The following is a 70,973-nucleotide window of genomic DNA, read 5'->3' as shown; positions in this document are numbered from 1 at the left end:
TTTTTCTTTGTAGTTTCTGCCTTTCTGGATCATGGTTGAGGTGGTCACTACACATACAAATATTATGCGCGTAGAGATTGTGATGAATTATGAAAATCGTAGAGTTAATGAGAAATTGAATTGTTTGATATTGTTGTGGTGCATGCAGAGCTTCATGGAATGGAGCGTAGTATTCTTATGCGAGCATTGAAGCACCTAGAACACAGGGGGAAGCTTGCAATCTTCAAAGGGACTTCTGCTGATGATGAAGGCATTAAGTTTTCCATTTAGTTTCTGTATGTTTATGTTATTCTCAAAACTCAGATTTTATGTTCACACTTATTGCTTCTTTTTCTTTACTTTTTCCAAAAATGATCAATAAATAGTTCCTCACTTTCTCCCCGCAGTCGAACCCCAACATAATTGTTAGAGATGAAACATTTTACCGATTGAATTGCGTTTTATTATTGCATTTAATTATGCTTCATTCACGTGCTCTCTAATTATGGCGTCGGCAGGGGTTAGGCGGCATCGTTCATTTTGTGGAAAATTGGAAACAATCTTAAAAGGGAATATTACAAGAAATATACTAATATTCTAAAATATAGCATGATATGAACACAATATGAAAAGGTCGTATAATAATCACTTTATGTTCCAAAATTTGGCCATTTTTTCCTTAATATTCCAACCTTTGATATATGACAAATTTATAGTACTAAAGTAAAAGATAAGAAAAATCTCAAAATTTTCCCAAAATCCAAATTTGATTAAAAAAAGAGGTAAATTTATCTATATTCTATTTGCTATCGAAAAGAAAAAAGTAGTAGCCCTCATAAAAATATGCAAAAAATAGTTACACTTGTCATAATACCCTTAATTGTGTAATAGTTTAATTTGCTATTATGATTCCTCGACGCTTGAGCACTTCTTAGATAAAGTGGTTGTGCCATGCCAATTGAGCGTCCGTCATCTTTAAAGTGTCAATGTTGAGGATCTTCAGATCGAGCTCCTCCCTTTTCACAGCGGCCGTCATTTTTTTGGCTTCTACGATGTTGCTGATTTGGATGGAATGTTCCTTCATGCTGTCGACGATTTATTGCAAGAAAAGAAATTTGTGGAACAAAAATTTAAAGGAGAAAGAAGTGAAGAATGAAAGAAAATGATTGTAGAAGTGTATTTTTGAGGATGAAAAGAGTGATATTTATAGAGGTAGGAAAGGAAAAAAAAAAGTAAAATCCTAAAACTATCCGTTGTTGCCCGTCCCCCTAAAAGGTCGATTTTTTTTAAAGCAAAACGGTCATATTTTATTTTATTTTTAAAAAAGTTTTTTCAATTATTTATTTATTTATTTCGCACGTCCGAGGTACGCACTTTCCTCTACTCCCCCAAACACCGAGTACGCACCGCCGCGGCTCTCCAACACGTGGTGCGTCTCATTTTTCGGTCTGATACGGCTTTCCAGCCACTGCGCTGGAGATGCTCTCAGTAATTCAATTTTTAGTTAATTATTTTTAGATTCGAGTTTGCGCGCGGGTTAGGCACTAATGATACTAATATAGCCATAAGTACCATTCGTGCACCACTACATAAGAGAGTATATGACACTAATGACATTAATATGACCATAAGTACCATTCGTGCAACATCCTAAATAAAGAATCTAAACCCTAAATAGATAATTTAAACCCTACGAGGAAGTGTTAAAAATGGCCATATAAATGCACTCATCTATATAAGACAAGACAGTGTATCAGCACAAGTATATGACACTATTGATACTAATTTGATCACTAGTACCATTCGTGCACGACACTATTGACACTAATAGTGCCAAGTGATCACTAGTACCATTCGTGCATAGCACTGCTAGTGCCAAGAGTACCAATTTACTTGATTTTTTTTTGTACTTTTGGCACTAATAGTGCCATGTGTACCTAATCCGCGCGCAAACCTGAATCTGACCCGCCTTAATTAAGGGGAAAATAGTCCTTAAATGTAAAAAAATAGCCATATTTTGTGTTTTTCAAATTAGTGGCCAAAATTTGTGTTTCCTTCTTCAAAATGGTCACACAGATGTATTGTTTCTTGTTTTTATATATAAGTACTTACTCTACTTTACGCATGGCATGGCCAGTGACTGCATGCCCCATCCATCACATGCCACTACTGGGTAATAATAGCTGATTTTCTTTTATCTATTATTATATTATTATTGTTAATATTATTATTATTATTATTATTATTATTATTATTATTATTATTATTATTATTATTATTATTTAATCTAAACAAAATATATGATTAATACGAATTAGAGCAATGTAATTTGATCAAGAAATGAGATATAAATAGTGAAATAAGGGGTGTTTATATTAGCTTGATAGATATAACAATAGTAAAGTTAATCTCTTATTTATGGATTGAAACTTTGGGATAAAGTAAGATTCTTTATTGTTTCTATCATTTAAGTTAATTTTTCTTTATTTATATATATCTTATTGAAATTTGAAAGGATGTGATTAGGAAAATTCTACTCTTTCAATCATACATATTACTTATTAATTATGCCTAAACGACCCTTAAAGAATTTGATCTCGAAAATTAAATACCAATCCTATGTTGGAGCATAGTAATAAAAATTGTTAACGCAAGATGAATTGTCAAATTGCATAACTTTGAAATGTCACTTTCTAGATAGTTACGACTATCATCATGCATGAAAATTCAACAGCTGGGAATATTATCATCAAGCAAGACATAGATCAAGTTCCCTTCGCCCATTCAACTTATCTACGTGTAGTATAATAGAATATATATATAGTGATCATGGTCAACCACTAAATAATTCCTGCAATCTTACTAAGAATTAAATGAGTATAACAATAAGTAGGATCGAACCACAAAAAACGAATAAAAACATTCAATTTCTTAAAGAATTTTGTTTGGTGTAGCCACCACACTTTAAATTGGAGAGATTGATTACTAACTAAGAAAAAAAGTAAATAAACTAAAATAGCAACAAGATATAAATCAAGAATAAAACGGACTCGACTTCGAATAAATCCACACTAGTCACTACTCTGATCATAGACGCAAAGATAAATGAATTCTCATGGACCAACCAGTTATCGGATACCTTGAATGCAGCGGACGTACCCGAATTCCACTTACTTTATCCATTGTTAGCTGTCGACGCCAGACCTAGATTTAATGTTTCAATCTATCTATATCTATATCTATCTATACCTATTATAAAAGACTCTTATTTTACAAAATTTGACTTGCCTATTATATCCCTCATATATATATATATATTCAATTTAAAGTTAATTATGTAATTTATTATATTATACATACTCCCTCCGTCCACCAAAAAAACTTCCAGTTGGGGTTCGGCACGGAGACTAAGAAAGCTGAAAAAGGTGGTGTAAAGGTGGTGTAAAAGACTAAAAGAATAGTGTTTATGTATTGTGATTACTTTTACTAATCTTTCACTAACTATTTGATAATAATAACAACAACAACAACAACAACAACAACAACAACAATAATAATAATAATAATAATAATAATAATAATAATAATTATAATAATTATAATAATAATAATAACAACAACAACAACAACAACAATAAGAATAATAACAATAACAACAACAATAATAATAATAATAATAATAATAATAATAATAATAATAATAATAATAATAATAATAATAATAATAACAATAATAAGAATAATAACAATAACAATAATAACAATAATAATAATAATAACAATAACAATAACAACAACAACAACAACAACAACAACAACAACAATAATACTAATAATACTAATAATACTAATAATAATAATAATAATAATAATAATAATAATAATAATAATAATAACAATAACAATAACAATAACAATAACAATAACAATAACAATAACAAGAATAATAATAACAATAACAATAACAATAATAATAATAATAATAATAATAATAATAATAATAATAATAATAATAATAATAATAATAATAATAATAATAATAATAATAATAATAATAATAACAACAATAATAAGAATAAGAATAACAATAATAAGGATAATAATAAGGATAATAATAATAACAATAACAATAATAACAATAACAACAACAACAACAACAACAACAACAACAATAATAATAATAATAATAATAACAACAACAATAACAATAAGGATAATAACAATAACAACAACAACAACAACAACAACAACAACAACAACAACAACAACAACAATAATAATAATAACAATAATAATAATAATAATAATAATAATAATAAGTTTAAGGGAGACTAATTACATAAGTAATGGGAGAAGTGGGGTTTTAGCAAAGTTCATACAAGACGTTTTGGTGCCAGAAATTCTAAATAAGTTGACACATCATTTTTTCTCCTTCGTCGAGAACCTTCGCTTTTTCTCCTTCGTCGAGAACCTTGGTTTTTTCATTTCCTTTTCCTTTTTGTCTTTGCGGCTGCTTATGGAAGATCAGATGGCGGGTTTGAATCTCTCAGGGGAGGACGATGAACTCCTACTCGATGATGCTATTGTCGATGAATCCACAGTTTCAGTCGATCTTTGCCTCGTTGGGCGTTTCCTCACTGAACAACCTATCAATTTCAACTTGATGAGGAGCCGGTTGGCTAGTATTTGGAGACCGGGCAAGGTTGTATTCATGAAAGATATTGGACAAGGGAGGTTTATTTTCCAATTCTTTCATGAGATCGATCTTAAACGTGTCTACGAGGGGGGCCCTTGGTCATTTGGGAACTTCCCTCTCCTTCTCCACAGACTGCGGCGTGGAGAGTTTCCATTGAAAGTGCCCCTTGATACTCTGCCTTTTTGGGTTCAGATCCATGATCTCCCTGCAGGTTATCTCACGGAAGGTGTTGGAAAGCTTCTAGGAAAATTCATTGGGACTTTTATGGAATATGATAATACGAACTCCACTGGTGTCTGGCGCCAATACATGAGAGTCAGGGTTGGTGTCCGCGTCAACGAACCTCTGAAACGCTTCAAGAAGATAAAACATAAAGATGGTTCTACTTTCGTTACTAACTTCAAGTACGAGCGGCTCAATGTCTTCTGTTTCTTATGTGGTCGACTGGGCCATTCAGAGAATTTTTGTGAGTTGATGTTCAAGCCGGAGTATAAAGACGCCGAACGTCAATGGGGAGTGGGACTGAAAGCTGCTGATCGGAGGGGGGCAAATCTGGCCGGAGATAAATGGATTAGATCGGAAAATGCGGAAGTAAACCCTAGCGGGGAGGCGGCGGACGCTAGGGTTTCAAGGGAGCCGTTACCTGCTGATCCGAAACGGAAGGTGCAAGAAAATCTGGAGCAATCTTCCACAATCATTCCTTTCCGCAATTCACGTGAGGAAATTCCCCAAATAATGCCTCGGTCAGTACTACAAGATATAAGTTACACAACCAATACTCCTGATTTCATGCGTATAGAGGATTCTTCCATGATCCCTAGTGAGGAAAGGAAACGTAGACGTGGCACTACTCCCTTTACTGCTGGCTCCACCTCAGCATTAGAGATTCTTCCTGCTGGTCCAACCGAGGATGTCTCTGGTGCTCCTTCTTCTCTATCGGCGGGCTCCGGATTCGGGGTCGGCCGGGCCCAATGATTTCCATCAGTTGGAATTGCAGGGGGTTGGGCCACCCCCTAGCGATTCCCACCTTATGTGAACTAAATAGAGTTCACAAGCCCAACTTTATATTTCTGTGTGAAACTATTGCTCAAAAACAACGTGTGGAGGAGATTAGAGTTCATCTCAATTTTGATGGATGTTTTACTGTCGACTGCATGGGAAGGAGTGGTGGTATCTGCATGCTATGGAAACACTCGTCTTCTTGTAAGCTTTTAAGTTATTCTCGCAATCATATTGATATTCAAGTTTCTGTATCTAAGGGGGATTGGCGCTTGACTGGCTATTATGGCCACCCGGAGCGTAATAGACGATGCGAGTCTTGGAATTTGCTTCGGCGTCTATCTGGGAATAGCTCTCTCCCTTGGGTTATCCTTGGGGACTTTAATGATCTGCTTGACCCGGGAGATAAGCGTGGTCATGTTCAACATTCCAATTGGCTTTTTCAAGGTTTTCAGTCTGCTATTCTTGATTGTGGCCTGTCCGACATTCCGCTACGCGGGTATCAATTCACCTGGTCGCGCGGAATGGGTACTCTGAATTTCGTGGAGGAACGTTTGGATCATGGTATGTCGACAAATGGCTGGAAATCTCTCTTCCCTGAGGCAACCCTTTTGCCGATTTCAGTCGCTCTCTCTAACCATGTGCCTTTGATTCTAAAGTGTAATGGTACTTTTCAATCTAACCCACGTCGCAGGTTTAGATTCGAGAACAAATGGTGCCTAGACTCTGCTCTACCAAACATTGTTCGTGAATGTTGGACCAATCTTCAAGGCCTTAATATCATTGAACGCTTGACTGCGGTTTCGGAGTCCATCTCTACCTGGTCTGATCATCTGGGTAAACATGAGAGGTTGCTCAAAAGAAAGCTTGAGAACCGGATTTCTGCTCTCCAAGGCAAGAGAGACAATTTTTCAGTTCGGGCGTTAAAGGCTGCCAAGAAAGAGCTAGCTTCTCTCATTTTGAAGGAAGAAGCACACTGGAAACAAAGAGCTAAACAGTTTTGGCTAAAGGATGGCGACCAAAATACCAAATTCTTCCATGCTATGGCCTCAGCTAGGCGTCGTGTTAACAGGATCGCTAATTTGCAAAGAGAGGATGGCAGCTGGACCACTAATGATGAGGAGATTCGGACCACGGCTGCCAACTATTTTGCTAATCTTTTTGAAGCCCCCAGCGAAGAGAACAATTTTTTTTTCAGATTTTGAGACGTCTACAGCCCTATATCAATGATGAGAAGAATGCTGATCTGACACAGCCTTTTGTTCTCAAGGAATTCACTGAAGCATTAACTCAAATGCACCCGGACAAGTCCCCTGGCCCCGATGGATTTAATCCGAAGTTTTACCAAAATTTTTGGGGCATTATTGGCGAGGATATCTTTCGCGGTTGCTGTGATTGGCTTAACAATGATACTTTCCCTCCGCTACTCAATCATACCATCATCTCGCTAATTCCTAAGGTGGAGAATCCAACTAACATGAAGGAGCTTCGGCCCATTGCGCTTTGCAATGTGGTGTATAAGCTTATCTCGAAGGTGTTATGCAATAGATTGAAGAAGGTTCTTCCTCATCTTGTTGATCGAGCGCAATCGGCGTTTGTGGAAGGGAGGAATATTCAAGACAACATCCTTATAGCTTTTGAAGCCATACATACTATGAAGAAAAAGACCCGGGGGAAATTTGGATGTGTGGCGCTTAAGATTGATATTAGTAAAGCCTACGATCGTGTCAGCTGGAGCTATATGGAGGCTATTCTCGATCGCATGGGCTTCTGTAGCAAGTGGCGCAGGTGGATGAGTTTATGTGTTCGCATCGTTTCCTATGATGTTCTTGTTAACGGGGTCCCCGTTGGGCCTATTTTCCCGGGTAGAGGGCTTAGGCAAGGGGACCCTCTCTCACCGTATCTCTTCATTCTTTGTGCGGAAGGTCTCTCCGCCATGATTAATTATGAAACGGCTAGAGGTGCTATCCATGGTGTCCAGATTAGTCGAGGAGGACCGGCCATCTCACACCTCATGTTTGCTGACGACTGCGTCTTCTTTTGTCGGGCATCTGTTGAGGAGAGTGCTAACTTAAAAAGAATCCTTGGTATTTATGAGCTTGCCTCCGGTCAGGGGATCAATTATCAAAAGTCGGGGATCTTCTTCAGTGCTAATGTTGCCACAGCAGAGAGGGATGCTATTTCTGATAAGTTGGGTGTGTGGTCGCCTTTGAACACAGGTCGCTATCTTGGCTTGCCTTCGCTCAGAGAGCGCAACAAAAAGGAAATTTTTCAGTACTTGAGGGATAGAATGTGGTCTCGAATACAGAGCTGGAACGGCAAAAAGCTCTCTAAAGCAGGCAAAGAGATACTTATTAAAGGCGTGGCGCAGTCGATTCCCTCGTATTGTATGGCAATCTTCTCGCTGCCGACAGGCCTTACCGATGATATGGAGCGCCTCTTGAATAGCTTTTGGTGGGGAAATAAAGCTGGCAATGGCAAAGGAATAAATTGGATGCGGTGGCACAAGCTTTGTGTTGATAAAAAGCTTGGCGGTCTCGGCTTTCGAAGCCTCCAACTTCTCAACGTTTCTATGCTTGGCAAGACGGGATGGCGTTTGTTGAATGAGCCAGACGCTCTGGTCAGTCGAGTTCTTAAAGCTAAGTACTTCCCTCATGGAAACTTTCTTAATGCTAAGCTGGGCCACAATCCTAGCTACACTTGGAGGAGTATTCATTCCGCTCAAGATCTGGTCCGGAAAGGTGTTCGATGGAGGATAGGCAACGGTGCTAGTGTTCATGTTTTCAAGGATCCTTGGTTGCGTCGTGACAGTAATTTTAATGTGGTCTCTCCCTGCCCACCGGGCTGGGATGGAATGAGGGTCCGCGATCTCATGAATCCACACTCTTGGAGCTGGAACCGCGAGCTTATGGAGCAGCTGCTTGAGGATGAAGATATCCAGGTCATTGCCAGTATCCCTCTCATCCCTGCTCCTGGCCCTGATCGTCTTATTTGGCATTACTCGAAAACTGGTCAGTATTATGTGAAAACCGCATATAATCTTGCTAGCTCACTCACTCTCGATCAAAGCTTTGGGGAAGAAGGCCATTGGACTAAACTCTGGAAACTCTCGATCCCGCCCAAAGTTAAAACTTTTCTTTGGAGAGCTGCAAAAAACAACCTCGCCTCCAAGGATAATCTTCTCTCGAGAGGTGTTGATGTTGGGGGCGAATGTGGGATCTGTAAAGAAGGTTATGAGAACCTTTGGCACATCTTTATTGCTTGCCCTTTTGCTAATGGTTGTTGGAGTTTTGGGGGCTTATCTGTGCTCATGGCGAGGGTGGAGACAGAGCATGATTCCTTTAAATCGGCCCTTTTCTCTCTTATCTGTAATGGGGACGGATCACTTGCGGCGAGAATTAGCATGATATTGTGGCAAATTTGGAAGGACCGGAACAAAGCTATTTGGGAGGAATCCATCCCCTCTCCCTCTCGAGCAGTTGCACAGGCACTTAGTTGTCGTGAAGACTGGCTCCTGTCCCGTGGCGTGTCCTCGTCTCATTCTGTACCCAGAAACGCAGCCAGCATGTGTATTGGGTGGCATGACTTACCGTTGGGCTGTTTTTGCTGTGGAGTGGACGCTGCCTTCTTTGCCGACACAAACTCAATGGGGATTGGCATGGTCATTCGCAACCATGAAGGCAGGTTCGTGGTGGGTAAATCTGTTAAAGTCCCGGGCTCACGTGGAGTCGAGGAAGGCGAGCTTTTGGGTATTAAAGAGATCTTGTCTTGGATTAAAGAACTCGGCCTTGTGCAGGGGTGGGTGGAATCAGACAGCAAGTTGGCTTGTGATGCCATAGGATCGCATGAGAGGAATTTATCCGAGCTTGGTGCTATTGCTGCTCATTGCAGTCATGAGTTAACTTTGCTCCCAGGTTTTCGGGTTAGACATGTTAGAAGAAATCAAAATGTTATAGCACATTGCTTAGCTAAAGCTGCGAGAGATGTTTCTACACTTCATGTTTGGAATGAACCCCCGTCGTTTGTGGAGGGTCATCTCCATATTCCATGTCAGTGTGCTCAATAAAATTATCTCTCCTTACCTTCAAAAAAAAAATTACATAAGTAATGGTAGAGTAAAGTGGGCCCAATAGGTAAAACTGTAGTAATTTTAAAAGCAAGGGAGGGTATAATTGTCCAAAAAGCAGAGTAGGAGTTTATTTCGTGGACAAATATTTAAGGGCAAGTAGGAGTTTTTTTGGTGGACGGAGGGAGTATAATATACCTATAAATATATTATGGTTTATCTGATGAGGAGTAATATGTGCAGAATAGAGAAAGGATACAAATCAGAGGAATCATCCTCGCCAGAGGAATCATACTGGTCAGAAGAATCATTCTTACCAGAGGGATTTCATCCATCAAAAACAACTCATCCACCAGAAGAATGGCTCTTGCCAGAGAGATCACCTCCATCAGAGGTATCGCCAGAAACGCGGAAGACTTCCCGCGTGAAGATGAAATTCCGGATATACCCTTCGACCACGCCAGAGAGGTCCTCCACGACAGAGAAGTCCTCCATGCCAGAGAAGTCATCCACGTCAGAGAAGTCCTCCACGCCAGAGAAGTTATCCCCACCAGAGAGATCACCTCCATCAGAGGTATCGCCAGAAACGCGGAAGACTTCCCGCGTGAAGATGAAATTCCGGATATACCCTTCGACCACGCCGAATACATGCGCTTACACCAATTTTACCATTTTACCCTTCCCTGTACTCTATAAATAGACCTCATACTCGTGCATTGTAATTACGCTATCATTCGCTTTTGAATACAACAGTTACATTTTGCTCTCGTGCTCAATTCTCCGATTGTTACTTTGCTCTTTCCGATCAACTTTACTAGGTATAGTTCATGCTTTTCACTTCGTAGTTTAGGTGTTGGTTTCATGAAACACCAACTGGCGCCGTCTGTGGGAAGGCTACTGAGCTAGGATGTGAGATCACGGTCGCCGGCGTACGCAGATCTGAAATTCCAATCGGATTTGCGGGCGTTGGCACCAATCGAGCCGATAATTCGGACACCCAACTGTTTTTGATCGGTTAATTGCGTCTTCCGGGTTAATATGCTGTTAATCTGCTATGATTTGCGTTGATTTATGTTTTTGGTGCATGGGGAAAGGTGGCGACGGGCATAAGTCATGAATCGGGGAATTCTACGTTTATTTACCGTTTGTTTGGGTTAGTTGTTTACGGACGAAGGGTTTCCTTGTAGAATTGATGTTTTCTTCACTGATCTAAGGTTTTATATGGGAAAATTGTGGTGTGAGGCTCTGTTTTGATTATGTTGGGTGTTTTTTTCTTACGGATCTAGTGTTTCGCATCGGTGAACGGCGGATTGACCTTTTGTCTCTGATGTCTTGAGTTTATACTGTTAGTATACGGGTGTTTTACGTATAAACGTGATAAGTTGTAGATGATCTTCATGTTTGCTCCGATAATCTTAGAATTATGCTTGTGGGCTGTTGAGTATTACTCTGTTTTTGGGAGGATGTGGGGTTTGGCTGTTAATTAGGGGCTTCGCACTGATGAAAGATTGTTTAGCACTTTGTCTTTTTTTTTTTTTTTCATGGACCTTTCTGTTGTTAATTCATGAGTTTAGCACCGATTAATACGTCGATTAATGCTTTGTTGTTGTTATAATGGGGTTTGTGCTGCTGATGGGTGGATAATTTGCGTTTAAAAGGAATAATTACGGATGTCCTTCATGCTTGCTTAGACTAACTTTCGTCCTATGCATTGAATACTGCCTTATGCTGCTAATTTGGTTGATTGCCGCGATAATCCTGTTGTTTATAGGCTTTGTGATTATTATAGGACATGATCGTGTTAATCTTGGGTTATGATGTTCGTTTCCTTACATAGCTCTTGTTTATCTATCATTTCTAACGAATTGCGCTGACAAGCCTTTTGATGGTTGTTTTGGTTTTCTTGGTGCACTATTTTTTCCGTCGGTTCTTAATGCGGTTTCACCGGGGAAAAACTCTGTTACGCGGGTTCTGTTATTTAGATTTATGCCCTGGGTTTATTTCCCAGTGCATAAGCGTTACCTTGAGGGGAATTTCTTAACGGTCTCTGTACCGGTATCGGGGATTTCTTATTGGATTTCTTATATCGGGACTTCAATCCGTAAATGGGGGATTTATGCTTTCGTCGCTGGGATTTTTCTCTCACTCTGTTTATATGCAGGTACCATGGGATCCTCTGATGCTCACCGGAACTTGGAGAAGGAGTTTGACTCCGCTGCTGTCACTACTGAGGTGCCTACCTCATTGTTCACTGGCCTTCAGGGCAATCCTACTTTCACAGTGCCACCGGGATTTCAGGCTATCTCAGCCACGCCGACAACAGGGCTGAATGTCAGTGCACAGAGGTTTGCTTTGGTCGCCCCGGGTTCTGATCTGCCAAATCTGGCTCCCGCGTCTGGAGGAGGATCGATTAACTTTGGGCTGGCAGAGCAAATGATGGCCCTGCTCAGCTATGCTAACATGCGGCAGGCACTGGGAACCCCGATGATGTCCGTCATCCCTACTGTGGCTACCCCGGTGGGAGCAACCAACCTGCAGGGCACTGAGGCCCCGCCTCCCGCTGCTCAGGAGGCAAATATACTGGCAATCAACAAACAGGCCGTGATACCTGGAGAAGGGCAAGGGGACGCTGTTGACAGAGAGTTAGCTATACCAGAGGGGAGCCGTGTTAGGCTTAATAGTGTTGTCAGGAGAGAGTGGGTTGACGAGTCTGACAGTCAATCCGTCTCCCTGGTGTTTGAAGAGGAGAGACCGAAGGAAAAAACAAGGTTGAAAAAGCAAGTATCACAATTGAAACATCACCTTGAAAATCTGGAAGAATCGCTGAGGGAGAAATCCCGGAGGGAAGACAAGGAACAGAGATCTGAACAGTCCTACAGAGTAGAGAAGTCTCATCGCCTGGAAAAATCATGGTACACCGAAAAAGGAGAAGAAAGGGAGCTGGAGTTTTCCTCTGGCAGGCCAGAGCATCGGGCTCACAAACGTCATGATCGAGACATGCCAAGGGACAGAAGGGAGCAGGGAAGATATAAGGAAGACAAGAGGGCTAAGACTTCAAGGTTTCATCCTATCAACAACCGCAGTCCTTTCTCCAACGATATCTTGGCAGACACCTTACCTAGAAGCTACAAGCCCATCTCACTGGATTATGATGGCACTACCGATCCGGAGGTGCACCTCAATCGGTTTGAAGGGTTGGTTACGCTGCACATGTACACTGAGGGCATCAAGTGCCGAATTTTCTCAACTACTTTGACCGGACCAGCTCAGTTATGGTTTGGAACGCTTCCGCCGAATTCTATTTACTCTTTTGAAGATTTACAAACTCGCTTCCTACGACAGTTTGCGAGTTCGCGGAGGGTAGAAAAGTCAGCCCTTTCGCTGATGGATATCAAATAGGATCAAGGTGAGACGTTGCGGGAGTATACAGCAAGATTTAACCTTGCTGCTCTGGAAGTGCCAGAGGCAGAATCACAAATAAAAAATTGCGCCTATGTCAGAGGACTCAGGCCGGGGATCTTCTTTGACGAATTGCAAATCCGACCAGCAAGGGATTTTGATGACATTATGGCAAGATTGCCAGGTTACCTGCAGTTGGAGGATGCCAAGATGGCGAGAAAGGTGGAAAATGATAAGCATAGGGTCAAGAAAGCTGAGGAAGCACCTGAGAGACAGAGACACCAAGATAGGGCCCCATTCAGAGGGTTGCCTCCGAGGGTATTGCCACCCCAAGGAGGAATGCCATCTCAACAACGCACTGTAAATGAGGTTACGCGGTTTACTGAGTACACGCCCTTGAATAAGCCGCAAGATGAAATTTTCCATTTGATAAAAGACCAACCATTCTTTCGGGCACCGGGAACCTACCGGAATGGGCCGCCACAGGAAGGGTCCAATAACAAGTTATGTGAGTACCACAATGCCTTCGGTCACCTTACAAAATATTGCGGACATCTCAAGCACCAACTGGAGTTGTTGGTGTGCCAGGGATATCTCGACCAGTTCATTGATAGAGGAAATGAGGGTCAGAGGCGGACTGATCAGAGGGATCAGCGAGATCAGAGGGATCAGAGGGATCAAAGAAATAACCGGGATCAGCGACAAGAGCAGGGGAACAACAGAGATCGCAGGCCTGATGACAACCGGGACAATCGCAGAGAAGGGGCAGAGAGGCAAGCCCCTCCTCCACCGTATAGAAGAGAAGTGCACATGATTTGTGGAGAAAACGGGACGCCCACATCAAATCGGGCTAAAAAGCAAGTCATCAGAGCAGTAAAAACAGGGTATTATCCTAAAAGGGTCATGGAAATTACGGGTGCGGCAGAAGAGATGGCGATTACTTTTGGAGCAGAAGATATACGTACATTAATGTACCCGCATGATGATGCGCTGGTCATCACGGCGGACATAGCGGGCTGCATGGTTCACCGTGTCTTCGTCGATTCAGGGAGCGCCGTGAATATTTTATACAAGAAATGCCTCCATAACATGGGAATAGAAGTGCACATTGAGCCCACAAATGCTCCTTTATTTGGGTTCGGGGGAGAGATAGTCATGCTGTTAGGTTATGTGGAGCTGCCGTTGATCCTTGGCAGTGCAGCCAATAGCAGCAGAGCAAGGATGGTACGATTTTTAGTTGTGGACATGCCCAAACCTGCGTACAATGTCATACTCGGACGACCTGCCTTGACGGCATTCAGGGCCGTGATCTCTATGTTCCATTTGAAAATGAAATTCCCAGTCGAGGGGGGAAGAGTAGGAGAAGTTTGTGGGGACCAAACAGCGTCGAAAGCATGTCACGTCCAAATGCTTGCACACTCATCGGGCCAGAAGAGGGAAAGAGGGACAGAAGGATCCGATACACGGAAGAGGGGAAAGGTGGGCGAGGTGCATGCCTTAGCAGAGGAACGCCAAGAGTTGGCGGATTTATTAAAAGACAGAGATAGCACAGAAAAAACCGCGCTGGTGTCCACCAGTGATGTCTGCAACATGATAGAATTGTTTCCAGGAAGAGAGGGTTTCCAGACAAAGATTGGGTCTGCCATGAGTGATCAGGTCAGAGAGGAACTCATTGGTTGTCTTCGAAGAAATGCAGACGTGTTTGCATTCAGTACCACCGACTTAAAGGGGATTGACAGAAAGTTGGCAGAGCATTGTCTCAACGTGGACCCTAAGGTGAAGCCGGTAAAGCAGAGAACAAGAAATTTTGGGGCAGAGAAGGACGCGGCAATAAGGGAACAGGTCTACGGATTGTTGGAAGCAGGGCACATTGTGGAAGTGCAATACCCGGAGTGGATTTCAAACGCGGTGATGGTACCCAAGAAAACAAACACCTGGAGGATGTGTGTGGATTTCAGAGATCTAAATGCTGCTTGCCCAAAGGACCATTATCCTCTACCGAGGATCGATCAGCTGGTGGATACCACTTCAGGGTGTGCTTTATTGTCCATGATGGATGCATACCAGGGATATCATCAGGTCAGGATGAATAAGGGAGACATTGCCAAAACAGCATTTGCCGTCTGTTGCGGAGTGTATGGATGGAGAAGTATGCCTTTTGGCTTAAAAAATACGGGAGCTACATATCAGCGGATGATGGAGAAAATTTTCAAAGAGCAATTGGCAAAGAACATTTCGGTATACGTGGATGATATGCTTGTGCGGAGTGTCAGGGCAGAGGATCATGTTTCTGATCTGGAAGAAATCTTCACGGTGGTCAGAGATCATTGGCTTATGCTGAACCCAGCGAAATGCACCTTTGGGGTCACAACAGGGAAGTTTTTGGGATATAAGGTCACGCCTGCAGGAATTGAGGTTAATGCAGAAAAGGTCAAAGCTATTATGGACATGACGCCGCCCAGAGGAATCAAAGAAGTGCAGACTCTGAATGGGCGCATCACTGCTCTGAGCAGATTTATATCACGCTCGGCAGAGCGCAGCATGCCGTTTTTCAAAGTATTGAAGAAGGGAACTAAGTTCCTGTGGACAGAGGAATGCAGAGCAGCGTTTGAGGATCTTAAAGTCTATCTAGCCAAGTTACCGACTCTGACCAAGCCGGTGCCGGGTGAGACGTTGTATCTGTATATAGCGGTGGGAGAAGATGCGATTAGCTCTGTGCTTATCAGAGAAGAGGGAAGTCACTAGAAGCCTATTTATTTCGTTAGCAGAATAATACAAGGGCCTGAGCAAAATTACACAGAGATTGAGAAGGCTGCTCTGGCAGTCATGGTCACGGCCAGAAAGTTGAGGCCCTATTTCCTTTCACACCGAGTGATAGTACGCACGTCTCTTCCCTTCAAACAAGTTTTGGGGCGCCCGGATTTGTCGGGAAGAATGGTTAAATGGGCTGTGGAATTAGGGGAGTACGATGTAGAGTATGAACCGAGAACAGCGATCAAAGCGCAAGCATTGGCAGACTTCATACAAGAAACAACTCGTCGTCCTGTACCAGAGTTTTGGGTGGCCTTTGTGGACGGATCCGTGACGAAAGAGGGATGTGGGATCGGGGTTTATATCACTTCACCGGGTTATGGGACATACCAGTTCGCCATCAAATTCACTTGTCGGCTGTCCAACAATGAAGCGGAATATGAGGCCGTGGTCAGAGGGGCTCACATCTTGTCAGAGCTCAAAGCCGAGTGTGTCATCATAAAGACAGATTCCCAGTTGGTTGCCCAACAGTTTTCAGGGACTTACAGTATTAAGGATCAGCGGATGAGGGCATACCATTCCAAAATCAGTGAAATGAAAGAAAGGTTCATGGAATTCAGGATCGAGCAAATTGCCAGAGAGGAAAATACGAAAGCGGACTTATTGGCGCGCATGGCTAGTGCGGTGGAGGAAACTTGGAATGATGAAATTATTTTACTCTGTGATACCAGAGAGATGGAGACTTCGCAGGTTTTCTCGGTAGAGATCAGGGACGATTGGCGGGCTCCGATTATACACTTTCTGAAGACAGGGGAGCGGCTAAGCAGATAATCCAATCAGAGGGCTCGCTATGAGAATTATTGCTTAATCAACGATCAACTCTTCAAACGATCTTTTACTCAGCCTTTACTAAAATGCTTATCTCCAGAAGAGGCTAATTTTGCTCTGAAAGAAATTCATGCAGGTTGCTGTGGTGGGCATACGGGATTTCGGGATCTTGTACGCAAAATTATCCGGGCCGGGTTCTATTGGCCTCACATCAACAAGGAAGCCAGAGAGTTCGTCCGCAAGTGCGAAGCTTGCCAGAGACATGCCGGGCGAATCAACGTACCAGGGGAGCCTATGGGTGTCATGTACGCGGCATGTCCGTTTGACAAATGGGGCATTGATATAGTCGGAAAGTTGCCTACAGCACCGGGAGGAAAATGCTTTCTTATCGTGGCAGTAGATTATTTTTCTAAATGGGTTGAGGCTGAGGCTGTGGGCAAGATAGATGAAGTGACAGTGGAACGTTTCATTTGGAGAAACATCTGTTGCAGATTCGGTGTACCAAGAATCATTGTGTCTGACAATGGGACTCAGTTTACAGGGCAGAGGATAGCAGATTTCTGTGATCGAATGGACATCACTCAGCGCTTCGTCTCAGTGGCTCATCCACAAGCAAATGGCCAAGTAGAGTTAGCCAACAGAACAATCTGTGAAGGGATTAAAAAGAGGCTGAACCAGAGTCGAGGGAAATGGGTGGAGGAGTTGGACACCGTTCTCTGGGCCTACCGAACTAGCCCAAAGACGGCCACAGGCGAGGCACCTTTCACGCTGGTCTATGGATCCAATGCAGTGATACCAGCGGAGGCCAGACTGGAATCATACCGCATCATCACTTATGATACAGAGCATAACGCCGACCTTCAAAGAACTGAGCTCGACCTTGTGGAAGCACAATGGGAAGAAGCGCAAATCAGAGCAACAAAATATAAAAGTGTCATCAAAGCAGGGTACGACAAAAGGGTCAGAGCAAGGAAGCTGGTCAATGGTGATCTAGTATTGAAAAGAGCAGACGCATTAAAGGCAGTGGGCAAGTTTGAAGCAAATTGGGAAGGACCATTCATCATTACAGAGGTCTTGGGTGGCGGAGCGTACACATTGTCGGATTCAGACGGCAGAGCTCTCCCCAGGCCATGGAATATAAACACATTTAAAAAGTTCTATGTATAACTGCTTCTTAGCAGGAGTAATCACTTGTAGACCGGATACTCTTTTTCCCCACAGGGGTTTTAACGAGGTCCGGGGCCATGATATCAATAAAACAGATATGTGGTTCTAGGGAATTCCCTGGTGTTGTGTTTGTTTATTTCAATTATTGCTTTCTTACATTACATATGCTATTTAACATGTTCATGCAGAGCATTGCACATGTCACCAGAGGGGGGAGTAGGGTGGATACCCGTAATCCCCAATTTTCAAATTCAAAATACAAACTGCTTCTTAGCAGGATAAGGGAGAAACAAATACAAAAACTGCTTCTTAGCAGGTCAAAGGGAAAGCAAAACATCAAGAGCTGACGACTTCGCCTCCATGTGTCAACACTTCAAGCTTTTCTCCTCCATCGGGGGATATTCACGCCAGATCTACCTCAGATCCACCCCGGATCTACCCCACACCTGCAGAATATCAAGAAAAGCAACAAGTCAAAATGCCAAAAGGAAATAATACGGAGGAATAGAACAACCAGCATCCAGATCTCGGGAACACGGCAATAATGCTCTCAAGTACGGGAAGTCCGCTCATTACAACCACAAAGAGATCTGCACCGGAAGCACAGAGGGAAAAGCGGAGCCTTCAGGGATGTGAGGGTTCAGAGGGGAACTTCCCTTACTTGAGTGCCTTACAACCAAGCTAGGAACGGTTCAGGGGGGAAACTTTCTTCAGGAACCCTGTAGATAAAACTCTCAAGCGGGGGAGAGTCCTATCTTTTCAGTGTACAACCTCTTAACAGGACTCGCTCCCCCGATTGAGAGCTCTACAACCAAGATGGGAAAAGATACGGGAAACGAGAGACAAGGGACGGCAGATCTAGGGATCTGAGAGAAAGTCGGAAAAGGGCAACGAGGGAGCTTCCTGTAAGAATCTTGGAGATAAAACCCTCAGGCGGGGGGGAGTCCTGTTTTTTCAGTCACCAACGGGCGCCGGTGTACTTTCGCAAAAGGACTCACTCCCCTGACTGAGGGCGTTACAACCAAGATAAGAAGGCATTTTGAGCCAAAAAGACGGGAGATCTAGGGTTTGAGAGGAGAGCAGTTTGGGGCGGCGGAAAGAAAATAAGGGATTCTGAGCTAGGTCATGAAGGATGGAGGGGTATATATAAAGACGGTATTGGGCCTAAGAAAGGGGCCAAGGGGTAATGGGCTCACGCGAGTTTATTGGTGGTCGGTGATGGAACAAGAAGTAATTGGGCCAACATGTTCATAACAGAGTATTGCACATGTCACCAGATGGGGGAGTAGGGTGTATACCCGTAGGTCCCAATTTTTAAATTCTAAAATTTCATCTCAAGGAAAACAGAGGAATCACGCTCCAGCAGCGCAGAGGAATCACGCTCCAGCAGCGCAGAGGGAGGGTTACCACTTAATCATAAGCCGCGAAAGTTGGTCGTGCCATCCGGGCCCTCCATGCTCCGCGCAGAGATTGCACATAATCGTAAGCCACGAAAGTTGGTTGTACCCCCCTGGGTCCTCTATGCTCCGTGCAGAGGTTGCATTTAACCGTAAGCCACGGAAGTTGGTCGCACCCCCCGGGTTTTCCATGCTCCGTGCAGGGGGTTACCACTTAATCATAAGCCGCGAAAGTTGGTCGTGCCATCCGGGCCCTCCATGCTCCGCGCAGAGATTGCACATAATCGTAAGCCACGAAAGTTGGTTGTACCCCCCGTGGGTCCTCCATGCTCCGTGCAGAGGTTGCATTTAACCGTAAGCCACGGAAGTTGGTCGCACCCCCCGGGTTTTCCATGCTCCGTGCAGGGGGTTACCACTTAATCATAAGCCGCGAAAGTTGGTCGTGCCATCCGGACCTTCCATGCTCCGCGCAGAAGGTTACTACTTAATCGTAAGCCGCGAAAGTTGGTCGTGCCATCCGGGCCTTCCATGCTCCGCGCAGAGGGTTACTACTTAATCGTAAGCCGCGAAAGTTGGTCGTGCCATCCGGGCCTTCCATGCTCCGCGCAGAGGGTTACTACTTAATCATAAGCCGCAAAAGTTGGCCGTGCCATCCGGGCCTTCCATGCTCCGCGCAGAGGGTTACTACTTAATCGTAAGCCGCGAAAGTTGGTCGTGCCATCCGGGCCTTCCATGCTCCGCGCAGAGGGTTACTACTTAATCGTAAGCCGCGAAAGTTGGTCGTGCCATCCGGGCCTTCCATGCTCCGCGCAGAGGGTTACTACTTAATCGTAAGCCGCGAAAGTTGGTCGTGCCATCCGGGCCTTCCATGCTCCGCGCAGAGGGTTACTACTTAATCGTAAGCCGCGAAAGTTGGTCGTGCCATCCGGGCCTTCCATGCTCCGCGCAGAGGGTTACTACTTAATCGTAAGCCGCGAAAGTTGGTCGTGCCATCCGGGCCTTCCATGCTCCGCGCAGAGAGTTACTACTTAATCGTAAGCCGCGAAAGTTGGTTGTGCCATCCGGGCCTTCCATGCTCCGCGCAGAGGGTTACTATTTAATCGTAAGCCGCAAAAGTTGGTTGCACCCCCCGGGTCCTCCATGCTCCGCGCAGAGGGTTACTATTTAATCGTAAGCTGCGAAAGTTGGTTGCACCCCCTGGGTCTTCCATGCTCCGCGCAGAGTGCTCAAGCTTGGATGGGAAGCAGCAAAGGAGTGCTTGGATGGGAAACAGCAAAGGAGCACTTGGATGAAAAGCAATCACGAAATTAACCAAATCCTCGTAAGAGGAGGCGGCGAAATCTTTGGCAGAGAAGTCAACCAAATCCTCGTAGAAGGAGGCGGTGAAATCTCTGGCAGAGAAATCAACCAAATCTTCGTAAGAGGAGGCGGTGAAATCTTTGGCAGAGAAGTCAACCAGATCCTCGCCAGAGGAGTCATCAGAATCCTCGCCAGAGGAATCATCAGAACCCTCGCTAGAAGAGTCATCAAAATCAAATCAAACCAGCAGAGGAGATGCGGGAATATAAATCCAACATGAAAAGAGCAACAAAACAACACAAAGAACAAAAGGAGAAAAGCAACGCAAGTAGGGAAGAAATTTCATAAAAACACGCCAAAGAGGCGCAGCTGTACATCCAAGAACGAGAAGTAAGTACTAAGTTTGTACAAATTTAAGAGTTACAAAAATTTCCTGTAAATCAGGGAAGAGATAGGAGACATCAAGAGGGAGGAGCAGAAGAATCTTCAGCGGGAGTAGAGGAAGCAGGAGCAGAGGCAAAGGAAACCGGAGGAGGAACATCACTGGCAGGGATCTGGCTAGCAGAGTTTCCCTCTGTAAACACGGGCAGCATGCCAGCTTCCTTCACCTCGGGGAGACGGACCCCCAAGTCCAGCAGTTTTACAGCTTCTTGTACAAACGTTTTCTCATCTCGATACAGGGTAAGAAGCTGATCCATTGCAGAAGAGGAGGAAGCGGAATCTTCAGAAACGGAGGCCGCCAGATCAGAGGGTAGAGGAGGCACCACGCCATACTGAGAAAATCTTCGGGTGCTTTTATTGGTGGGATCCCGCAGCCGGTTCACAAAGCCCGCCAAGGAAGCAGAGAAAGCAGGCGTATACAATGGAGCGGAAGGCAACGAAGCAGACCCAACTCCAAAGGCGAAATAGGGAATGGCCCTCTCCAGCACTGGATACCACCATTCTGGTTTCTTCGGAGAATTCGCAGGGATCCCCATCAGCTTATTTATTTCCTCATCATTGAGGTTATCCATTAAAGCATGCAAATCCAGGGTAGCGAGCTGTTCCGAGGTCGCCCCCGCCATCTCTAATGCCTTGGAGGCGGACTGCTGTATCACATAGGCAAAGAGGGGTCCGAAGTCCTCCAGGTACTCTTGAGTCCGCTTGAAGGCCGCCAAAGTGCCTTCCAGCATCAACCCCAGAAAGTGTTGACCCTGCGGAGACAAGAAATACTCCAAGCGTTGATCTCGCGCCCCCAAGACATAAGCACGGTTCTGCGCTTCCACGAGCGTCTTCTTCCAATCACGCCGGGTCTCCTTGTAGGCTTCTTCATATCCCGCCTTGAACCTGGCCAGGTTCTCATGGCTTTCCTTGGTCGTCCTTGTCAGTTCAGAAACCAAGGAGGATTTCTCCACCTCTGCTTGGGACAACTGAGCCTTCAGCTCAGCAATCTCCGCTTCAGCCTTACTCAAACGCTCCACCACCCCGGCCACGTCGTCATCACGCTTAGCGATATCCGCCTGTTCCTTCTCTCTCTCTTTCTCTGACATATCGTAGTCATGGATGCACTTAACAGCCCCCCACATCCGAGCCTCCACCTGCAAGAAAATAAAACGGGTTCCGACAGAACAATAAAGAGGTTAGTAACTTCGTTTTTTTTATGATAAAAGTATAAAAAGCAGGGTACCTGAAGAGCCAACTGGCACAGCTGAGTAACTAAAACCCCCCGGGTCAGCTTTTCCACTTTCTCCTAGTCCTTTGAGTGGACACGAGCTATCAAGGCATCAATCAACTCCTGCCCCGACAAACTCGAAATCGGCCCAGGAACAACATCTTCTGGCTCATCAGCAGGGGGCACCACAGCTTTGCCCTTGCCCTTTCCCCCGGCAGAAGAGGGAACCTTAGAACCACCAGCAGACTTCTTCGCTGGCCCCTTTCCCTTCTCCACTGCAGACGAGAGGACCTTCGAACCACCAGCAGACTTCTTCGATGGTTCTTGAGACTTGTCGGCCTTCTTTAGGCTCTCTTGTTTCTCTTTCTCACCGACGGAAATCAGAGAACCTCTCTTCCTCTTCTTTGAAAGCTCGGAGAGGGTGACACCAGGGACCGAATCAGGCGAGGGAACTTCATCGGTAATGTCCACAATCTGGACATCTCCTTCACCGGCACCAGATGTATCACCAGTGCTGGGGCGGCCACGCCTGCGAACAAGGCTACCCGCATCAACCTCCTCGGCATCAAAGGTGCGGGAGACTTCCACATTTCTCTCTGGGACCTCTATCACCGGGGGAATGATGACCAGCTCGGCCCCAGCTGGTTGTTCTGAGGGAGCAGTTCGGGAAGCAGAATCCCCCGAGCCATGCTCCCCACTGGGAACAGGAGAAGCAATAGTGGGCAGATTGTCCCCGCACTTCTTTCTCCAAGACATGTGTGCAAATCAAAATTCCATATCTTTAAAATCAGGGTAACAAAAGTTAATGTATTTTCTAATTCATATTCTTTACCTATTGATTTCTGGGGATATAGGGGAAACAGGCCATTGTATGCCAGAGCCGAATTATTCTCAGCAAGGTATTTACAGTCTAAGGGCTGGACTTTGTTCATAGCATTCAGACGGGCTATGACATCCAAGTCAAAGGCAGAGGGAGCTTCTGGGGAGGCTGGTCTATAACTAGTCCGGGGATTGTGCCATTCTAGTTCCCGAACATGATAATCGCGCCAGGTGCCAAACAGGGTGCGCACATAACAATAATAGCTCAAAAAGCCGCCATCAGAAGAATTTAGAGAGGAAAGGAAAGAAGTGGGACATCTTCGAAGACCCGCAAAGCTATACAAAGGATTGCCCTGCATGCGAAGAGATTGAGTCTGACAGAACAGTTTGGCGGTGTCCTTAACACCGTGAGCTCGGCAAAGGATATGGAAGGCGTATAGTCTTCGGATGGCAGAGGGAGCGACTTGGGTTGCAGACATCAACCAGAAAGGTAGGAGGAGGAAGCCTTAGGCCAGCGTCTATTTGGGCTTGCCAGATGACTATTACCCTAGGGTGGCGAAGGCTCTCGGGAGGTGTTGAACCTTTAGAGAAGGCCTCAAATTTTAAACCTTCGGGGTGACGACATTTACGTTCCAATCTCTCAACCGCCGCGACGCCAAGGAGGGATTCAGGAACACGCTTTGGGGGTAGGGGGTCTTCTTACCCCTTTTCTTAGGCTGAGAAGAACTGGGGACAGTTTGGGAGTCATAAGAAGCAGAGGGGGAAGGGAGGTTATCAAGATCCTGGAGTTGGGGAGAGGAAGATGAAGAAGTTTGGGAAAAAGGAGAGGGCGAACGCGAGGGTTGAGGAGCGGAAGTGGAAGCCATTATCAGAAATACCAATCCTAGGGTTTTCTAGCACGCTCAATCAGAGCACCAAATAATTACACCACTACGCTACAACTAATCACAAGAATTGGGAGAGGAGGGTATGCGAATTACCTAGGTCAAATAAAGTTTGATTGTAAATACCGGAGCGGAAGAGTCGCTGAAGGTACGCCGGAACAGGAGGGAGAATCGCCGGAATTCGCAGATGGAGGAGTTTGAGAAAACCGGAGAAGAAGAATAGTGAAAAACGGGAGTTCGAATCGACTAAGTAAAAATATACGCGGGCAACTACCAACATGCGGGATGAACGACACGTGGCATACGGAAATAAATCGACGGCTAAAAATCCCTACAGAAAGACGAAAGGACGCAAAGGTTAAAAAGATAACCTCGGGGTACGGGAAAAGCACTGTAGCTCGGACAGGCATTTAATGCGGGTGACGTCACTCATGCGGGCGAGTCCTCTGACTAGTTGCACTAATCCAGAGTGAACTAGCCAGACCAGGGGGTGGGAGTAACAAAAACACTGGAGAATAATTTATAGGGTTTATCTTTGCTTTCTTATAGTATTAAGGTTTTCGTGTTTTCAGGATTTGCAGGGATCAGGGAGAACATCATAACACCAGCTTTAACAATACTGCAATGGTTGAACACGAAGAATACCCGGTTCAACCAGACCAGAGGGGGGAGTGGTTGATGAGGAGTAATATGTGCAGAATAGAGAAAGGATACAAATCAGAGGAATCATCCTCGCCAGAGGAATCATACTGGTCAGAATAATCATTCTTACCAGAGGGATTTCATCCATCAAAAACAACTCATCCACCAGAAGAATGGCTCTTGCCAGAGAGATCACCTCCATCAGAGGTATCGCCAGAAACGCGGAAGACTTCCCGCGTGAAGATGAAATTCCGGATATACCCTTCGACCACGCCAGAGAGGTCCTCCACGACAGAGAAGTCCTCCATGCCAGAGAAGTCATCCACGTCAGAGAAGTCCTCCACGCCAGAGAAGTTATCCCCACCAGAGAGATCACCTCCATCAGAGGTATCGCCAGAAACGCGGAAGACTTCCCGCGTGAAGATGAAATTCCGGATATACCCTTCGACCACGCCGAATACATGCGCTTACACCAATTTTACCATTTTACCCTTCCCTGTACTCTATAAATAGACCTCATACTCGTGCATTGTAATTACGCTATCATTCGCTTTTGAATACAACAGTTATATTTTGCTCTCGTGCTCAATTCTCCGATTGTTACTTTGCTCTTTCCGATCAACTTTACTAGGTATAGTTCATGCTTTTCACTTCGTAGTTTAGGTGTTGGTTTCATGAAACACCAACACCTATTCCATGTTATAGCACATTGCTTAGCTAAAGCTGCGAGAGATGTTTCTACACTTCATGTTTGGAATGAACCCCCGTCGTTTGTGGAGGGTCATCTCCATATTCCATGTCAGTGTGCTCAATAAAATTATCTCTCCTTACCTTCAAAAAAAAAATTACATAAGTAATGGTAGAGTAAAGTGGGCCCAATAGGTAAAACTGTAGTAATTTTAAAAGCAAGGGAGGGTATAATTGTCCAAAAAGCAGAGTAGGAGTTTATTTCGTGGACAAATATTTAAGGGCAAGTAGGAGTTTTTTTGGTGGACGGAGGGAGTATAATATACCTATAAATATATTATGGTTTATCCTTTATATTTTAATAGTTATTTAAGTAGTAGTATTCATTAGGACTCTTTATCATATAAGTTACTATCTTTTATTATATAATTTTAATAATTTAGAATTATAATACAAAAAATTACTTAATGGAGTAGTTTTTTTTAGAAGTTTAATTTTGCTAGAATCTTTGGAATTAAAATTAATTATGTAAAGATGAAACCTATAAAATACATATGAATACAAAATTAGGTGATGTTTAATTAAATAAAATTTAATTTTTTTTAATTTTATGAGTTCCATAACATTATACTTAAAAAAAAATTAATCAATAATTAGTTTAAAAAATACATTAAAATGAAACTAATTAAACTTCTAAGTCCAAATTAATTTGCCACTTTTCCTATCTTTCGGGCTTGCCAGCAAATGCTCCAAAAATCTCTTCTTTTTCTACCTCCTATCACACAATCTCGTCGACGTCAAATTTTCCAATTTCTGCAAAAAAAATCACCTAATTATGTATATTAAATTCAATTAAAGCACAAAATAATCCAAGAATATGAACAATTAAATACCAATCCTATGTTGGAGCATAGTAATAAAAATTGTTAACGCAAGATGAATTGTCAAATTGCATAACTTTGAAATGTCACTTTCTAGATAGTTACGACTATCATCATGCATGAAAATTCAACAGCTGGGAATATTATCATCAAGCAAGATATAGATCAAGTTCCCTTCGCCCATTCAACTTATCTACGTGTAGTATAATAGAATATATATATATGGTGATCATCGTCTACCATTAAATAATTCCTGCAATCTTACTAAGAATTAAATGAGTATAACAATAAGTAGGATCGAACCACAAAAAACGAATAAAAACATTCAATTTCTTAAAGAATTTTGTTTGGTGTAGCCACCACACTTTAAATTGGAGAGATTGATTACTAACTAAGAAAAAAAAGTAAATAAACTAAAATAGCAACAAGATATAAATCAAGAATAAAACGGACTCGACTTCGAATAAATCCACACTAGTCACTACTCTGATCATAGACGCAAAGATAAATGAATTCTCATGGACCAACCAGTTATCGGATACCTTGAATGCAGCGGACGTACCCGAATTCCACTTACTTTATCCATTGTTAGCTGTCGACGCCAGACCTAGATTTAATGTTTCAATCTATCTATATCTATATCTCTATACCTATTATAAAAGAGTCTTATTTTACAAAATTTGATTTGCCTATTATATCCCTCATATATATATATATATATATATATATATATATATTTAATTTAAGTTAATTATGTAATTTATTATAGTATACATATAATATATCTATAAATATATTATGGTTTATCCTTTATATTTTAATAGTTATTTAAGTAGTAGTATTCATTAGGACTCTTTATCATATAAGTTACTATCTTTTATTATATAATTTTAATAATTTAGAATTATAATACAAAAAATTACTTAATGGAGTAGTTTTTTTTAGAAGTTTAATTTTGCTAGAATCTTTGGAATTAAAATTAATTATGTAAAGATGAAACCTATAAAATACATATGAATACAAAATTAGGTGATGTTTAATTAAATAAAATTTAATTTTTTTTTAATTTTATGAGTTCCATAACATTATACTTAAAAAAAATTAATCAATAATTAGTTTAAAAAATACATTAAAATGAAACTAATTAAACTTCTAAGTCCAAATTAATTTGCCACTTTTCCTATCTTTCGGGCTTGCCAGCAAATGCTCCAAAAATCTCTTCTTTTTCTACCTCCTATCACACGATCTCGTCGACGTCAAATTTTCCATTTTCTGCAAAAAAATCACCTAATTATGTATATTAAATTCAATTAAAGCACAAAATAATCCAAGAATATGAACAATTAAAATATACACATCAATATATTAAAAATGTAAATGATGTTTGTTTTGTCCTTCAAACTAGTGAAATTTCAAATAAGCGCGCCGTTGGAAATGTGGAATTTAAATCCGGTATTTATATAATATTCATGAACTTTGTACATATAGTCTTATAAATAGAACACATTATTGCATATGCTTCTCTAAATCATCAACCATGAAACCTCCTTCCATCTCATCCCTCGCATTCATTCTTGTTCTCATCATCTCGTGCTCATGGGCAGCTTCTGCCGATGATCACGACGATTTTCTCGAATGTCTCACTGAAGAATTCCAGAATTACTCCACGATTTCAAACGATGTTTACACCATCGCCAACTCATCATACACTTCCATCCTTCAATTCTCCATCCGAAACCTGAGATTCGGGTCGGCATCAACTCCAAAACCGCAAGTGATCATAACCCCGGAGCACGAATCCCAAATCCCGCCCATCATACACTGCGCCAAAGATAATGATCTGGAAGTCAGAACTCGAAGTGGTGGCCATGACATGGAGGGACTATCTTACGTCTCACAAGTCCCATTCGTGATCATTGATCTGATCAATCTCAGCGAAATCACAGTCGACGCTGAGAATAAAACTGCGTGGGTTGAAGCAGGTGCCACCATCGGTTCTTTAAACTACAGGATTGCAGAAAAAAGTCCAATTCTGGGATTTCCAGTTGGTGTCTGCCCAACAGTCGGTGTCGGCGGGCACTTCAGTGGAGGGGGCTACGGCCCCATGTTGAGAAAATACGGTCTGGCTGCGGACAACATTATCGATGCAAGAATAATCAACGCCAACGGCAGAATTCTCGACAGAAAATCAATGGGCGAAGACCTGTTCTGGGCCATCAGAGGCGGCGGGGGAGCCAGCTTCGGCGTGATCACCGCCTGGAAGATACAACTGGTGGACGTTCCAGAAACCGTCACTGTTTTCTCAGTGCGCAGGACGTCGGAACAGAATGCGACGCAACTCATTCACCGCTGGCAAGACGTGGCTCCCAAACTCGACAAAGATCTCTTCATCGGTGTCATCTTGAGCAGGGTGAATTCCAGCCAAGAGGGAAGGAACGCGACCATCCAAGCCAATTTCTGGTCACTTTTCCTCGGTGGAGTCGACAGATTACTTCCAATGCTGCAAGAAAGTTACCCTGAGTTGGGCGTGGAAAGACAAGACTGCATCGAGATGAGTTGGATCGAATCAGTGCTATATTTTTCGGAAGCCCCCGTGATACCGGCTTCGCAGCGACAGCCACTTGAAGTTTTGCTTAACAGAACTCAGCCAAATCTAGTAAACCTGAAAGTGAAATCAGATTACGTGCAGAAACCCATTCCCGAATTAGGGCTACAAGGGATTGAGAGACTGTTATACGAAGCAGAGATCCAGTCTTTTGTCCTGATGATCCCATATGGTGGAAGAATGTCTGAAATTTCTGAATCGGAAACTCCATTCCCTCATAGAGCTGCAAACTTGTACAAAATTGCTAGCACGGTGTATTGGCAGGGCAACGAGGGTGGAGATTCGGAGAGGTACATAGGTTGGAGCAGAAGGTATTACAGTTACATGGCTCCTTATGTGTCGAGCTCGCCCCGAGAAGCATATCTCAACTACAGAGATGTCGACATTGGAGTGAATAAGGTTGTTGGTGAGACGAGCTATGAAGAAGCCAGCATTTGGGGGAAGGCGTATTACAAGGACAATTTCGATCGTCTTGTTCGGGTGAAAACAGTGGTTGATCCGGAGAATTTCTTCAAGAATGAGCAGAGCATTCCGTCGTCGCATTCCGACAAAGATGATTAGGATTTTTACTTCAGACCGCCAACATATGTACTTGAATAAGGCGTTATATTATTTCATGTTTTTGTTGTACAAGTAATGATTTTATTGTGCTCATAAATTGATTTTTTTTTTCCCTTTTTTGTCAAGAAGTAGTAATAAAATAAGAGTAAAAATTTAAAATGCCCACTTTCTTATCTTTTTTTGTAAAAATGTCCTCTCTTATTATACAAAACAATTTATGCCATATTCTTTAAACACCCTTTGATTTGATGGGTTTACTTGGTTTTCTGTGAAAGTATTACACATTTGACCGATTTGACAACTATCAATCATAAAAGTCAACGATTTGACAGTTATCGATCAAGAATACATATGAACGATGGGTGGCTAGATCATGAGTTCGCCTGGGCGGACACATGATTTTATCGGTCGGACACATGATTTGGGTGGCAGATCATGTGTCCGGCCGATAAAATCATGTGTCCGGTCGGGCGGACACATGATCTAGCCACCCACCGGTCATATGTACTCTTGAATGATAGCTGTCAAATCGTTGACTTTTATGACTAATAGCTGTCAAATTGGTCAAATGTGTAAGACTTTCACAAAAAACCAAGCACACACATCAACATCAAAGGGTAAAATAGATACTTCACATAATTAGGGCATATAATGCTTTGTATGATAACTTAGGACATTTTTACAAAAACATTTAAGGAAGTGGGCATTTTTGCCTATTAACACATAAAATAACTTGATGAACACCTTCTGTTTCCAGACGCATGTAGTAATATTTGAATCATCTTTCGTTTTAATTTACGTGAAATTATCTTGAAATTTGTACGAGTTAACATCTTGTAATTTTCGAAAGTAATTTTTAGGATTGAAACATTTATTATCAGGGTTATAAAATTAATTAAGTTATGAGTTGAGCAAAATTATTGAAATTGGCTATATGAAAAGAAAAATGGCCACCACATTTAGAACAAAATAGAGAAAAATCAAAGGATATTGGTCTATAAATACTAAAAAAAATATATATTTTGATTTTGCACCTTAATTTTTAAAGCAACATGATTTGGTTTTCTACACAATTGACACACTGGTTTATTAGAGTTATTGCCATAATACCTGTCACCGCCACCTCTGCCACCTCGATTACCTGAGCTACGGTTGCTAGATCTGCCACCACGACCTCTTTGGTTTTGTTGATTGTAGGCTATATTTGCTTGATGATTTGGTTGTTGTTGTGTGGATGAAGCAGTAAAGGCAGTAGTATTGGCTGCAGTGGATTGATTGAGAAGACGAATCTCATGAGTTTGCAAAGCAAATTGAGTGTCATCGACGCTGAGTTCTTCACATCGTGCTTGAAGGAAAACTGAGACACTTTCATATTCTGGACCAAGGCCAGCCAAAACATAGTTGACAAGATCAGATTCTGGAATAGCTTGACCAATGTTGTGTAATTGATCAGAAATTCCGCGGAATTTGAGGATGTAATCATCGATTGAAGAGTCTCCTTTCTTCAATGTCTGGAGTTGGAGACGTAGTTGAGCTGCTCGAGCTTTTGACTGAGAGTGAAATAGCTTTTCAAAAGCATTCCACAATTGCACCGAGGAAGTGCAGCAGCCGACGTAACCTATCATAGCTGGTGATAGGGGAGGCTAGAAGCCCGCTAAAGACAAATTGATCCTTGCGCAACCACGCAAGATACTCTGGATTGGAGATTGATTCAGCATCAAATGTAGATGAAAGAGTCGGCGACGGAGCTGTGTCGCGAAGAAGAAGATCATTGAATCCATAGGCGCAGGCTGTAGCATAGACTTGAGTTTTCCAGAAGTTGTAATTGGTGCGATCAAGTTTCACGCTAATAGGATGAAGCGAAGGAAGATTGGTGGATGTAGTATCCATGGCGGAGAAATGCAGATCGAGATAGAGAAGAGGAAGCGGAAGTGTGTAGGGGTGTAAATGAGCCGAGTCGAGTCGAGTATTGCCATGCTCAGACTCGAGCTCGACTATTTTGATGAAGCTCGAGCTCGAGCTCGACTCGGCCAAGCTTGATTTTTTTGAGCTCGAGCTCGACTCGATGTCATATTTGTGAGCTCGAGCTCGACTCGGTTAAGCTCGATTGTGGAGTCTTGCTCGAGTTTGAGCTCGAGCTCATTTAAGCTCGTTGAGCTCGAGCTCGTTCAAACTCGGTGAACTCGAGCTCGTTTGGGCCATTTTGTAGGTTTTAAATATATTTAATTTTGGGCTAATATATAATATATTATATACTAATTACTTGAGCTCGATTAGGCTCGCGAGCCTAACGAGTCGAGTATCACGAAACTCGAACTCGGGCTCGGTACCAACTCGAGTAGCTCGAGCTCGAGCTCGACTCGACTAACATCGAGTCGATTTCGAGTAATCTTCGAGCCGATCCCGAGTAGCTCGCGAGCTAGCTCGACTCACTTACACCCCTAGAAGTGTGGAGAGGAGGATCGAGAGGAAAATAGCAGGAGCGGTTACGCTTTTGCAACTGATACCATATTGAACTATGATATTGACTTCATATGAGAGAAAATATTGAAACTGGAAAATCAAATCTTATTGATATCTGCATTTCTCCTTCTATAGAGAGGATTACAAGAGCCGTTCATGCACCAGTACATGCACCGGTTTACATGTTATAATTACCTTCTAACTATTTCTTTAACTAACCGATGTTTCTAACAAACTCTAAATAACAAGTTTAACAACTTTTAGTTGTTAATCAATACTCACTAAGAACAAACCCGAGACAACAAAAAGAAGAACTAAGAAAGACCAACAAGCAAAACGCCCACCGACGTACCAATGAACAAAACAAAAAAACGAAGACCAAGCCGCCATGAAAAAACAGGGCGGATAAACCAAAGAAGCCCGACCACAGCCAGCACCAAGCCAACAACCATCATCCTCCATCTGCTCGACCAAATGTCAAAGAGAATCCAAAAGCAATCAATCGAAGGAAGACAGCTAGAACCCCAAGAAGATGGGGCCGAAAAGGACGCCACCGGCGCAACAAGAAACCAGCCGGCAGCCAAACCAATGACCGACGATGGCGGAGAAACCAGCGGGACCCGACCACAACGGTTCCAGCCATGCACCTGAAGCACAGTTGACAGCAGCCCTGCGCACCACCAGCCCACCAACGACCAAGAAAAAAGCCAAAACTTAAAACCCAAACAAAGCAGCACCAGCCTCCCACTTGCTCGACAAAACCATGACACAACAACCCGATTCAAAAAGAGTGAGTGGATATCTACACGAAGTTATTGAGATAGTCGTCCACGGTGGTGTATTTGACATCAGGATAGAGCTGGGAAGCCTCAACCCCCACCGTTGGATCAATCTCAAAATAGGTCTGATCACCCTTGACGAATATGGAGTGGTTGATCCACACTATCACATTTAATGCTGACTCTTTCATCTGCTTCAGAATTTCTTCCTCTGGCACGTATATTTTGTCGAGGGTTTTGCCGATCTTCTTCTCCCAGCAATGAACAAGCTCATTGAATGAATATATGTTGTGAGGAGGCTTAATGTAAAGGATCTTGTTCAATGTTCTGGGATCAACCGTAGCTTTGATGGTGTATGCACCAATGTCATGTTCCTCGTTGAACACAGCTGCAGTTTGTCATTAATATATAAAAACTGAACAAGTATGAAAATGAAGTTCAATCAAGTTGTGTAATGTATATATAGATAGATACCTTGAACATTTCCATTTCCAGGGATAACTACTTTGTCTCTGGGAGGAGCAGTGGCGCCCAGTTGCAGAAAACTCGAGAGCGCGAAGCTGGCAATCAAGTTGCACACCACGTAGGTGTAGGGAATGCCCTCTGCCTCTATTGCTCTGCGGATTTCTACCTTAAGTTGCAAATTTGGGTTTATGGGATCCACGGCATGCCCACGGTCGATATCGTTTCCAAATTCTGAAGGTAGGAACCTCTGCAACAATTAATATTCCAATATTTATATATTCCAAACAACATTTCTTTGCTTTTTTTGGGATACGTACCTTAACATTTCCAGCCTCTTTAATAGCAGCAATAATCTTATATTGATCAGCAATCTGCATGAAGCCTACAGTTGATATAACCACATCTACTTGCTTTATAGCCTTCACCAAGCTCTCATGATCATTCAGATCTCCCTGCACATACATTTATAATCATCACCTTTTCTTTCACACACACACACACACACAGATACACACAGTTAGGATGGTGACACCAGATTTCTTGAAGGTCTCAACGAGCTGGGATTTGGCTGGATCAGAGAGGGATGCCTCTCTCATCAAAGCATAAGTGGGATGCCCAGATTTGGCGCTGGCTTCAACTACGAATTTGCCGATGTATCCTGTTCCACCGATTATCAAGATCTTCTCTCCCATTTTTCTGTGTATTTGAAAATTTTCTTTTTCTTGCAGTTGCTGAGTTTGATGATGAATTACAGTGTTGAGATGGGTTCACGTATAAATAAACAATTAGCATCCACCCATCATCCATTTTTAGCATTATAAAATTTCTCCAGTTTAGAGATTTTCTTATTGGATTGGCCCACAAATTGCGGTCTAGAGTTTTTTTTACTGAGTTCATACGGAGTCTCATAGTTTTCTGCGTCAGAATAAACTAAACCATAAAAAAAATTAAAAAAGAATTATACATCAAAAAAATGTGTTAGATCCTAAATACTTTAATGCACTCTACCTAGCAATCCTGCTTATTTGATTTCATGCTGTTAGGTTGCATGCTCTACCTAATTGTTCCTTCCTACTTAATTTTTCTATTTCATAATCTTTTTTGTTTTTTTTCAGGCTTCTATTTCAAAATCTTGGTTATTATTTTAAGGGAGAAATTTATATGTAGCCAGTCTTGATAGATATATATATATCTATTTTCTATTTCTTGTACAATAAACACAACACACAACACACAACAACCTAAAATAATGCAAATAAACTGTAGTAGCATACTCAATCTCAAAACATGTAACTAGTACAGCACCATAGATGTTTGGTCCTAGTTAATGCCGAAACGAGAAGATTAGAGATCCATGCCACGACCCCCCACGCTCGGTTTCACAGCCTGGAGTTTCTGCCGCTTAGGTGCTTTCATCTGTTCCAATTTCTTGCTCAGCTGCAAAAATAAAAACATTTTTTTTAAAAAAAAAGACCGCGGTAGCATAAATATATCAGACTAGTGCCCATTCATTGAACATAAATATATCGGACTAACGTGCTGGTCATAGAATTCATACACAACAAATTTTCCTCAAAGAAATCATTACTGCATGGTGAATGAGCTTAAGATGACTATGTGCATGAGGAGCTCTTCTTCTACTTTTAGAAACAAAAAGTTAAGCTAACTGAATTGTATATGAGAATCTCATGCTAATTAGTCATACAAGATTGTTTCTTTGAAGTTCGCTCACTGTCTGATCACCTAAAATATGCATATTCAAAACAGGTCCAAATGAATGGAACATAACCAGAAAAATGTTAGCAGCAGCTAAAAGGGAAAAAGACTCAGTAAAATGATAGCACAATACAAAGAATGTGCACAACATTTTCTTCAGTGGCGAATAAAATCATATGAGCAAGATACTTCAACAGTTTTAAGGAGATCAGGAGAAGTTTTGAAATATTTTCTTACGCTATGTACGCCTGTATATATACTAAGCCCTAAGTTTTGAAAAATGTTGGTTCCATCTGAGACTTGTTTAGTAAAAGAACTATCAACCTTTGCTCTGTGTTGATCCTGCACCTTTCTTTGAGCCTGGGCCCGTACTGCTTCTGGATCAACCTTTGATTGGGGACGGACCACAAAGTCCATGGTCATCGCTTCAGGCCTAGAGGCATGTTGCCTCGAAGACGATGCTCCGGAACTTTGCGCCCTACACATACATGAAAAAGATTAGATGCAAACACTGTGAAGATGAAAAGCATATCAGCAAAACTTTCAATCTAGCTGACGACCGACAGACAGCACGCAACCACTTCTTACAGTGAAAGTTTGCGTAAATCCAGGTCATCATCCTGTGATGCCCCTGCAGCAGCATTACCCATTGTTGCTCTGTAATAGATTAACAAGGAAAAAGTCTCAGTGGTACAGATTGACTCATCCAATAGAGAAGCTTACTCATTAAAGGGAAGATGATAAATACTTTTTAACTGGAGGCCTCCTGTAGGTTTTTTGGACCTCGTAGAATTTCATGTCCCCATAATCCGTGCTCAAATTAAAAACAACTCGGCTCTGTATCAAATTCAAATACATTTTCAAAGTGGAAATGACTGTTAAGCTATTGATAACAAATAAAAACTAAAGCATTTCACTTGACGCATCAAATTTTTAAAAATAGTATATGTAGAAACTGCAAAAGAGGAAAACCAGCCAGGGAGTGCCACATTCATCAAGATAAGAAAATGAATAATTATAATACCCATTTTTCCACCAATTGTTTGGCAAGCTGGCGATTGGCCTTAGTTTCCCCATCATACTTGGAGAAAAACATAACGGCCTGCCAAAAAATGATGCAGCATCAGGCTTAATGCTCAAACTAGCGGCTGAGGCAAAATGAAACCACTGAAGCCAGTGAAGCAGCCAAAAAGAATGATTTGAATGATAATCAGTAAAACAAAGAGAGAAAATTGATAACAAGGTTTCTATATGAAGAAACAATAAGAATTAAGAACAGAACATCATAAAAGTAATGAGTTTGAATTGAACAGTTTAAGTGAATGAAATTTAGAACTACGTCCGAATGAAAGAATTATAATGCAAGGAACACAGGAGTCTAATGCTAGGTATAGAGTGACGGAGTAGAGCAAAGGAAAGAAATACCAAACGAATAAGAAAACACAGACGGCTGGAACAAAAAAAAAACAAGAACAAATTTACTACCTGGTCGTCCCAAATTTCTACCCAGACTGCATGATTCACCCCCTTACGAGTCATGAATAATTTTAATATTAAAAAATAACCACATAAACATGGGAAAACTTAAATACACAGATGCAAGAAAATCCTAATTTGAGCAAACATTAACCTTTCCAACGTTGCTCTTGGCTAGTTGTTTTACGCGGTCCTTCCGGTCCAAGTCAATGTAGAGCTGAAGGTAGCACAAACTAAAACTATTATCTTCCAGTTGTTTAAGTTTGCAAAATAAACCAAAATAAGAGAAAAGCTGTTTTCCCCACATCATTTAGGCACTTGAACACAGCTTCACGGACATTAATATTGGGAAAGCTTCCATCTGGTACGGGCTCGAGCCATTTTTTAAAAACAAGTAAAACTCCACGATCAAGAAACTCTTGCTGAAGGTGTTTTCTGCATGATAAGAAATCCACAAAGCTAGCAGTTTAAAGAAGTTAACTTACAAGCATTGGGACAGGCCTGATAAATTAAGTAAATAATATGCAACCAAAGAAGTAAAGGAAAAATAATCGACCTTGGGATGATATCTGTCAACAGAGATAGATGCCTCAACTTTGTTATGCAAGGTTTCTCCTGTCTATTGAGCTCCGCATCTTGTACAGCAGCAAGATTAAGCTCAGCCAAGACACTGTCGACTAGCAATCTAGTTGCGGAAGGACTTGTTTCCTTCTTCTTCTTCTTTCCAAATTTGAAGAGGTTCTCTATTTCATTGTCCTCCGTTTCCACTTCGGGCTACAAAATAAGCCACAAGAGAGAATAATTAATTCCATAGATTTTCTTAATACCCCAAAAACTGAGCCTGACTAGAATAACCTTTTACAAACAATACACTGAAGCCAAAACACAAGTTGTGAATAAAATAACAAAATACCATTCTTTTAAACTGCTTCGCTTCTGGTTGAGAACTCATTGAACTGAATTTTTAGTGTCTCAATTAGTGACCATGAAGTGAGAGAGAGCTGTGTATGCTTCTGTAGTGCATCTATTATATGCATGTGGCTGTATCTTGGAGGGGGAGGGGGGAGATGAAATGGTTGCAGGTATAGCGGAATTTGGTAGATAAAGACAAATAAAAAGTAAGGCGAGTATAGCGGAATTTGGTTGCAGAGAACAGTTCTACTTTAATGACTTTAGGAATATGTAATATACTAATTGAGAATCCAGCTACAGAGAGAGGGTACCAATTCCTCTTAAAAACTTCTATTCATGAAAATTAAAATGTCAGTAGGATATCCACAGGGGGAACCATTAAGCACTATCTATGGATGCTAAATAATCAACGCGTCTAAAATCTTAAGCAGATCGGACGAGTATCATTCTAGTTTTTAATTTAATATCTACGACACGTCCCCTAATGTGCAAGCTAGTTATTTATTTATTTATCCACGCCCTGCACATGGAAATTTTTTGTAAATAGGTAGCTGTGAGATTTAAACATTGGACCTTCAATTTTGTAACACTCTTATACCATGATTAATAACCACTTCATATAGAAGTTTAAACTAGTACAGATGAGTATCTTTTTTTTTTTGAGAATGACAGATGAGTATCTTTTTAATATTCACTTTAATATCTTCAGCAGAGGATGGCCATTTAATATTTTTTTCCTAAAAGCTCAGCTTGTATAATGAGCATAGGTAGAGATGAGCACAATAAGAGTGGATTTTTAATAGATTCCATCTATCAATAAGAGCTAACCTGTCATGAGTTCCCACAAAAATTAAATTGGGAATGTTAAAGCCAAAATAAGTAATGACGATAATACTCAATAAATCTCGCTACAAATATTAATAAACTGGGTGCAAAATAGGTATTTTCCCACCTAAGTCAATTTCAAAATAGCCAGCGCGATAAAGGGTTGTAGGTGTAGCGGAATTTGGTAGATAAAGACAGATACCGAGTAAAGAGAAGAGGGGGAGAGGGGATTGTTAAGAATAAAGGGGTTGCAGGTATAGCGGAATTTGGTAGATAAAGACAGATAAAAAGTAAAGCGCGGGGGGTGGGTGTTGAGATAAAGGAGTTGCAGGCATAGCCGCATAGCGCAATTTGGTTGCAGAAGAGAACGTTCCAACTTTAATGACTTTGGTTCACGCAATAAAGTTGAGAATTCAATTACAGATAGATGGCACTGGTTCCTCTTAATGATTTCTACATGTGAAATCAAATTATGGAATAGGAAAAAGGGGGAAAAACCAGTGTCCCTATGAGGACAGGGGAACCATTAAGCACTATCTATCAGCATTAACAGCTCAACTCGTCTAAAAGCTTAAGTATCACCCTAATATTTAATTTAATATCTTTAACATTAGGCCCCCGAGTGTGCAGACTAGCTTCCTATTTTTCTTTTTAAATCTGAGCACAGCAATGGAAATATTTCATAAATGTGTTTGCTGTGAGATTAAAACAGCAGACCTTTTGTTCGATATGACTCTTATGCCATGTTTATATAATCACCTCATCTAAAAGTTTAAGATGGTAAAAACAAGTACGATTCTAATATTTAATCTAATGTCGTAAATTAATTTACACGAATTAAGAGGGAGGAGGATTGTGTTTTTAATACTGTAGTGCATCTATATAATGTGTGTGGGTGTGTTTTAGAGCTGTGGCGGGGAGTTACAGATGAAGAGAAGGTGTGTGAGAGGAACCATAGCGATTCAACTTTTATGATTTAGGTTCATATATATAAAACTGAGAGATTACAGATGGACAGAACCAGTTCCTCTTAATGACTCATGTCCATAAAAGTAAACTGTTGAATGGGGGAAAGGGTCAAAGAACCACAGGGGGAAAGAAATAACCATTAATCTAGCTCATTTAAAACTTAAAAGATTAAGAAGATAGATAATTCATATAAACATGTAGCTGTGATATTAAAAATTAAAAAATAAGACATTAAATTTGACATGCTTTAATACCATGTTAAATAATCACCTCATCTAAAAGTTTAAGCTGGTACACAAGAGTACCTATTTAATATTTAATTTAATTTAATTATCTTCGATAGAGGATAACCCGTCGATATTTGTCATGCTTTGGGAAATCTCAACATGAATAACGAGAATAAGTAGAGAAGAATAGGAATGAATTCTAATAGATTCCACCTACCAATAAGAGCTAAAGCCATCACAACTTTTTCCCACAAGCATTACAGGAAAATAAGTTACTAGTTACTACAGTAATGTTCAATAGAATTCATTACAAACATTTATAAAGTGGATGCAAAATGAGTTTTTCCAACATAAATCAATTGCAGCACAGCCAAGCGGTAAGCTGGCAACATCAGATGAGTCAGTAAAAAGCGAGGGAGCACGTCAAACTTTATGAAAACAATTTTTTTTTTATAAAATAACTATTGATAGAAGGATGGGGGGGGGGGGGTATCATCATATAACCCTGAAGGCTACATAGACAAGCATATATATTGTACATGAATGAATGAAACATGTATCAACCGAGATTGGAGGTTACATAGACAAAAATGGGCAGAAGAAAATTGCTCTCTCACGTAATATTCATTCAAATTATACTTATGTTCAACGTCACAGCAATTCACATAAACACTCTTTATTGCAACTAAATTGAAATGCATAAGCAAAAGAAATTTTACAATCCTAAATAATTAGATAAAACAAAATCTACTCCTATAGACGAGAAGATGCATATTCTTAATGTTATGGTATACAACAAATGCATAATCCAAACAAGATATAATTTCGACCTGGGAAACTTGATTCGGAGAATGTTCATTGTCACTTCCATAATGGTGAGAAGGATCTACACCACTGTCATCGATGGGTTTATCCTCATCCCCAGTCCTAACATCATCATTGTCATCCTAAACAAATTTGGGTTAAAACCAATCATTAATTGCCACTCAAAATTTGAAAATATTGCACTTAAAAACAGACATAGGACACATATGGTTGTTAGATTATTAACATAACAAACAGATTAAACTAAACAACCAATGTCATTAAATATAGGAAGAAAAACCTTTCATTCATAGAAACAATAATATTTCTTTTGGAAGTATACGAATGAAGGAAAAGACGATCAACAAAATTGGTAGATTATTTATTGACTTATAGTTGTCATTTGATTACCTTTAGAGATATTATATTCTTGTTTTATTATATATAGAGAGTGGATTGTACAAGGTAGAGATCATTGTGAAATCAGCAAGTAATTCGGCTTTATATTGGGAAAGGCCGTTTGCCCTAATGGGAGAATAACTAGAGGCAAGAAAGAGATCCCTGGGTCACTTTATTTCTTTGTCACTTTATTTCTTTGTTAAGTTCATCAATAAGATTTAAGATTGTTCTCAAAGTAAGTCATTCCATTGCCCTTGACTCTATCAACAGGGAAACATATGACCTTAAATACTGTAACGATGTTTACTGTGTAATCTGTGTAATCTAATATCATAAGTCCTCATAATCAGTCTGAACTAGCTCAGAATCTCCAGTTGTAACACTATAAGAATACGATGGACAGCTAAAAGGCGCCACATGAGCAGGCTGCAACGTTTTAGCTGAACCATCGCCTGCATTCAGTTGCTACAAGAAGAAGTATATACGTTAAAAAAATAATATTAATTCCAATTGATTTATATTTGACCTCATCAAAGTTAGCTAAGTAAGACTAATTGACATTAAACAAGACACGAAAAACTCAATTTGAATTAATATTACTAATACTCCAGAGCTATATCCAATAATACTTAATGCAAATAACCAAAATCAGAAAATTGCAAGTTTAAGAACACAACATGATCTTAAACAATTCAAATTCCTACAAAAAAGTTCAAATTTTACATCTAAATAGTGGAAATAACAATCTTTACAGAACAAAAATAAAAACAGAAGCAAAAAGCTTCTCCAAATTTCCGTAATTTCAATAAATATTCCTATAAAGACGGCAAATGAGATTGTAAAATTGACCGAATATGAAATAATTCCACAATTCCGTCACGTGAATCACTGCAGGTTTATTAGATTTATGGAAGTTCATGAAATTTTCCTATTAAAGTAGCATATATATCATCAAATTAATTCCATGTAATATAATTAAAAAATTGCCCATACGAGACACCAAACACTCACTCAACCTCTAATATATTTTTACTATAATGGTAGCAGATTAGATCACCAAAATGACCAAAAATTATCTAATTCCAAACCTTGCCTATTAAAAACAACATTGAATCTCCATTAACTCGTAAACTTTTCCTATCAAGAGAACAAACCAGATTATCAAATTCACCAAATATGATATAATTCCAAAACTTGACCACACAACTCATTGAAAGCTCATTAACTACAATTTGTTAGATAATCTTAGATTGCAAATGCCACATAAAAGAAACAAATGAAAAAGTGAAACAAGAGAAAAAGGGGGGAAAGGCCCATCCAGATCCCTTAACTATTCAGAAAATTCAAAGTAGGCACTGAAATTCCTTACAAACTAATCTAGATCCCTGATCTTTTAAAAAAGGTGTATCCATTCTATCCCCTTCTTTGGACGGGAAATTTAGTGGTGTTACAGGTGTGTTAGTGTGCGTAAGGTATAACACCATTAATTTTCAAGTCCAAAGTAAGGATTTGATGCACCTTTATCAAAAGTTCAATGGGCTTGATGCACCAAATTTGTAACAAGAGAAATTAATGCAAAACTGAAACAACTGACTAAGGGGATTCAACCTCGCAATTTCCACCCACAATTGCATCCCACATCTCTTTAATCTCATCATCCTCGTCATGTGCCCTTTCCTCACCCCCACGCTTCCGGACCCTGGGTTTCTTCTCTCCTTTTTCCACTTTCCCCTTTTTCCCCATACTTCTCCTATTCTCTCCTTTCTTCTTCTTCTTCATCCCCTTTCTGCCATCTGTGTAGTCATCTCTCACCAATTCCTGAACACCATCGCCATCCAACACAGGGCCTGACTCTCGATCAGATTTAAATTTTATGAGTAGCTTCCGACATTTTGAATTTGAGTCATTATTCACTGGAGTTGGGGCGGGAACTGATCCTACACCAGATTTTATTTTTATGACTAGCTTCCGACACTTCGAATTTGAGCCATCATACACTGGAGTTGGGGGTCTCTCATTGTGGTTAGAGCCAGCAACATTCCCTTCAGATCCGACATTCTTGTCTAAGTCCACCAACAGCTTGCCATCTTCATCACGGTAACTGAATTCATAAACAAAAATTGAGTTTTTAAACCCTAATTTACTCACAAACACACACATCCATTAATAAATTATAGGTAGCAATTAACCTACGGAACTCCCAATTTGCAGTTTATAAACCCTAATTCACACACATTCATATAAGATAGCAATTAACCTATAGAAATTCCCCCAATTTCTACTCAAAACCCTAATTTCACTGCAGAAAAAAGAACTGAACTAGTTAAAAACGCAATTCAACAATTTAAAATCTGGGAATGAGACTTACGGTTCGTTCTCATGCTCCATGACTTAAACTTCAAAATTAGCCGCACAAACAGCAGAACTGAGGAGATTGGGGGTGTGTATATGCATCGAACAGACGCTTTCACTGCTGTACAAATGTCGAGCATCTTTACACGTTGCAGTGCGATTGTTGAACTTTTAATTCGGTTGTTGAGGGATTCCTGGGTAGCGAAGATGAAACAAAAATCCATGTGGTCGAGATGACAGAGGGGATTCGGTGCGGAGACCATGGCATGTAACGATTTCACGCAAAGAAATTGATAAATTGGCGGGAAAATGGATTATGAAGTTCCTAGTTTCGGATTTAGGGAGCCGAATGACTTCCCTCTCCCCGCGTCTGCGTGTGCGTGTGCGTGTGTGTGTGTGCGCGTGTGCGTGTGTGTGTGAGGGAGAAGGAAGGAGTGTATAGTCCTATTATTTTTGTTTGAAGGATATTTGTTTCGATGAGAGTATTAAAAAGTAAAAAAAATATAAAATGATGGAGCACACTTTTATTTTACATAAAAATTTGGGTACAATATAATCGGGTTGCACTATGACTCGCATCTCTGTTATTTGGGAGTGTAAAAAATCAATAACGATAAATGGAGAATGAGGCAAAATTACTTCTGCTATGTGATTGCACATCTACCCCCAAGATACAACGGTTTAGGGATGATAGCTATCCGGTCCAAATATGACAAGTTGTTTATCTGAATTTGTTGGTGAGTAAATCTCATTCTGGGGAGTCCTATTTATAGTGTGTGGAGGGGTGTTGTGAAAGGGTGTGTCTGTAGGGAGGAGACTGACCGAACCAGTGCATGGTTCGAACCATCACACTGTTTCGGCCAAACATAATCCAGACATAGCCAACCACTGCCACGTCAGTAGAGCCCTTCCACCCGAATCGCCTATTCCAAGTCACTGACACGTTATCCGAGTCACCGTTTCAGTTATCAAAACTCAAGGCTCTTCAATGCTCCTCGCGACGATGCGAACGACGTGCACGTGCTCGGCCTCGGTTTGCACCTTCCTCGTAGGAATTTGAATTTTAGCATTAAAAGGCTAAGTCAAAACCCACTTGCGTACACCATAAGGTCCACCATAGAGGAGCACACTAGATTATTCCTTTATGGTAGAGAGCACTTTATAAATAGCTTACAACTTTCTTGTTTTTCCAATGTGGGATAGCACACCACATTTCCATTTAAAATGACTATATTTGGGCATTAATTACTCATTCAATTCTTAATAGATTTGAACAAGTAATTATACCAAATTAATCTACTCAACATGTAGATTCCAAAAATATCATTTAATACCATTAATTACCAAAGTAATTATGTCATTAAATAAGTTATTTATTCCAACAATCTTGACCCAAAATCGCATCCTGACTAAAACCATGTAAATGACAGTATTCGATTATACGAATAACACTGTCTATAATTGACAATATTCAGTAATACAAATGACATTATCTATAATTGACACTATTCAGTTATACAAATGACACTGCATATAAATGACACTATAACATTTGTAAATGACACTATTCGGTTATACAAATGACACTATGACATTTTAAAATGTCATAGTGTCATTTGTATAACCGAATATTATCATTTACACGGTTAGTGACATTTGTATAATCGAATAGTGTCAATTATACGCAGTGCCATTTGTATAACCGAATAGTGTCAATTACAGGTAATGTCATTTGTATAATCGAATAGTGTCATTTACACGATGCGAATTAGTGCATCCCGTTTGTACGATACAATCGGTTGTACCCAAAACCAACTCTTTATTTTGTGAGAGGAATATAATTAAAATGGAGATGATTAAAGATAGAAAGGTAAAAGGTGGTGGAGCCCACTTTCTTATTTTAGAACTAGGACACTTGTTATGGGACAACTTAAAAATGAAACTAGGACACTTATTATGGGACGAATGGAATAGTATCTTTAGTTGTACTGTATTTTTTTATTTTTCTTTTTCGTAGAATATTTTTGTATTTCTAGTTAAGATTTATTAATGTGTAATAAAACTCCAGTAATTAGATTAAACTGAATTAATAAAATTAGTGTATTACGCCTCGAAATTCGACGGAGAAATATTTTATGTTGCAATTTAAAATAACTTGATATTATTTTTATGATAATATAATATTAAATACCTTTTTATATAAATTATTTTGGCCAAGTTTCACAAATAGCCATTTCCATAACACATGACAAACTTATAAAATTATCTTAGTATAATTACGTAATAAGTTTAGTATCAAATGAACTTATTAATGTGATCCTAATCAATTTCATGTAAATACACATGTTGAATGAATTGTATCTAATTTTAAACGTTTGTTTTTTAGATAAATTATAATTTATAAGTATATTATTAAGATGAGCAGTGACATCCGAAAATAGGAAGACCAACCACAGAATCTAATTTTTAAATGTATTAGAATCATATATATGGTGATAATATTCACTAATAATAATAATCAATTAAAAATTATGATTTTTCTATTATTCCCCTACGATTCACGGTATAGGGCACATTGTTACATGATTAGGTCCATGATAGCACAATTTACCTGTGTTCACGGTCAATTGTCACAATAGTGTTGTTGTCATGGTCGCACGAATACACGGTCCTCGTGCACACGATTTTCCTGGAGATTGTAAAAAACGTTTGTAATAAATTTGATTATACTACTACAATTAAGTACAAAACAACTAGCAAGTCCTATTTATAACTTAAAATGCAAATGGAACCATACAGTATTAATATATATATATATATATATATATATATATATAGGGTGCAGTTATAGTGAGAACCACAATTATCGTGAGAACATAAGAACCAATAAAATTACTGCATTTGCTATACAAATTAATGCATCCGCTATTAAATTTAATGCATCCGAAAAAAATAATTTTTTGCTCCCTTCAGAATTCGAACCCAGCATCTACATCCATCCACCAAAATGATGCATCCACCGTAGATCTTGATGATCGAATGACTTAAAATGGTTCTCCGTTCTTATTTTATTAGTGGTTCTTATTTGAACCTCTCCATATATATATATATATATATATATATACAACTGTGTACTGCTGAAATAGAAATTTTATTAAAAACGAAAGAGCAAAAAAACAAGAAACAAGCCTAAAGTCTTGAAAACACAGGCGCAAACTGAGGGTCGGACCTCATGAATGTGGTGAATTCAATATGTTGTATGTTATATAATTAATATAGATTAAAGAACCTATATATTTAAAAGAGAACGCTTTTGAAATAGCCATTTTGAAGAAGGAAGCACAATATTTGGTCACTAATTGAAAAAACATAAAATCTAGCCATTTATTACATGTAAAGACTGTTTTGCCCTTAATTAGGGCGGACCGAATTCGGGTCGAATTCGAGTTTGCGCGCGGGTTAGGCACATATGACACTATTTTTTTGAGCACACATATGGCATTATATGTGCCAACCAAAAAAATAAAAATAAATAAATAAATTTAAGTATATGTCACTAATGACACTAATATGTCTATAAGTACTATTCGTGCAACAGTACATAAGAGAGTATATGGCACTAATGGATTAGTGGCCATAAGTACCATTCGTGCAACACACTAAATAGAGAATCTAAACCTTAAATGGATAATTAAACTCTAAATGGATAATCTAAACCCTAAATGATAATCTAAACCCTAAATGGATAATCTAAACCTTAAATGGATAATCTAAATCCTACAGGAAAGTGTTTAAAATGGTCATATAACTGTACACATCTAAATAATATCAGCACACATGTATATGGCACTAATGACACTAATATGGCCATAAGTACCATTTGTATGACACTAATGACACTAATATAGCCATAAGTATCATTCATACAACACTGAGCATATGGCACTAATAGTGCCATGTGCGCCTAACCCACGCGCAAACCTGAATTCGACTCGAATCTGGTCAACTCTAATTAAGGGCAAAACAGTCCTAAAACGTAAAAAAATGGCTAGATTTTGTGTTTTTTTCAATTAGTGGTCAAATATTATGTTTCCTTCTTCAAAATGACCATGTGAGTATATTGTTTCTATTTAAAATACACACAAGTTTCTTTTTATTTATGTTTTCAAATGGTGAAATTTAATAACCAATTTATTTATGTTATGAATTACTTATAAATTCAATATATGGAACTATTTATTTTAAATACATCTTATAAGTATATTATATTTAATTATTTCATGGTGAAGTACAATAAGATCAATACAAGAATGATAATTTATTTTAAACTATTTTTTATTACCAGATTAAACTGGAAAATTTATTTATTTCAAATACATCTAAATGTCATTTTATTTGTTTTATATTGCCAACGCGCAGCTGAATGCGATGGTTCCAGGAGGGAACGTTGCTGACAAAACTGTGGAAACTGCTGCCAAACAGCCTGAAAGAAACTACGCCGCGGTGGTCGCTCCCAGAGCACGCAAGCCAGACATCCCCGCTTACAGATATCAAGCTTTCAATACAAGCAATCTCAATGGAGTTGATACTCTCAGAATACCGAAGGAATTCTACAAGCAACGCGTGGCTGAATTCAAGCATGCTCTCATAGGAAGACTGATGCTTCGTAAAGGGATTAAGCCACGTATGGCGCATGAACTTAAAGTGGAATTGCAGCGCATTTGGCAAGTTCCAAATGACTGGCAATTAATACCCATGGGTAAGGGGTATTTTACTCTGAAACTTGGATCGATGGACGATAAGAAGATGGCTAAGAAAGTGTTGATTCAAGAAGTTACGGGTGGCCAATTTAGGCTACGTGAATGGATCCCAAAATTTAACCCCTACAAGGAGGCTTATTCTTTGGCACAGGTTTGGGTTCGCATTTATTATCTTCCCATTGAGCTTTGGCATCCGGAAGTTATTTCTGCAGTTGGTCGATATCTCGGATCTCCTTTAAAGATTGATGCCTCTTCGGCGGTTGGAGAAGTAGGACATTACGCGCGGGTTTTGATTGAAATAGATTTGTCCTTACCACTTCGTGAATATGTCATGATTGAGGAAGATGATAGCTCTCTTTATGTGGAATTCAGTTATGAAAATCTACCTGCTTTTTGTACTAGTTGTAAGATCACAAGGCATTCTATCGATAAATGTCGAAGAGCGAAAGCGGAGGACGTTCAAGTTAAGGAGGGGGGGAAAGACAAACCCAAGCCGGATTCGTTGGGTGAGCTAAATAAAATCCAACAGAAGGCTGTGCAGCAGAGGGACAATAGTTTGCAACAGAAGGCGGCGGCTGCATGGCAACCTAAAGAAGTGGTGAATGATACTCAATCGGGAGACAACGTAGATGGCCTTATTGAAGACCTGGACGTTGGGGTTACGGATGATACTACTGAGAAAAATCCTGAGTCTTCACAGAAGGATCGGAGTGGTAATTCTGGGCCTAATTTGCTTGAGGAAATCTTGGTGGCTGCAAAGGATAGTGAATTATTCCTACTACGGATCACATGGATAATGAGATATCTCACCTGAACTCCTCTTCAGGAACTTTTATTGCTGATGATCCGGCAACAGCGATTACGGAAGGGGATTCCTCTTCTTTGTGTCTTAAAGGAGGGACGTTACAGGAGACGGACTTAAAAGCCTTAGCTCTTGAGAATGCCGTGAAAATCCAGAGACTCAAATCTTTTTTTAAAGAGATTCCTCAAGGAAATGCTGCAAAGCAGGGTCGTGGACGACCGCTAGGAAGTGGACGAGGAGGAAGAACTCTACACACTCCGGCAACTGATTCAATCAAGAGCAGGCTTCGCAAATCCATTGACTTGGGTCACAAGGTGCATGATTTTGTTGTTGAGCAGACTGACGCGCCGAGTATCCGAACCATGCATAATATGGCAGCTAAGAGCTGGGCCGCTGAAATGGAGATGTGGGACACCCCATCACCAGACTTTTAATTCTCCCTGATGAATTTGCTCGTTTGGAACGTCCGGGGCCTTACGGACGAGTCTAAACGGCTTCTCAAGTAGCACTGTCGCTCATTTTCTCCTCTTATCTTAGGTATCGTTGAACCTAAATCGAAGTTTCGCAAAATACAGATGAATTTCTGGCATTCTTTGAATGTCACTCCACGACATCAGAATTGTAGACTGCCGCGTCGCTCTAATATTTGGTTTTTGGCTCAGCCTTCTGTTGCCACCACGATTATTTACTCCTCTGATCAGGTGATTGTTTCTGATTGTTCTTGGCAGAATCTTCGCTTCAGAGTGGCAATTATACATGGGGCCAATGATGCGGTTCTCAGACGGAAACTTTGGGCTGATCTTCTTAATTTTATTGATGGGAACACAGTTTTTATTGGCGACTTTAACGCGGTGAAAGGCGCTCATGAGTGGCTTAGTGGGGTGCTTCCTTCTCGAAGTTCTTGTGAAGATTTTTGTAGATTCATTGATGATACGGGTTTCCTGGAACCCTCCGCCTCGGGTTTACAATTTTCTTGGTCGGGCAGAAGGTTCTTCCCCAACCACGTGGAAACGCTCTTGGATAGAGATCTTGTCTCTTCTTCTTTCGATAATTTATAGTACTCTGTCAATACTCACGTGCTGCCGAGATTTACGTCGAATCATTCGGCCATCGTGCTGCAATGCAAACCTCGTTTGGCACCAGGAAAGCGACCGTTTCGTTTTCAGCACATGTGGGTGGAACATCCTGGTTTTTTGGATCTGGTGCGAGACTCTTGGGCTGTTGCTTCTAACATTCCTTGCCCAATTTATAAAGTGATGTTAAAATTGAAAAGGTTAAAGTGTGCTCTCCAGGAGTGGAATAAAACTACCTTTGGCAGCTTGGATGCTAAACTAGCTGAAGCTCAGGAGGAGCTTGCCTCGGTTCAGGCTCGGATTTCTAGAGATGGTTACACGGACGCTAGTTTCGACGAGGAAGTCACTAAGCAAGCTGTCATAAATACGATGCTTACCAGAAAAAACATCCAGCTACAGCAACAAAGTCGTATTAAGTGGTTACAAGACGGAGATAGAAACACGGCTTTTTTCCATAAGGCGCTTCGTCAGAGGAAATCTGGACTAGTCATTAGTCATCTAAACATTGCGGGTGCCGTGGTGTACGAGCAGTCGGTGATTGAGCGTCACATTGTGGAGCATTTTACTACGCTTTTCTCGCAAGGGGTGACCAGCAGCGTGGATTTGGTTGATATTGAAGCTAATATTGATTTGCAGGTCAATGATGATCATAATAGGGGCTTGATTGAGATCCCTTCTGATGAGGAAATCACGGCGGCAGTCCATGACATGGAAGCTAGCAGTGCTCCGGGTCCTGACGGGTTCTCGGGGGTGTTCTTTCATCGTTGTTGGGACATCGTTAAAGAGGATACTATTAGGGTTGTGCGGTGTTTCTTCCTGAATTCATATCTCCCTAATGGTTGCAATGCTAATACTCTTGTCCTAATTCCTAAAGTTGAGGCGGTGACCTCGGTTTCGGATCTCAGGCCGATCATTCTTTCGAATTTCTTCTTCAAGATCATTTCCAAAGTTATGGCGGTCAGGCTCAACAGAGTTGCTTCTGATATTGTCTCCCAGAACCAATTTGGCTTTATCAGCGGTCGGTCTATCCACGAGTGCATCATGCTCGGTTCTGTAGGCTTTAACTGCATGAATCGCACCAATCGCAGCGCAAACATGGCTTGCAAAATTGATATCAAGAAAGCTTTTGACACCATGAGCTGGGACTTCATTCTCAAAGTCTTTCGTGTTTTGGGTTTCCATGAAAGATTTATCCAGTGGCTTTCCATCATCTTTAGCTCTCCTAGAATTTCCATTTTATACAATGGGCATCTCAGTGGCTATTTTGCTTGCACCAGAGGGGTCAGACAAGGAGATCCTCTTTCTCCTATTATATTTGGTATAGCCGAAGATCTGCTTAGTCACTTGATCTTGAATTGTGTTGCTGCGCGGCGTCTTACTCCGATGAGTTTCAGTAGATCGATGTTATTTCCTACGCATCTACTGTACGCAGATGACATTCTCATCTTTTGTAGGGCCTCCACTCGTAATGCCAAAACGATAAAACACATTCTAGAGTACTATGGCGAGCTGTCAGGGCAAGTTTGTAGCTTGGAGAAATCACGCATTTATTTTGCGAAAGGGGTCTCTACTTCTATGAAGCGTGGGATTAATCATGTTTTGAGTTTCACTCAAGGAAGTGATCGTATTATTTATCTGGGAGAGCCTTTGTTTGTGGGGAAGCCGAGGGCCTCTCATCTCACTAGCATCAAAGATAGAATTGTTCAAAAGTTTTCTAGATGGGCTGGCTTGCACCTTTCAATGGCCGGACGCATTTGCCTTGTGAATTCGGTCATCCAGAGCTCTTTAACTCACACCATGATGGTCTACAGCTGGCCGAAGTCTCTTCTCCATGAGATTGATCGAAAGTGTAGGAACTTTATTTGGACGGGGAATACTGAACAAAAACCCTCTTGTTCGGTGAAGTGGAGCAGATGCTGTGCTATTAAAGAGGAGGGTGGCTTGGGGATTCGCTCGTTTACTTTAATGAACAAGAGTTATCTCATGAAGCTGGCGTGGAATATGATCAAAGGTAATTCTTTTGCCCACAAAGTTTTACGCTCTCGCTATCTTAAACCTCATGGCTATGATAAAGATAATGTGGCGAACTCTTCGGTTTGGATCGGTGTGAAACATGAGATTAATGATCTGGTGGATGATTCTTATGCCGTGGTGGGAAATGGAATGCTTACACTCTTTTGGCTTGATGATTGGCTGAGGTACAAGATTTGTGACAAACTTGGAATCCCAACTTTCTTATGGGGTTTTCTGCAGCATTCTATTTCCGATTACTTTTTTGATGGCTGTTGGCATTTTTCTGCAAACTTTGTTGAAAGTTTTCCGGATATTGTATGCGATATTCTGCTCATTCCTTTGAGTAATGCGCCTGACGAGCGCTTCTGGAAACCTTCGTTGCGCGGGGATGTCACCTTTTCTCTGGCCTTTGCCAATATTTCGAATAGATATCCCAAAGTGGTTTGGGGAAAGTGGATTTGGGATCCGGCGGTGCCTATACGCCGTTCACTTACCTGCTGGCGTCTCATTCATGGGAGGCTTCCCACGATTGATTGCTTGATTAGACAGGGACTTATTGCTCCCAATGCTTGCCCTATCTGTCTCATTACTGCGGAGTCTATCAATCATATTTTCTGGGATTGCACTAAGGTGATGCCGATTTGGGCAACTCTTCTGGGTTGGTTCCGACAGTTCGATCTGTTAGATTGCCCGGACATTCATAGCTTCTTGGTTATGGCGTGGAACGCGACCTTTAGCTCTTTACTGCAGAGATTGTGGAAGATTGGTATTCTCAACGTTATTTGGATGATATGGACTAGCAGGAATGCCTGCATTTTCGAAGATCAGAAGTTTAATGGAACTAAGATTCTTAGCTTCATCATGACTGCTTTCAAGGATGCAGAGGCGTCGCCTTTGAAGCTTGGGTATATGGCCAATGAGTGGAGCGATTACCTCACTTTACGTTCCATTGGAGTCGCTTCTCGGCCAGCACCTCCTCCAGATTACGTTTCTGTACATTGGTGGCCGCCAAATATTGGTTGGATTAAAGTGAACACTGACGGCTCTGCATCCGGTTCCCCGGGTTTAATTGCTGGTGGTGGGGTGTTCAGGGATCACACTGCTATGGTCCAAGGCTGTTTTCACACTAAAGGAGGATCGGGCTTTCCTTTTGAGGCTGAGTTACTTGCGGCAATCACAACCATTGCTATCACTTACAACCGTGGATGGCGCAAGCTTTGGCTCGAGGCGGACTCTTTGTATGTGGTTGGTCTTTTTCAGCAGCGTTCGATGGAGATTCCTTGGCGTTTCATCAACTATTGAAAGGAGACGTTAGCTCGTCTGCAGGAAATCACTTTTCGTGTTTCACATATCTATCGGGAAGGGAACGCAGTGGTGGATCTTATGGCAAATTCTGCTAGACAAGAGGGATGTTGGAATTATGGAATTGCGGTCATTGAGGATGCGGTCATCCGAGACATTGCTAGTCACAGTCATATTCGTCGCGTTTAATCCTTGCCGTGGGTGCTGATGTTTTGCTGGTGTCGAGTTTTTTGTGGCCTCGTTCCTGTGGCTGCCGGGCACCGTGGCTGCCTTGGCCTCTCCGGGCTGTTTTTTGTTTGTTTGGTGTTCTGTTTTTTAGCCGGAATTACTTGGGAACGATGGTCAGGCCGGAGTTCCTGAAGTAGTTCCCCCCGCTCGTCTTCTTGCTTTGTTGAGTACTCTTTTTCCTTTTTATGACGTCTTTCTCGTAAAAAGGTTTTAACGAGGCTCGACCCATAGTTGGCTTCTCTGTGCCTCCATGGGTTCGTTTTCTTCTTCTCTTTATAAAATGCCGCCTTTTAATTAATATTGCCAAATTTAATTGAAGAACCTATTTATTTCAAATATATTTAAGTATCTTTTTATTTTATTGTTTGAAGTTAAGTATGCTTTTATTTAGATTTTTAAATGATGAAGTTTAATAATTATTTTTAGATTCTAAATTGTGAATTTGAATATAAATTCAATATGAGAATTTATTTACTTGAAATACATTTTATAAGTATAATTTTTCTCATGATGAAGTTTAATAGAAGATAAATGTGGGAAAATGGATGACTAATGTAGACCTCGGGATTGGGCTTTTTGTTTAGTTCATGAATTGTTGAAGTTTAATATATTTCCAATGTGGGATAGAGAATTTCAGATAGCTAAGAATGGAGAATGAAGAATGTGCTACCTAGGATTGTAGATGAATGTGGCTTCAATATGTATTATTATGTGTAATTAATAGATAATATATTGAACACTTAAAAAAAAATAGATAATATATTGAAAAAACAAAGGAGGAGAAAGGGTGCAGGAGACCGACTCTATATGTTTTGTGTATATAATTATTCATATATAAGACATTTACATAAATATTGTATGTATATAATTTTCCTTTTACCTTTTTTTCTTTTCAAATTTTCGTTTTCCATGCCCAATCCCACACTTTACATATCGATATTGAACATCATTATTATTGAAGTGATAAGATTTTTTTTTTGAGCGAAAGATATGATATATCATAGGAAATCAGGATTTTTCATACATCGATAAAAAAAACAGACGATAAAGGAAGGACACGGGTCCTAAGAGCAAAGTTAGCTAAGCCATCCACAACTGCATTTCCTTTTTTTGGGTCCAGCTAAAAGTCAGTTGATGCATGTTTGAGGCGCAAAGGTGGATTTTGTTCAAAATGTCGCCCATATATGACATGTTAGCTACACCTCGATATAAAATCCAAAAGAGTCTCTGACAATCCGTCTCAACGATGATGTTGTCCTTCCCGAGTTCTCCACAAAGCCGAATCCTTTCTAACACCGCGAAATCCTCTCCTTCCTCAATTGAAATCGCACCCGGGAAGAAGCCATATCTGCAACCCTCAAAATTGCCATCCACATCATGAAGAACCGCCCCAAAACCTATTCCAATACCACTCGCAAAGGCCGCATCACACGACACGTTCTACTGGCCACTCCCATACCTCACAAAGGGGACATGATTTGATCTAGCAGTAGCCGCGCAGATCAACCTTGACCATCTGTGTCTTTGAGCAATCTCGAAGCAATCTTGGTGGCTGAGGGTTTTGCCTTGAAAGACAAGGAGGTTTCGAGCATACCAAATAGTCCATAGCAAGGTGGCAAAGAGGTGGTGAGCCTCCTTATCTTGTAGTCATCGGATATTGTAACACCCCGTACTTTTATGAGTAGTAGTAGTGTCGAGACACTACAGAGAGTACTACGGTACTGAGATATGAGATTATAATTAAGATGAGATGGAGTTATGACGATAAATAGAGATATTGAGTATTAGAGTTACATTATTTTGATGAGACGAGTTATTATTCTAGATGGAGATATGAGTCTGATAGAATCAATGATGAAGATAGATAGTGAGCAGTTTGAGAAAACGAGTTGAGATAGAGATGCTGATTGAATTGAGAAAAAGGGCATAATTTATTTTTCCCTATGACGGATACAGTGGTATCCGTGAGATTAATTGTCCTATTGTTAATAGGAACATCTGATTAAGAATAGAGTTGAGATAAGTGAGTGAGAAACCTTATAGAAGGGAGAGTCGATCTAAGAGATGATCTAATTGAGAGATGATTGCTGATTGCTTCGATGTGAATTGTATCCGTGTTTTATCTGAGATTGTTTGAGTGATTGTCTACGTGACTACTTGTTACGTGTGTTTGTATGATGATGTGCGTATGATTTTTTTTTTCGTGTTATGTTAACACGGATTATTTTTGAGATTTTAGAGAACGAGATTATTTTTAAAATCGGGAAATAGCATACAACTATTATTATTTTGCATATCAGTATTTTATGAGAAATATTTTACTGAGACATGAGATGTGATATTTTCGAGTACACTATTTTTGGTGTTACTATTTTTTTATTTTATCACATGAGTAAATAAAGTGTAGTTTTATTTTATTAAGAGAGAGATACATAATTACATTAATTCCACTAATACTACACTTGAGATGTTTTTTTTTTTACCACATGCTTATATCTTAAATGGCAAGTGGATTAGGAGGTTGGAGTTAAGGGGACATGCATTAATTGTAAAGTGAAAATGTTGGGATAATATTTTGATACAAGTGGGATTAGATATTTGATCAAGTTATTCGTCGTAATTCTACCAAGAACTCACGCACACCCCATCCCTTCTCTTCCCCATTCTCGACCCCCCCCCCCCCCTCCCCCCCATCTCTCTCTCAATACTATATTTTCCTCCATTGTTGTCCATTGAAGAAAGCTTAGAGAAGCTTCATCAAACACTACTATGAAATAATCCACCATCCAATCCAATCAAATACTAGCATATCTCATCAAATTCAAGAAGCTAGAGCTAAGATCAAAGTTGGAGCAAAGTCTTGATCACCTTTTAAATCCCTGAGTAAGTGATCTTAGATTATTTTTTTGATCATATTAATGATATGTGAATGAGTATATGATCATGATTGAGCAAGAAAATCACCCAACTTATTTCTATGAAATTTTCGAAAATTTGGGGCTTGAAACCCTACGAAATTTTGTTGTTTATTTTCTTGAATTGGCTTGAGTTATATGATGATTGATGATTATTGGGATGATATATATGAATATCTTGATGATTAGCCATGAGATATAGATTTTCTATTAGGTTAGTTTACCTAAAATTGGGATGTTGAGATCCTATGGATCAATTGATGTATTGATGATGGATTTGAGTTTATGAGATGATCTAGATGATTAATGATGGATGAGATTGAAGCTTGAGGTTGAGAAGTGAAAAATGAAAAGTGTTAGTTTGAGGAAGAAGATGACATATATGTGTATCTATATGTGATCTTGTTATATGATGTTGATTTATGCTAATTGGTAACCTAGGATGTTAGATCTATGATTTGATCAATAGGTTATACATGATTAGTGATATTTTCAAAGGATTTAGTTTAATAAAAACTAGGGTTATTAATAAATCTATGTGTTAATTGTGTGAAATCAGTTAAGTATATAATCTTGAGCATGAAATAAATATATGTTGAGGATATTGGCTATGGTTTGCCATGAGAATTTAATTGAGTTAAAGTGAGATTTGCTTTTGCTTTGAGTTGATGTTCGAGAATGATATGAGATGAGAAGAGTCTAGGTTGAGTATATCTTTTGAATCGCTCGATCGTTTTGATGTGGTTGAGCATTTAAAGAGTTTGAGATGAGATTTTGGTGAAATTTCGTAGGCCTACTGACCTACTGTGATCGATGGTTTGTCGATGTCAAATAGCTTTGAAAATTTTATATCAAGTCCCTAGATTAGTCTTAAGTACCCTGGTAAAATTTCAAGCCATTTAAACTTAGTTTGATATTTCTTTAAAATACAAAACCTAAACTGCACATTACTACCGAGAATTTCAGAGAACAGGGGAAAGAGTCATTCATTTCAGTATCTTCCTGTGTGATCTAGCTTTCCAAATTTTATGGTATCAACCTTATTGTGTTAGCTAGATATCCACCAAATTTGAGCCCATTTTGACAACGTTTACTTTTTTTCAAAAATTGTAACTTTCGGTTGCACAAAACTGCCAGAAATGGTAGATCGTGATAAAAACGTCATATCTCTCAAACCACTTCGAGGTTTCGACTCTACTTTTTTTTATATGAAACTAGACTCGAAGATCTTTCTTTCGGTATGAGTCTCGAGTCCAGGAGATGTCGGAGTCAGAACAGATTAAATTTTGAAGTTGAGTCAGTGTAAAAACAGAGCATGTTTTGATGATGTTTGATTGTGATTCTTATGTGCCTTATGTGATTGTGTTGCCTATGTGTCTGAATGAGATTAGACGAGCCTTATATGAGAGATAAATCGAGACTTAGAACCATGATTTTCTTGAAACCTATCCTTGAACTTAAGGATTTGAGATGAGTGGAGAGTTTATATAGAGTTGAGTAAGGAGATAGAATATGAGATAGAGCATGAGTTAAGGCTTGAGAATTAGTCAATGAGTTTCTAATCGAGATTCATTTTATGACATGAATCTTCGATGATGATGATGATCCCTAAAGACACAAGCAGAGCAAGGAAGTAAGTAACTTCGCTTTGACGGGAGATTTTGAGTAAGGTCTCCAGGTGGGCATTATTTTGAGTATACAGTTTAAGAGCTTTTCTAAACTGTTTTAAATTATGATGAAATTATGAGATGTTTTGATGTTTTGAGATTATGATGATGTTTGAGAATTATTGACTTGCCAATAGTTTTATGATGATGTTGAGCTTGTATGTTTACCCTCTACTGATGAGTTGAGATGAGATGATCGGGTCCAAGGCAGTTGATAGCTATCCTGCCAGGGCTAGTGTACACTGAGGTGACTGTGAGCCGTTGAGCGAATCGGCCGGTCACGGTGCTTGAGAAGGAGGCCTACTTCTCAGTACCTGAGTTGAGATGATGATGAGTTGTAGATGTGGTACTTACTTGCTGAGTTTTGACTGCCGTCATTCGAGTCATTCATTCATTTATTGATGATGTTGAGTTTTAACTGCATGCACGGGATTTTCTAACTGTTATCCCTGTGTTTTGCTGAGATGTGGCAAGGTCAATTTATAGCTCTATGAGCAGCTTTGTTTTCGGCGATATGCCCACTGAGTATTTATGTACTCACGCCCTGCATGTATTTCTAAACATGCAGGATAAGCGGAGGGGAAGTATGGTGCGGTGCTGGTGGGGAATGTTTCGGGTTGACGTTTTCTTTCTCTATCATATGTCTGTTTTGTCGATAGAGTTTTGATATGAAGTTATGTTATATTAAATCAAGCAGTTTACTCACGATTATGTGTCTTCATACATATAGTCAGTTCACCTTTTGTTATCACACTCTGAATATTATGACTCTACATAAAAATTGAGCTATACTTGTTTTGCTTTTCATGTTGAGATTCCTGATATTTATCGAGTTATGACGATGTTGACGAATATACCCTTTTGATGAATTATGATGATCTTTCCTTAGCATGTTTCTTTGTGAGCTTCCGCTGTTGTTCTATGTATTCTTTCTATCTTCCCCCTTTCTTTTATTAGTCATATCGATACTCGGTCCCCGCTATTACTAGTGTCGGAACCGGGCTGCGACAGATATCCTCCAGAGGAACATTGATGTATAAATACAAATAATCTTGCGATTAGAATTTGTATATTAGTGTAGTGAGAAAACAAGTGAATCTCATAAAGTATATTTTTACTTGAACTTTATAAAAATCACATGTTGCCCTCCCCCCACAACACACATCATTCCTTAAAGGTTACATCTTCGCGATAAAAATAAATTTGGCTATAACAACATCTTGGATCTCGTGTATGCTCTAGGAAATAATTCCATAGAAGAAAGCCACCTCTTCACACACTCATAGGTGATTTTATGAATGTGCAATTGCCACGACACTAAATATATTATACACATACAAAGTATCAGAAGTCTTTCGCAAAACACGACTACATGAATCCTTAAGAGTCAAATGCTCAAACTCAGAATCATAGTACAATCAAAAATCCACTGCAGTAGAATTACCTTCAACAGGCGATGAATAATCTATGCCCAATGTTCTCTGCAGTAGAACCACACAGCTCAACGCTGATTCCAACTCATTATATTCAACCCAGTTTAATACAGAAAGAGCCGTGTAAATAAAGATAAGCTCAATTGGTTTTGTTTGACCTTCAGGTATCCACCATGTCAGCTTCCTTCATTCAATGACTTCTTCCCAATTCCGGCTGAAAGCTCTTGCACTTGCCTCTTGATGAGTGCTTTAGTGAACGGGGGTCAGCCAGATTTTTCTCAGACCTTACGAAGTCTAGAGAGATGACTACATCACCAAGCATTTCTCTCACCATTGCATGTCTTAGCCCGAATGTGTCTCCTCTTCCCACTGTAGACACTGTTTTTAACAATAGAGATAGCAGATTGTGAGTCACATTGAAGAGAAATAGGTGCCTTAACCTCTTACCCAAATGACACATTTGCCAGCAGTTCTCGCAACCATATCACCGCATGACTCGCCAGCTCTAATGTAATGAATTCAGATTCCATCGTTGAACCTGTAGTACAAGTTTTTTTTTCTAGATTTTCAAGAAATTGCACCACCTCCAAGAGTGAACACATATCCACACGTGGAGCTTACCTTATCACTGTCTGATAACACATTAGAAAATTTAGAGAAATCTAAATTGTAATCAATGGTTGCTCGCTATTTATTTTCACCACGCCGCAAGTATACGGGTAGTTGCAATATACGGAAGCAATGTCGTATCCTACAAGGATTAGTAGTTCAATCTAGTGATTATCCTAATTCATTTTACTAAGACTATTTAGACTAAACAATGAGGTGATTGGTTTGATTATCTAATTAATTACCTAACAAGATGAAAGATTAAGTACAGTTAAACAAGCAAAAGGATTACTATGATGATTAAGATGATTTAGGGACTAGACATCAATGGATTAGTAATGGACCTCAAATTAGCTCAACATTAGTCTTGATATTGCCTATTATTAGAGTGATCTCCCAACTAGTTCTAGCCCCCTCCCGGATGACTAAAACGGTAGATTACGGGTCATAGTTACCGTCCCCGGTTAACTTCTAACCTATAACTCCCAAAAGCACAACAAAGATCAATAAACTCTCACCCAACTCTCAACCTCCCGGTTTATTGAGTCGATATGTTTCAAACACATAATCTATTGCAATTATCATCTCCCGATTCAAATTACAAATTAGAAATGTATAAAGAGTGGCCAACACTTCATACAAGGAATAAAACTAGGGATTGAAAAGATAATGGAGAAGGCATAATCAAAGACAAATATTGAGCATAATAATCAATTCATTACATCATCCATAAGCCTAATCCCCAAATCAATGAGGGATTTAGCCTATCATGCTTAAAAATAACATACCTAAACCAAATGGGTACACAAATAAAAGAGAGAGTAAGAGATGACAAATCCTATCTAATGAGCTTCCTTCAATCTTCTCTCTTCTTCAATGTCCTTCCAATCTTGGTGGTTGAATGTAGTAATGGAGGCTAGGGTTTAGTGTGTGGAGGATTGGGAGTGTGTGGTGAATAATGTGAAAAATGAGAGAAGAAGGGGTATTTGGGGCTAAAAATCCCGCCTGGGCCCACAAAACTGCACAATTCTGCCTTTTGATCGCGGTCACGGCCGTGACCGCAGTACAGGACCGTGGGGGAGCTATTGGAGGGGCCCGCGGCCGCGGTCCGGACCGCGAGTGCCGTCTGGCATTCTGGACGATTTTGGAGCAGAGGCCCGCGGTCGGGCCCGTGGCCGCGGCCTGGGACCTCGCTCGTTTTGCTTCGTTCTCCCTCGTCCGGACTAGGATTTGGTCGCCGTTTGCGCTCACGAATTCCTCTCGAGACGTAATTCAATCTCATGTCTTCAAAATCCTTCAATTAATCCTTAATTTTTCCTGAAAATACTCCAAAAACTATACCAAGCATCAAATCTTCATAAAACTCAACATTAGGGTACAAACACGCATTGGCAAGCAAAATATGAAGGGAAATGACAACAAATCATATAGAATTGAGGTACGAAAAACATGTTTGTCAACCCCCCAAACTTAAAGTGTTGTTTGTCCCCAAACGACAAAGAGAAGAGAAATAAAAGTAAACAAATATGTGAGCATGAATTGGTGTCATTTCAAGGGCTTCAACATTTTCAAAAGTGTATCACAAGTAGAAATGCATTCCAAGAAGTCACAAGTGATAGTGAGTTCAACATTATAGTCTCCAAGCTTGAATCCTCACAAGGTGGATGTTTCAATGGTGCACTCAACTCTCAAGTGTTTAGAATGGACGTGTTTGCACTCAAATTGAAACAATGCATGCAATTTACCATAGGCTTGCCATTTGTCCTAACTCTCTATGCTTCAATGTGCTACAAATAATGATAAAAAATGACTTTCATAAGGTTGTAATAAGGGCTCTTTGGTGAGGTGATGTGTTTTTAGGCAAATGACTCATATCCCACAATCTAACAATCACAATGAACAAGTCAAATTCACCATTTTTCTTATCAATCAAAAACCAAAATCCCCACATTTCTTCTTCTCACCCTTAGTGATACTTATCATGATTATGATTCAAAAGGTAAAACACTCCCCTTTATGCTCTTTATTCAACTTTTATTTTCCTTCTTTTTTTTCTTTTTCTTTATTTTTTCTTTTGGAGCTCATAGGGGACTAGTGATTTTCACTCAATCAAAGTATATAAATATTTTCAATCTTTTCCAACCATTTTACATCAAAGTAACCCCTAGTAATCCATATTCTACCCATTAACATTGGTTCATTCAAAGAAAGGCTATAAGGCACAAAAGTGGGTAAACTAGGATCATATGAGAATTTGGACATGATTTGGGTTAAGTGGTTAACAAAGATGACCTTTAATCATCTCAACATCCATAACATATCTACTTTCATTTTTGAGAGAGGACTTATGGCAAGTTCTAGAGATTAACGAGCATGTTCAATTGATTTACACTCAAGAATGAAATGAGATTGTGATAATATGACAATCAATGGTTCAAATCTTACAAGCTCATTTCCAAGTTCTTGGAGGCAAACATTTAACTCACTTGTCACAAGTTCAAACTTTTCATGCATAATCCACAAGTGATACACACAATTTTTCCAAGAAACAATTCGTATCATAAGCCCAATGACATTGAATCAACATAACAAAGTTTGATACAATTGTCCCATCAAAACAAAAATATCAAGAAAACAAACCAACACAACAACTCTCAATCTTTCAATTATTTAAAGCAACAAAAACCAAAATAAAACAAAAACAACAAAAACAAACAAAGCAAAAGATAGACGAGACAACTAATTCATCTTCTCCATCCCCCCCCCAAAACTTATTTCACACAAAGTGGAAATGAGTTTGGAGGAAAAGAGAAAGAGAAGTTGTCTTGGACTCACAAAAAAAACTAAAATATAAAAAAAGATAAACCACACACATATATAAATATATACATAGATTATTATATAAATACCTATGTATGTGTGTACTTATTGAACTTGCAAAAATTAAAGGGTACCTTGTTGGGGTGCCTCCCAACTAGCGCTTAGTTTAACGTCGTGAGCTCGACGTCTTCATCATGGTGTCATGGCTCGGGGATGGTGCCAACGAATACTTCAACTTTTGGTTTCAAGGGCAAATACGCCTTGATTCTTTCCTTCTCAACCACGAAGGTTCTTCCATCCTTCTTTCTCAATTCAATTGCTCCATTGTTGAAAACTTTGTTGATTTTGAAAGGACCCGACCATTTTGATCTTGGCTTTTCCGGAGGTAGTGAGTGACGGAAGGTGAGGAGAAGGACTTCACATCGGGTGCAAACTCCCGTTTTTGCATCATTTCATCATGGGTATCGTGGTCCGCGGCCCGGGACCAAGGGGTCTTGGGCTTTATGCGCAGTCCGCTCGTTTTGCTTCGTTCTCCCTCGTTCGGACTCGGATTTGGTCGCCGTTTGCGCTCACGGATTCCTCTCGAGACGTACTTCAATCTCATGTCTTCAAAATCCTTCAATTAATCCTTAATGTTTCCTTAAAACACTCCAAATCTTTACCAAGCATCAAATCTTTATAAAACTCGACATTAGGGTACAAACACGCATTGGCAAGCAAAATATGAAGGGAAATGACAACAAATCATGTAGAATTGAGGTACGAAAAATATGTTTGTCAGTGGTTCCCTTGAGATATTTCAACAAACGATACAGTGCACACCAATGATCATTACTAGGATTATGTGTATACTGACTTAAACGGCTGACAGCATATGCAATATCAGGCATAATGTAGTTCATCAAGTACATCACACTCCATATAAAATTCTTGCATATCGTTCTTGAGCAACGGATTCACCAAGATTCTTCACCAAGTACATCAATGGATTTTATGGATTCACCAAGATTCTTTAACATTGTATGGTATTCAACAAGTTTCTAAGTGTGATTATCATCAATGGAATCAAGTTCACTTTGCACAGCTTCTTTCCAAAGATAAGCATCTATACTAATCATGGCAGCATTATAAGTAAGATAATCCACCTCAAGCATAAAGATATACACAACAAATTCATCGATTTTATCAGAATATTCAGTAACAAAAGAAGTGACAAAATCGTTATCAAACGATGTCTCTATTCGTCTCCTCATACTTCTTCTCAGTTCTGGTGTTTCCTCAATTTCCTGAGTTGAACAATGAGAAGTCTCAGCTTGATCATCCTGGGAAGTGCTACAAACATTCTCAACAACAATGTTAGTATTCATAGGAAATATATATGCTCAAAGAACTCAGTATCACGAGATTTATAGATAGAATGATCACTCAAAGACATAAATTTGTATGCAGCAGAGTTATGAGCATAACCAATGAACAAACAATCAAAGGTCTTCGACCCCATATTCACTTGCTTTGGATCACTCAATCTCACTTTAGCAAGGCATCCCCACACTTTCAAATATTTCAAGTTAGGCTGAAAGCCTTTCCACATTTCATAAGGGTTTTCTTAAGTTTTTTGTGAGGCACACGGTTAAGAATATAACACGCAGATAATGCAGCTTTTCCCCACACGTTGTTAGGTAAACCAGAACTAAGAAACATAACATTAATCATGTTCTTAAGAGTTCTATTTTTCCTTTCAGCAATACCATTTTGTTCAGGAGCATAAGGAGCAGTAAATTCATGTACAACCCAATGTTATTCACGAAATTTTGCAAGAAAAGAGTATACTTTTTTTTTATTAGTAAAAGAACTAAAAAAAGAAAAGAGTATACTATATTCACCTCCTCTGTCTGATCTTAACCTCTTAATCTTCTTATTCAATTTGATTCTCTACTTATGCCTTAAACTTAAGAAACACATCAGTAGCTTCATCTTTGGTTCTTAAGAGGTACAAACGAGTGTAACGAGAAAAGTCATCTACAAATTAAATATAGTACATCTTTCCTCCTTTATTAATTGTGCTTCTAAATTCAACTAAGTTCGTGTAAATCAAATCAAGAAGCTTAGAGCATCTATGTTCCACAGACTTAAAACGATTTTTTAGCAAATTTCACTTCAATACATATTTCACATTTAACAACGTCTTTTTGGTTTGAAGCAGGAATTAATGTCATATTTCGAAGTTTCTTAATAGAAGAATAATTAACATGTCCAAGTCTTGCATGCCAAACATCTAACGACTCAATCAAGTAAGCATAAGAAGATGCATTTTCATTCATGATTTCAAAATCAACAATCAGAACAAATAGACCATCAAATTTCTCATACATAGCTTTGCTCACTATAATTTCTAATGCTGCATTTCTTCTCAGTTGATAAGCGATGTCAACACCATCATCCGTAGGCCCTCCAACGGCCTATCGTCAGCTACAACACCAGCTGCGTGGCCTGCATAGACCGTAATTGAAGAGGAATTTTAGAAAGAGAAAATGAGAGAGAGAGAGGGGATGACGTGGAAAAAATGCTAGGCAAGGAGATTTTGGGGATGAAGTGCCCCAGGGACGCACCGGCGCCGCCGATGTATGGCTTCGATGAAGAAGGCGGGGTGGTGTTTGTTTACCTCATTCTTAATTGATATCTGCGGGTTTTGGGACGCACTTTTGAGCATGCTTTGCGCATATTTGTGTTATTTTATACTTGCTCGATGACTTTGTGCGCGTTCTTGTTGTTTTGTAGGGTGTTGAGGTGTTTTTAGCGTTTCGCAAAGTTTTGGACGCACTTTAAAGAGAAGTCGCAGCCACCGCCGCCTCCGCGCCGCCCTCCGCCTAGCGTTACGCGAAGACCATAGGCGGCAGCCTCCGCCCGCGCGAAAAACTGCAGTTATAGAAATTGCTATTTAAACCCTAGAAAACCCTTTTTCTAGGGTTTTGAGGGCACCTTCGACCTAGACAGCCTCCAACACCTATTTTTGAGTATTTCCTTGAGTTTTGATAGGGTAGAAACATATTCGAAACACTTGGATACATTGGATCAGTGTCTACTTCCATCAATTGTAAGAATTCTCCGCTGATGACTAAGTTTTTCGCGCTTTCTCGATTGTTCCTTTGTTTAGATGACTGAGTCGATTTAGTTAATTATTATTGGTGCGATTGTTGCTCTTTACTGCTTATCTTATTGTTTATTCCGTTATTGATTTCCCTAGTTTATTTATCCGTCTACTTTCGCTGTTATTGATTGTTGATTACTCATATGGATGAAGACTAGTTATTCTCTCTTGGTATGGTGCATTAGATAATTGAATTCCTTGTTGCTTGTCTATTTTATTGAATCGTAGTTCCTCCTCTAGAACCATATCTTAGATTATAGATTTGTTTATTGCCTAGTGATATGTCTACAGCTTTTGTCTCTTGATATTTGATTCTTGCCTAGATAGTTTACATGATTTATTTCATCTACGCATTAGTTAATAAGAGAGAGAGTGTCGGACCCAATTATTGTTTAGAGTGTTTAGGATTTACTGCTTTTTGTGCGTAGCATGATTAGTCGTCCTGCTTAGCCTTCCTTGTGAGACGACTTGGGTTAGCCTACCACACTAGGATGACCAATGCGATAGAGAGTCAATTCCATAGGTGTTTTGAGTTGAGTCAGTGATGATGGATGAGATGGCGGAGATTGTGAAGGTAGTGTGGCATATCTGCTATGATTTGAAGAGGACTGATTGAAATGGAGGGGTGGAGATTAGGGCTGGATAGGGCAAGTCTGGGCCGGGTGGATTGGAAATTGGGCAGGGTTGATCTTTCTCTTGGGTGAGATTGAGTGCATCCAAACTTTTCGGATGATTCAAATAAAACATAGATCTTAAAAAATTTATCACATTGTCAACGACACAAATTTTAATAAAATGTAATGAAATTATTATTGAAATAAAGGTCGCATTTTAAAAGTGAGTGAAATTGTGTATAACTTACTACTATAGGAATGTTCGATTGCTCAACATTATAATGTCCCAAGATTAAATTAGCTCGACATTATCCGATATTATTTTTGTCACAGGAACATGCCAAAAGTCATAACCCATAACTAATCCTACGTAGTACTCCCTTCGTCCCGTTATTCATGGCACGTGCCTTTTCGGCACGGAGATTAAGAAGAGCAAAATTAAGTTAAAGATGTGTATTCTTACATGTTTAGTGTTGTGTTTAAGTAATTATTGTTCTTAATTTTCCCTACACTTCATATTTTAATTTTATTTTTCAATTAATTAATTAGTAAAAATCGAAAATACAATTAAAATTAGCATCTCATATATTTTTTGATGTTCTTCACACACATGAACACAGACCCAACAATAAATCAAAAACAAAAAAAAACGATAATAAATTTTGAAACAAGAGTTTAATACCTAGCAATAAATGAGAAACAAAGGGAAACCAAAATCAAATCTGATCATTTTTGTTTCAAAATCAAAAATTCAAATCTATCAAAATCGAAATTAAATCAAAATTTGATCCTTTTTGTTTCAACAAAGGGCTCTTTCTTCGCCGGCTGCGCTAGGGTGGAGGCGGTGGAGGGAGAGAGAGAGAGAGAGCGCCTCAGCGTGCATGGAAATGAAAGGGAGAGGAGAGAGAGAGAGAGGCGGGGGAAAGATGAACCCAGTAATTCTCCCAAATCTGAAGCAGTGGCTTCGCTGCTGTCATCGGACCCAGGGGAGAGAACAAAGATCGACTGGAGAGAGAGAGAGAGAGGCAATTTGGGGATTAGGGTTTGAAGAGGGCTGCGCCACCGCTTGATATACGAGCGGCGACTGGAGCGTGGAGGCGAGGCGATGGAGGCCAAGTCCGGTGAAATGAAGCCGCCTGTTCAGTGAAGAAAACCACCAAATAGCTTTCGACATTAACAGATCCAGAATATCTGACCCATAAATCGGTGAGAGGACGCTCTCCGGTGGACGTCGGGAAAAACCAGGAAGAAGGGTTTTGCTACAGTGGATGAAGGCAGTGGAGGCTGTCGAGGGCGGCTCTAGGGACGGCACTACTGTGGAGGAAAGATGCGCTAGGTGGAGGGTGGAGATGGTAGGTGGAAGTGGTGGAGAAGAATGCATAAGAGGGAGGAAGAGAGCCAAAGATTTAATTAATAGTTTAATCAAGTTTTTAATTAAGTGTTAATTATAGCCCAAAAAGGAAACATGCCATGTTACGTGAGACGGTCCAAAAAGAAATACAGGCCATGAATAATGGGACGGAGGGAGTATAATTTTCGGATTAAATAACAGGCCATATCTATCGAACCAAACAAGATATTACAATACTAATCCTATCTAATCCTACAAACCGAACACCCCCTATAAGTACAAGTACCAAATTATTTATAGACAGATAAAAAAAAATTGTGACAAATCTTTCATGAATGTAGGAAATAGTATAATTTTTTGCATTTAGTTAAAAGTTGGATCATAAATCATTATAGAAAGCTTCTCCTGAAATTTTCTTGACGGCACATTTGCTGTCAAGTGTGAATAGGGACTCTCGCAATTTGAACCAAACAGATGAACTACATGGAAATCTAGGTCACCATCACTACTGTAAAACTTACATTGTACTAAAATGGATCGAAAATAAAAATAGAACAGAAAATGATATCAAAAGACTGTAGTCCAGAAACCAAATAAAGTCAGCGAAAAGTTAATTCTAGTACAACAGGATATAAGGGGAGACGGAACAACACAACAAAAACCTAAAATAATGCAAATAAACTGTAGTAGCATACTCAATCTCAAACATGTAACTAGTACAACACCATAGATGTTTGGTCCTAGTTAATGCCGAAACGAGAAGATTAGAGATCCATGCCACGACCCCCCACGCTCGGTTTCACAGCCTGGAGTTTCTGCCGCTTAGGTGCTTTCATCTGTTCCAATTTCTTGCTCAGCTGCAAAAATAAAAACATTTTTTTTAAAAAAAAGACCGCGGTAGCATAAATATATCAGACTAGTGCCCATTCATTGAACATAAATATATCGGACTAACGTGCTGGTCATAGAATTCATACACAACAAATTTTCCTCAAAGAAATCATTACTGCATGGTGAATGAGCTTAAGATGACTATGTGCATGAGGAGCTCTTCTTCTACTTTTAGAAACAAAAAGTTAAGCTAACTGAATTGTATATGAGAATCTCATGCTAATTAGTCATACAAGATTGTTTCTTTGAAGTTCGCTCACTGTCTGATCACCTAAAATATGCATATTCAAAACAGGTCCAAATGAATGGAACATAACCAGAAAAATGTTAGCAGCAGCTAAAAGGGAAAAAGACTCAGCAAAATGATAGCACAATACAAAGAATGTGCACAACATTTTCTTCAGTGGCGAATAAAATCATATGAGCAAGATACTTCAACATTTTTAAGGAGATCAGGAGAAGTTTTGAAATATTTTCTTACGCTATGTACGCCTGTATATATACTAAGCCCTAAGTTTTGAAAAATGTTGGTTCCATCTGAGACTTGTTTAGTAAAAGAACTATCAACCTTTGCTCTGTGTTGATCCTGCACCTTTCTTTGAGCCTGGGCCCGTACTGCTTCTGGATCAACCTTTGATTGGGGACGGACCACAAAGTCCATGGTCATCGCTTCAGGCCTAGAGGCATGTTGCCTCGAAGACGATGCTCCGGAACTTTGCGCCCTACACATACATGAAAAAGATTAGATGCAAACACTGTGAAGATGAAAAGCATATCAGCAAAACTTTCAATCTAGCTGACGACCGACAGACAGCACGCAACCACTTCTTACAGTGAAAGTTTGCGTAAATCCAGGTCATCATCCTGTGATGCCCCTGCAGCAGCATTACCCATTGTTGCTCTGTAATAGATTAACAAGGAAAAAGTCTCAGTGGTACAGATTGACTCATCCAATAGAGAAGCTTACTCATTAAAGGGAAGATGATAAATACTTTTTAACTGGAGGCCTCCTGTAGGTTTTTTGGACCTCGTAGAATTTCATGTCCCCATAATCCGTGCTCAAATTAAAAACAACTCGGCTCTGTATCAAATTCAAATACATTTTCAAAGTGGAAATGACTGTTAAGCTATTGATAACAAATAAAAACTAAAGCATTTCACTTGACGCATCAAAATTTTAAAAATAGTATATGTAGAAACTGCAAAAGAGGAAAACCAGCCAGGGAGTGCCACATTCATCAAGATAAGAAAATGAATAATTATAATACCCATTTTTCCACCAATTGTTTGGCAAGCTGGCGATTGGCCTTAGTTTCCCCATCATACTTGGAGAAAAACATAACAGCCTGCCAAAAAATGATGCAGCATCAGGCTTAATGCTCAAACTAGCGGCTGAGGCAAAATGAAACCACTGAAGCCAGTGAAGCAGCCAAAAAGAATGATTTGAATGATAATCAGTAAAACAAAGAGAGAAAATTGATAACATGGTTTCTATATGAAGAAACAATAAGAATTAAGAACAGAACATCATAAAAGTAATGAGTTTGAATTTGAACAGTTTAAGTGAATGAAATTTAGAACTACGTCCGAATGAAAGAATTATAATGCAAGGAACACAGGAGTCTGATGCTAGGTATAGAGTGACGGAGTAGAGCAGAGGAAAGAAATACCAAACGAATAAGAAAACATAGACGGCTGGAACAAAAAAAAAAAAAAAAAGAACAAATTTACTACCTGGTCGTCCCAAATTTCTACCCAGACTGCATGATTCACCCCCTTACGAGTCATGAATAATTTTAATATTAAAACATAACCACATAAACATGGGAAAACTTAAATACACAGATGCAACAAAATCCTAATTTGAGCAAACTTTAACCTTTCCAACGTCGCTCTCGGCTAGTTGTTTTACGCGGTCCTCCCGGTCCAAGTCAATGTAGAGCTGGAGGTAGCACAAACTAAAACTATTATCTTCCAGTTGTTTAAGTTTGCAAAATAAACCAAAATAAGAGAAAAGCTGTTCTCCCCACATCATTTAAGCACTTGAACACAGCTTCACGGACGTTAATATTGGGAAAGCTTCCATCTGGTACAGGCTCGAGCCATTTTTTAAAAGCAAGTAAAACTCCACGATCGAGAAACTCTTGCTGAAGGTGTTTTCTGCATGATAAGAAATCCACAAAGCTAGCAGTTTAAAGAAGTTGACTTACAAGCATTGGGACAGGCCTGATAAATTAAGTAAATAATATATCATAAGTATGCAACCAGCCCAAAGAACTAACAGAAAAATAATCGACCTTGGGATGATATCTGTCAACAGAGATAGATGCCTCAACTTTGTTATGCAAGGTTTCTCCTGTCTATTGAGCTCCGCATCTTGCTCAGCAGCAAGATTAAGCTCAGCCAAGACACTGTCGACTAGCAATCTAGTTGCGGAAGGACTTGTTTCCTTCTTCTTCTTCTTCTTTCCAAACTTGAAGAGTTCCTCTATTTCATTGTCCACCTTTTCCACTTCGGGCTACAAAATAAGCCACAAGAGAGAATAATTAATTCCATAGATTTTCTTAATACCCCAAAAACTGAGCCTGACTAGAATAACCTTTTACAAACAATACAACTGAAGCCAAAACACAACGAGTTGTGAATATA

At 40.0% G+C, this 70,973-nt stretch overlaps 7 protein-coding genes and 1 long non-coding RNA gene across 9 annotated transcripts in view; 4 read left to right on the top strand and 4 right to left on the bottom strand.

Moving 5' to 3' along the window:
* LOC131024592 (vacuolar protein sorting-associated protein 25) overlaps positions 1 to 385 on the top strand; it is a 2,118-nt gene extending 1,733 nt beyond the window's left edge. The window contains exon 6 of the mRNA XM_057954094.1: positions 149 to 385. Within this exon, the coding sequence (XP_057810077.1) occupies positions 149 to 270 (122 nt within the window). The 3' untranslated portion in view covers positions 271 to 385. The remainder of the gene's footprint in view (positions 1 to 148) is intronic.
* Positions 386 to 27,634: 27,249 nt separating this feature from the next.
* LOC131024544 (tetrahydroberberine oxidase-like) lies at positions 27,635 to 29,421 on the top strand. Its single transcript, XM_057954056.1, has one exon. It carries the CDS (start codon positions 27,683 to 27,685, stop codon positions 29,309 to 29,311), a length of 1,629 nt encoding a protein of 542 aa, XP_057810039.1. The 5' UTR covers positions 27,635 to 27,682; the 3' UTR covers positions 29,312 to 29,421.
* Positions 29,422 to 29,856: 435 nt separating this feature from the next.
* Positions 29,857 to 31,201, bottom strand: LOC131026024 (uncharacterized). Its single transcript, XM_057955803.1, has 3 exons — positions 30,974 to 31,201; positions 30,422 to 30,861; positions 29,857 to 29,863 (listed from the first exon to the last, which is right to left on the bottom strand). The coding sequence occupies exons 1-3, from the start codon at positions 31,199 to 31,201 to the stop codon at positions 29,857 to 29,859; spliced, it is 675 nt and encodes a 224-aa protein (XP_057811786.1).
* Positions 31,202 to 31,858: 657 nt separating this feature from the next.
* On the bottom strand, positions 31,859 to 34,035 carry LOC131024554 (phenylcoumaran benzylic ether reductase TP7-like). The gene is made up of 4 exons (XM_057954070.1): positions 33,534 to 34,035; positions 33,336 to 33,470; positions 33,028 to 33,265; positions 31,859 to 32,941 (listed from the first exon to the last, which is right to left on the bottom strand). The coding sequence occupies exons 1-4, from the start codon at positions 33,708 to 33,710 to the stop codon at positions 32,577 to 32,579; spliced, it is 915 nt and encodes a 304-aa protein (XP_057810053.1). The 5' UTR covers positions 33,711 to 34,035; the 3' UTR covers positions 31,859 to 32,576.
* A 139-nt stretch (positions 34,036 to 34,174) lies between these two features.
* Positions 34,175 to 43,173, bottom strand: LOC131024546 (protein IWS1 homolog 1-like). 2 transcript variants are annotated; one of them, XM_057954061.1, is made up of 11 exons: positions 42,715 to 43,135; positions 41,955 to 42,447; positions 39,974 to 40,090; positions 36,767 to 36,984; positions 36,516 to 36,645; positions 36,365 to 36,427; positions 35,759 to 35,836; positions 35,483 to 35,571; positions 35,323 to 35,391; positions 35,059 to 35,212; positions 34,175 to 34,455 (listed from the first exon to the last, which is right to left on the bottom strand). In XM_057954061.1, exons 1-11 carry the CDS (start codon positions 42,732 to 42,734, stop codon positions 34,363 to 34,365), a joined length of 1,524 nt encoding a protein of 507 aa, XP_057810044.1. In that variant the 5' UTR covers positions 42,735 to 43,135; the 3' UTR covers positions 34,175 to 34,362. The 2 variants fall into 2 exon arrangements, with proteins under 2 accessions (XP_057810044.1, XP_057810043.1); XM_057954060.1 differs by lacking the exon at positions 34,175 to 34,455 and having other exon boundaries at positions 34,820 to 35,212; positions 42,715 to 43,173.
* Positions 43,174 to 49,429: 6,256 nt separating this feature from the next.
* On the top strand, positions 49,430 to 52,648 carry LOC131026023 (uncharacterized). Its single transcript, XM_057955802.1, has one exon. The coding sequence runs from the start codon at positions 49,430 to 49,432 to the stop codon at positions 52,646 to 52,648; it is 3,219 nt and encodes a 1,072-aa protein (XP_057811785.1).
* Positions 52,649 to 55,493: 2,845 nt separating this feature from the next.
* Positions 55,494 to 58,271, top strand: LOC131024590 (uncharacterized). The gene is made up of 2 exons (XR_009101942.1): positions 55,494 to 55,759; positions 58,027 to 58,271. It is a non-coding gene; the product is annotated as an uncharacterized LOC131024590 (long non-coding RNA).
* An 8,471-nt stretch (positions 58,272 to 66,742) lies between these two features.
* LOC131024548 (protein IWS1 homolog 1-like) overlaps positions 66,743 to 70,973 on the bottom strand; it is a 10,266-nt gene continuing 6,035 nt past the window's right edge. Inside the window, exons 4-11 of the mRNA XM_057954062.1 lie at positions 70,622 to 70,842; positions 70,355 to 70,484; positions 70,204 to 70,266; positions 69,593 to 69,670; positions 69,317 to 69,405; positions 69,157 to 69,225; positions 68,893 to 69,046; positions 66,743 to 68,290 (exon numbers count right to left, since the gene is read on the bottom strand). Coding sequence (XP_057810045.1) covers positions 68,198 to 68,290; positions 68,893 to 69,046; positions 69,157 to 69,225; positions 69,317 to 69,405; positions 69,593 to 69,670; positions 70,204 to 70,266; positions 70,355 to 70,484; positions 70,622 to 70,842 — 897 coding nt within the window. The 3' untranslated portion in view covers positions 66,743 to 68,197. The remainder of the gene's footprint in view (positions 68,291 to 68,892; positions 69,047 to 69,156; positions 69,226 to 69,316; positions 69,406 to 69,592; positions 69,671 to 70,203; positions 70,267 to 70,354; positions 70,485 to 70,621; positions 70,843 to 70,973) is intronic.

The sequence above is a fragment of the Salvia miltiorrhiza genome, chromosome 5 (genome assembly GCF_028751815.1).
Source record: "Salvia miltiorrhiza cultivar Shanhuang (shh) chromosome 5, IMPLAD_Smil_shh, whole genome shotgun sequence".
NCBI classification, from domain to species: Eukaryota; Viridiplantae; Streptophyta; class Magnoliopsida; order Lamiales; family Lamiaceae; genus Salvia; species Salvia miltiorrhiza.
This window is presented reverse-complemented; position numbering and strand designations above follow the sequence as displayed.

What these genes read in the sequence shown, in the direction of transcription:
- LOC131024544 (XM_057954056.1), top strand. Translation starts at nt 27,683, where the DNA reads ATGAAACCTCCTTCCATCTCATCCCTCGCATTCATTCTTGTTCTCATC.
- LOC131026024 (XM_057955803.1), bottom strand. Translation starts at nt 31,201, where the DNA reads ATGGATACTACATCCACCAATCTTCCTTCGCTTCATCCTATTAGCGTG. An exon ending in GGTTGCGCAAGGATCAATTT is followed by an intron (nt 30,862 to 30,973) that starts GTCTTTAGCGGG and finishes TTTCACTCTCAG; the next exon opens with TCAAAAGCTCGAGCAGCTCA.
- LOC131024554 (XM_057954070.1), bottom strand. Translation starts at nt 33,710, where the DNA reads ATGGGAGAGAAGATCTTGATAATCGGTGGAACAGGATACATCGGCAAA. An exon ending in CTGGTGTCACCATCCTAACT is followed by an intron (nt 33,471 to 33,533) that starts GTGTGTATCTGT and finishes ATGTATGTGCAG; the next exon opens with GGAGATCTGAATGATCATGA. An exon ending in TGGAAATGGAAATGTTCAAG is followed by an intron (nt 32,942 to 33,027) that starts GTATCTATCTAT and finishes GACAAACTGCAG; the next exon opens with CTGTGTTCAACGAGGAACAT.
- LOC131024546 (XM_057954060.1), bottom strand. Translation starts at nt 42,734, where the DNA reads ATGGAGCATGAGAACGAACC. An exon ending in ATGGAGCATGAGAACGAACC is followed by an intron (nt 42,448 to 42,714) that starts GTAAGTCTCATT and finishes TTATGAATTCAG; the next exon opens with TTACCGTGATGAAGATGGCA. An exon ending in TTGACAGATATCATCCCAAG is followed by an intron (nt 36,646 to 36,766) that starts GTCGATTATTTT and finishes CTTATCATGCAG; the next exon opens with AAAACACCTTCAGCAAGAGT.
- LOC131026023 (XM_057955802.1), top strand. Translation starts at nt 49,430, where the DNA reads ATGTGGGTGGAACATCCTGGTTTTTTGGATCTGGTGCGAGACTCTTGG.